Consider the following 72089-nt stretch of genomic DNA (forward strand, 5'->3'; position numbering starts at 1 on the left):
CCTTGGTTTGGACCATAGTGAAATACCACCCCAAGACAAGCACATACCCTGGGCAAGTGGCAAGTATGTGGCTACAAACAACATGGTGAAGCATCATTTAAATTCCCGTAAATTTTTTTGTGTCGATTCTTGCAGTTGTCAATGGCTAGCCAGTAATAGAATCGAAAGTAAGATTATGCAGAGACAGGAGGCTCATTAAGTTAAGTGGCTTTATGTTTCATTTCTCCTCCACTGACAGATCTAAAAAACAGAAACAAATGTAATCATAGAATGAGAAACTGTTTTTGCTGATCTAATTGCCACTGGACAGAGGAGTACTCTGTCATCAGAGAATGATCTTTGGGATTCTGGAACCACATTAGCTAATGAGTGGTGGAAGAATGCTAATCAATTAATTATTCACCGAATGCATTGGGAAATAAACTATACATGGACACTCTAAGTTTTTTTCTCCCAAATGAACTCACTTTTAACAATTTGTATTCACTTATTTTAATTATTAGAAATTCAGAGAGACAGAGAGAATTTCCATCTGCTGATTCACTCTCCAGACGCGTAGCTGGCCAGGACTTAATGTCAGGTACCTGGTACTCAACCTGGGTCTCCCAAGTGGGTGGGAGCACTTAACCACTTGAGCCATGCACATACCGCCTCCCAGGATATGTATTAGCAGAAAGTCTGAATTGGAATGAAGACGGATTTCAAACCTCAGCACTCCAACCTGGGTTATGGGCACCTCAGAATCAGTTTCATCACTGAGCTAAGCACCATGAGCAAGGAGCTTCATCCAGGTTTCCAAAACAGGTGTATGGTCTCAAGTACTTGGATCATCTTCTGCTGCTTTCCCTGGTGCATCAGGAGGGAGCTGGATTGAAATATGGCAACCAGGAATCAAACCTGCTCCATAGGAGACGCCAGCATTACCTGTGGTAGTTCAACACACTATGCCACAATGCCAGCCCCTAAACTCACCATTTTAATTCCGTATTTTCACACAAAAAAACTTTGAATTACCCTGTGAGATATGAAATACAAAATGCTTTTCAAGAAAATGTGTTGGCATTATCAGGATGAGAGAAACAGAAAACAAAGTGATTTGTTAGGCAACTAAGCATGTAAAATAGGGGAACGCCCTGTGGGAGGTGAGGAAGGAACCCTGAACCCTGCAAGGGTCTGCAGTTCCAGGGATACAAGTGTGAGGATTTGCTCTCTGTGGACATCAGGAACCAAGCATCAGTAAGCCAGGGTGAGCAAAAGAAAAGCAAAGGAAAGCCATGGTCATACTGGCACCCGATCAGATTATGTAGGGTCTTATAGGTAAGGGCAAAGCTTTCGTTTGGGCTCCGGTTGAGTCAGGAGACCACTGAAGTTTCTATGCAGTGGTATGATGTTTGCCTAATGTCACTTACAGTTCCTGGGTTCATGTTGCCTTTTCCTAAGCTAGGATTGGCCACATTCAGCCAAAATTATTTTATTTTGCTCTATTTTAATCAAGTCAGAATATGAATGTCATTCTCTTTGTTTCCTTCTCACAATTACAAGATTGTCCTTATAGCATCAAATATCACATCCTTACGTGACAAGGTCCAAAGGCAGGAAGAAAGGGGAATGTTTTCTGCTACCTTCCTACCTTAGCTGTCCTCTGACATTGGTGAATACCAGCCATATCCCTACTTCCAATCTTTCCTTGGCAGGAGAACAGACTCCAGTGACTGACTTAGGGCTTACATGATTGAACCCTCTTGATCCCATCACAGTCCATCACTACTTTGTGATATTTGATCCAAGCTTCGATTGTGTTAGCCCGAAGAGGCATGGAGTGGGCACCTGACAGTTTTGGCCATATATGGAAAGAGAGGTCATGGTTATTGAACACACGAAAAAAGAGAAAAATGACTCAGAGCCCCAGCGCGCACCATAAAAGGAGAGGGCTTCAGACAGATGTTGTCCATTGCTTATGCTCTTCTCTCTCTCATTTTTTTCCACATCCTGATTGCTTGGCTTGGGATAGTGTTTCATGGTTTATTAAAAACCTCAGAAATCTGTGGTTCCCAAAGTGTATTAATCTTTCCCAAGTCGTTTACCCCCAAGTCAGTTGCATTGTACGTTTTTCTAAAAATGGAAGTGTAAAATGTTTGTTTATTTTAACTCTAGGCATGTTGTTGTTATTGGGTAATCCCTTTGTGAATTCTAAATTGGTCTAAGAGATGCATCAAATTGATGCAGTTTCCCTTTTAAGGAAGGGTTGTAAAATAAGAAAGCCAATTATAATGAAAGAAAAATGTGTTAATCCTAGAACTCAATGCAGTGAAAATATGGGTTTTTTTGTTTTGACCTTGTGGGTTGCTATCTTCAGAAACAGACCAGTTGTAAATTCCTTCCATTGTTGTCGCCATGCACTTCCTCCCATCCCTAAGTGTGGTGTCCCTTTGATTCCTCTGCTATCACAGGGGCATGATGCTGTTTCTATTTCATTCTTCTCTAATGTCTCAAATTTTTGTTGAGAATATAATAAATCAAAATTGCTACATGTGCATGCAGGGTTATGTTAACTAGACTTTTTTTCCATGATGTTTTAACAGCCTGGTAAAACTTACATGTCAAAAGAAGGCTTCACCAAATTTCAGTCTGAAATTCTAATGAACCCTTGATAATGTGCTTGGATTATACCCAATGGGCTGGGAATCCTGACTTTACACTATGCTTGGTTGTTGATTATTTATGACCTGACTTACTTGTCCCTTTGGACTTAGTTTGATGCATTGATTTGTCTCTGAGAAACTGCTTTCATCCTTAACACACATAATCATTATATCGGTTAAAAAGAATAATTTGAAAATGGAAGAATATTAAACTGTGAATTGAGAGAGCAGGGTTCTGCATACACTGTTTCTCTGGTAAAGTCTGAGACTTTCAGTTTGCTTCTCAGCATAACTGAATGAATTCCCTGTTTCAGTTGGGGAAGCTAGGTTAATCTCAGATGTTCTTCTAATTCTGATTATTTTATGCTTGCTGTGAAACCACCACTGTGTTAGGAAAAAATAGATAGTTGGAAAGTGATATATGAATCATTCTGCATTATTTTAAAACTTGCATCCTGACTGGGAATACATTATTTAAGAGCAATTAAAAATTATGCCTGACTAAATGCAAATTGTACGGTAGCAACAGAAATGACCATGACGCATTGTCAGAGAGGAAAATGGAGAAGAATTGGAAGAGATGTGAGGGAAACTGCAGCAAGAGGACATGGATTAAAGACTTATGAAAAGCTCTCTGAATGTGCAGATTGGAGGCACGGTCCAGGAGGGGTACAAGCTGAGACAGGTATTAGGAAATGGGTATTCAGGAGGTCTGATATCCAAGTGTGGTGAGATAAATTAGAATGCATTAGAAAGTACCTGACTGTTAACTCCTCCAATATAGGGAACCATGCATTTTTATCATGGTAACTGGGATACTATTGGATAAAGAAAGGAACTCTGAATACAGTAGAACACGCTTGGAACTACTCAGTTAAACTGCTGTGTACTTTGTACTTGCTTATAAGGAGGGCATTTCTTTTTCTTGTGAATGTGGAAAGTAAAGATAAACATAGGTAGAAATTTTAGTCTACTTAGTTCCCTAAATGGTTGCAATGGCAATGACTGGACCAAGCCAGGAATCAGGGGCTTCTCCTGGTCACCTCTGTGGCTGGCATGGACCCAAACACTTGGACCATGTTCGTCCATTTTCCTCAGGCTACTAGCAGGAAGCTGGATCCAAAGTGGTGCAGCCAAGACCTGAACTGGTGCCCCTATGGAATGCCAGCATTACATGCTTAACTTTACCCTCTGTACCACAGCACTAGCACAAATTTTACTTCTTTCTTAGTTGTCTGCAGACACAAACACATTTTATTGAAGTTGTTATGGAACAGATACTTTCTCTGTGGGATTGTAAATTATGCCCAAGGGAACAGAAGACCTCCCTGAGAATAGAAACATAGAGTGATGAACTTTTGAGCCAGACCTTCACATAAAGAAATGCATGATAGAAGAAATCAGCACTTGTAAGCAAACTCAAAAAATAACCACAGAGCATGCAATGACACTGCCAGATGGATTTCTTAGGTCTAATTTCTTGACAGATACATCCACAGTTCTATTCTCTGAATTTTCTGCATTTTACTTCTTGGAGAAGAGATGTAGTAATCCCCAAGGGATTATTGAGCACTACCTGTGCATCGATTAATGCGTGGTCACAAAACTGGTGTGCCTCAAAAACATGGCCCAGAGCACCACTCTGAAAGCAAGCCAGTCAAATACCACCATATTTTCAGCATCTAAATGTGCCAAGCAATTACGGGCAATAGGGTCCCGTTTTCATGAAACTTTCTCAGTAGCCCTGAGGAAAATGACTTATCCTTAATGTGAACTGCACAGGATGAAGCTCAGAACAGCACAGTAACAAGTATGTGGGTGACTTCCCATATACCAGCACACTAGCACACCTATAAATCACGGGTTCTAATTCAGTGGTGAAAGTTCTACCTATTAAGCACCTTTAACACATGGAGTATTTGACATGAGCCTGCACTCACATCTTAAATCCTACACAACCACAGACTAGGTATTATTGCCATTTGATGGATGGAAAGTCACATAATTTGGAAAGTGATTTGACACCTGTCACTCAGCCTGGCAGGCATGTGGCAGAGCTGGACTTTTTGCTTTATGGTTTCTGTTGGCTCATATTTCATTTTTCTGGGTCCCCACCAGTTCAGGTGTGAAGCAAAGGTGAGACAGCCTGTCACCTGGTTTACAGTGAGGATTGATGTGATGAGGTATAAGAAAGTGGTGGTGCAGGGCATTTCCCACTCTAATGAGTTTCCTGTAGCTCTGACCATATATCTACAACTTACTTCTTTGCACAATCATCCTCATAGATTATGGTAATTGAGTACTTGTTATGTGTTGTATGTTGTATAATTTGGGGGCAGCATGGTGGTCTAGAGGTTAAGCTGCTGCCTATGACTCTGACATCTTATATGGGTGCAGCTTTGAGTTCTGGGTGGTCCACATCAGATCAAACTCACTTCTAACTTAGAAAGCAATGGAGATTAGCCCCCAAATTGTGCCACTACTTCCAAGTAAAGAAGAAGCTCCTGGCACTGACCCTTCCTAGCCTCAACTATTATAACTGTTTGGGGAGCTAATCAGTGAATGGAAAATTCCCTCTCCTCTCCTCTCCTCCCCTCACCTCCTCTCCTCTCCTCTCCTCTCCCCTCACCTCCTCTCACCTCCTCTCACCTCCTCTCACCTCCTCTCCTCTCCCCTCACCTCCTCTCACCTCCTCTAACCTCCTCTCACCTCCTCTCACCTCCTCTCACCTCCTCTCCCCTCCCCTCCCCATCCTTCCCCTCCCCTCCTCTCTCCTTTCCTCTTCCCTTCTCCCCTTTTTTTTCCTTTCCTCTGCTTATTTTTTTAAAGATTTATTTATTTTTATTGGAAATTCAGATATGCAGTTAGGAGGAGAGGCAGAGAGGAAGATATTCCATTCATTGATTCACTCCCCAAGTGGCTGCAAATGCTGGAGCTGAACCGATCTGAAACCAGGAGCCTGGAGCTTCTTTCAGGTCTGCCACATGGGTGAAGGGCCCTCTGCTAATTTTCAGCAAAGAAAAATATTACACAGTTTAATACAAATAGTTTGTTTAGTAAGAATTTATTCGTGTTTCAGGGATAAGAAAAGTGGTTTATAGGATATAGAGATGAAATTGCTTAAGACTCTGGAGCACATGAATTTCAGAGATGAATTTCAACCCAAACTCTCTGTCTCTAGTTCCTACCCTCTTTCTAATTGTGTTCACTCACTAACTTCTCCTATCAATATTTTGGGAGAATTCAACTTTATCTCCTGCATTTGGTATCATCACTACACAGATAATACTCAAATTTGTTAAAATAGGTTGGAGAGTAATTAAAGGATGAAAGAAAATCACTTTGTCCCCATAAAGTGACATTTACCCAAATGAGCCTTGGTCTATAACCACAGAAACCACTTTCAATGGAAGAAAGACCTTTGGGTAATTAAAAGTCCTGATGTGGGGCTGGTAAAGAGAAAACTAATCTCAGTGGTCAGACATTCACCCCTACAAGGAGAGTAGGCAACAAATTGTCATGTGTGATGGTGATAATATATAAGAAAATAAAGCGTATGTTGATGAGGGAAAATGTAAGGTGATTTGATACGGGCTGGAGGGATATTTTTGGGAATTGAAAAGATCATGGTGGCCCAATGACAGCTTCAGAGCTGTGAAGTCAAGAACGCGAAAAAAGACCTGTACATGGGATATGTGCAGAGGGGAAGGAAGATTTGTTGTCTTTCAAGTTAATTCTGTGAAAAGAAATTTGGAAGTATCCTGTGCTCAAAAGCACACCTAAAATGTAGTAAATACACTCTGATTTCAACTTAGAAACACACCTAGAAAAGTCAGGAGAGGAAAAAAGAATTTTCAACCTAAATTACTATGAAACTGGGTAGGAAACTCAAAATAAGTTAGTTTAATAACGTTTTATCATGATGACCTATTTTGTATGAAGTTAGCTGAATACGCAGGTGTTTATGCTTTTCTCAATTTCTGTTTAATAACATTTACTTGTCTCCTTTATGTCTGTGAGTTTATCCTGGGTGTATTCCACTCCTCTGCTTCAGAAACTTTTTGGCAACTGCCTGCTCCATTTGCTATACTGCTCATCTCCTGATCTTGCCTTTCCATTTGACTCTCAACACATCCTACCACCTGTATCACTGCTTTCCCTGTCGGTTCTTTCTGTTCAAACACAGTGTCCTTAAGTGCAGCACCATCATTTCCCAAGGCTGCCATAAGGAGTTGCTGCAAACTGGGGGGTTTTAAAAGAACATTCATTATCTCAGTGCCCAGAAAGCCAGAAGTCTGAAATTGAGGCATCCATAAGGTTGGTAGCTATGGCTACTAGTGGTCTGATTCGTTCCATGATCCTTTCTCCACTGCTGAAGATTGTCAGCAACTTGTGCAATTCTTCAGTTTGTTGGCTCTATCAGATCTGCCTTCACATGGCCTTGTCTTCCGTGTCTGTATTTCAACACCCTGTCTCCCTTCTCTCACAGAATATTAATCCCTCAACAAGATACCCATCCAGGTAATTCATTGGTTTTACTTAATTCTTCACAGATATTAGCAGTTAGGATTTGAGTCTACCTTTTAAAGACCACTATAACTTTCATGATTGTAGATTTTCTTGTTTAAACAGTGAGAGAAACACTATTCTGAGGTTCCTGACATCACATTAGAAAGCCTCGTTGTCCAGTAGAACATTCTATGTTGGTGCAAGTGATTCATATCCACACAGTTTCATTTGATAGCCTTCAGTCACGCATATCTGCCAAGTGTGTGAAGCATGGCAAGCACAGCTGAGGATTTGAACTGTTTTGCTGTTGTTTATGTTACTTTCCTCGCATTTAAATAACTCCACATATTTGGAGCTATTGTATTGGATAAAACACTTCTATAAGCGGATCTGAAACTCCTCAGTGGGCCATGCAGCTGGAGTGGGGGAGGAGCTAGGAGGATCCGGGCGGGGCCTGAGCGTCTCAACCCCGGGGCAGCCATGCTGCCCGGAGGGCTCAGGTCCCCCGCCACGATTCTAGCCTAGCACAGCCAAGCTTACCACCACCACGTACGTGTGTACATGGGGTGAGCGGCTCCTGGGCGGCCAGTGCGCCATTTGGCGCCAGGCTGTGCCAGGAAGTTCTGGAATTTGGTTTCTTTGATATGCTACATGAGTCGCTCCATGCTGAACCCATAGTTCTCTGAGAATGTGTATTAGTCCTTAAGATTATCAATGGCAGTAAATCTTCCTCTGAAGAACCTGTAGTCACTTTATAGTGCAGATTACCAACACCAGTTCATTCAAAAGGCAAAATTCTGGGCTTGTCCAGCAGGATACCCCATTACCTGATAGGAAGAGGGATCAGCAGAGGGGTCACAAAAGGCAAGACTATGACATTGACTGGCATTCGAGAACCATACTCGGGACTAGAATGTGTCAGGTATGTGTGGACCAATCCCCTGGAAACTCTGACCCTACTGGATGGTTTAGAAGGGCTGGTGGAGTCTATGCAGGAGGCATGACAGTCTATGGGGCATGCTGGGCTGACCCAGAGCAACCTCTGGCATATTTAACACTGGCTGGGAACAGGCCTGGTTGGGGAGCTTGGGGGAGGCCTTGGCTGGGTGGAGCTTACCACTAAGGGACACAGAAACTGGAAGGGGGCTGAGTTCTGGTCGGGTCACAGTTGTAATCCCTTGGCACAAATATGGATTCGGAATTGACGCACCGTGCCAGGTTAGACCGCAACACAGTTTGGTGCTCCGGAGGACCAGGATAGATGTGGGACGGGCTTGGCTAGGTTTCAACCCCAGCTGAGCCATGTATGAGCTATATGTGGGTATGGACGAGCCGTGGCTGGGCTGAAACTCTTAACAGCAGGAACCAGAATGGGTCAAAGAGCGGTGCTGGACGAAGGACCTGCTGGTATGTGTGAAGCCTGACACCAGGAAGGGGTCAGATGGAGGAATCTGAACAGTTCCTCTGACAGGACACTGACCCTACAAATAAGCACAGGAAGCATGGAGGTAAACAACCCAGAAGAGGCTTTGGAAAGTGACCCACTGGCATACATTTGGCTCGGGTTGGGGGCAGACCAGGCTGAGTCAGTTCACGTCATCCACTGGCAAGTCCGAGTGCTGGAACTGTGTGGGGGCCTGGCCAGGTTTGGTTGCGATAAAAAACAGTACAAAACACAAAATGCAAAGGTGAAATGGCTTGTGCCAGTAGGGAATGCAGCACCCAACCAGCACACCTCCCACTGGTTTAGGTGAGGGACTAGTGTGTGATAGGCAGAGCCGGGGAGAGCTGCAAGACTCATTGGTTCCAATGGAGGTCGGGGCTCAGAATAGAACCAACCCAGGGGGTAAAACCACCAGCTGATCGGAGTGATGGACGGTGGCGGGCACTGTGCTTACTAGTAGTACATGTAGGAGCTTGGACTGGGAACGTCTCAAAGTTTCTTTGGGGATTCCCCTGAACAAAATGGAGGAATCAAAACATTAACCAAGAAAAGATGGAAGATGGAGTAGATCAATCAACCACCTCAGCTATATGTTTGCAGCGGAAAACTGGACAAGGGGAAACTCTAAGATAGACTATGTCAATCAGTGGACTCTGCACCAGCCTCATCGTACCTGGACTGTTGCTGATGATATGTTGGAGCTTCTAATTGATCAAGGTGACGCTCTGCTGGTTCAGCCTTCAAACCTGAGAGGGCCTCCCTAAGAGGCCGTTGAACTTGACTGGAAAGTGGGATGCTGGACTCTGTATGGTGTGAGCTTGTAATTAGGGAATCCCAATGGAACCTGAGCTGTGGTTATGCATCATGGTGAAGGAATTCACCATGGGGGAAGGGTTTGGGGTGAAGGGGGGAGAATCCCAGTACCTATGAAATTGTGTCATGTAATACACTGTAATTAATGAATAAAAAAAAAAACGCTTCTATAGGAGAAAGTTGGTAGACAAGAATTACATTGATCTAATGCCAACCGTGTTAGAAGAGTGGATAATTCAGGAAAACTGGAGTGAGGAAGTCCCAAAAGTAATGGTACCTTTTCTGACATTGGAAATGGCTATCAGATATCAATACAGCCTGCATAAAGGCATGAAAGAGAGAAGGAAAGGCTGCAGTTTCAAAGCCTGGTTCTCCGGGAGAGGTGAGGCTGCAGACGTGTATTGTAGACAACTTGATCATCACACTAGAGAATTTGAAGTCTTTCCATGCATGTAAAACAAGAAAACATAGCCATCATTTCCTGAAAAAAAGAATTTTTTTTTCTGGAGAAAAATGAAGGCAGAGTATAAACGGGGAAAGGACTGTAAAACATTTTCTCCTCTGGATCTGCATTCTTTATAGCATGACAAATTTGGTTTCTTGTCCAGTATGGAAAGGAAAGAGAGACAGACAAAGAAGAATGGTCTATATGACGATAGAGATTGAAGTAATCCAACAAATGTCGAGATTTCTGGCAGCCAGTCAAAGTGAGGAGAGAATCATGGGATAGATCAAACAACCAGTATCGACAAGTTTCTCCTGCATTCAGCTCAGCTGTGTGCGCCACAAATACTGCGAATGAACCAAATTTGAAAGATGAAGAGACTATGCCTTTTATATAAGGGGAGCATGCACATATTTCTATTCTATTTGTACAGCTAGTTAGTTAAAACAATGCATTCTACAGAACATTAAGGCCCTTTCAAAAAATCTTATCACCAATTTTGTAGATAAAGGTATTATCTACATAAGAGGTAAAAGGGAATAAAAATTCCCCCTGTGGTAGTTTACCTTCTACTCAGAATGATTTTGAGAGATGGCAAAGCTGTCCTTCTATCACATGCAGACTCTTTGGATTAGGTGACAGCAGTAATTCCTCCTGTAATTCTTGGCGAATGCATTAGCATGCACAGTAATTTCTGCCATTAGACAGGCTCTGCTTTGCACCCTGATGGTTTTTGCTCCATAATTGTAGAGATCCTCATTAATCTAAAAGAATATTATGACACCGCAAGCTTACAGGAGAGACAATTCATGACTGACACAGTAAAGGCTTAAATTATGTGCTTACGATGAGGAGTGGTGTAGAGCCGCAGTTTTAATTTTTTTTTACATCTTGCAAAATTAGGAATTAGCAGCTGTAAGAAAATCCCTTGTATAATGAAAGTGGATGGTGGTTAGGCACAACCAATTCCAGACCTGCCTTGAGGAAACCTTTTATTTCAGAAAGAGATTAAAACTTGAAATCTATTTTTCTGGTGGCATTTTTATTGATAAACTTGCATTTAAAACAGAGCCTTAAAAATGCATGAGACACATGTACCCAGAATATCCCGGGCGAGAGGCTGCTGCCTGGAGCTTGGAAGCAACTAGCATTCTGCAGACTACCCTAGACAGACTCCAAGACATGTTTTGACATATGTTAAATTTTTTAACACTCAAATCTCCTTGTGGAGAAGGAATTGACTTTTGGAAGTAGGTTTTTCTTGCTATTAAGTAGGTAAAAACTGTTTACTCTTTCCCTAGCTGAAAAGAAGAAAGAGAGGCACACTATTGAATTTAAAGATATGGCAAAATGACTTCTCTGGATCCTTCTTTCTTCACACTTAAGCTATTGCTCATTTAATTTTCGTAGATAAGCTGCAGTACATACAGATATTACAAATTTAGAATTGCTTTTTTTTTTAATCATTGAGGACTTTCAAGCCTAGCATGGTGAGTGATTTTCTCAAAATCATAGATTCTTGGTTGTAGCCTTGAGGAAAATGAAGCCTCATTTTCCTGGGTTTCCCTTGTCCAGTTCTTTTTCTACAGTATCATTAGGACATACACAAATCAAAGTGTATTTTGCTGTCTATTCAGTGCTTATCACAACATGAGATGTCAGATGTAGAACTACCACCAGGGATTCTGCAACCTTGTTTGGGAAACTCAGGTGCAATATGTGAAATTTTCATGAAGTGGGGGTCACTTTATTAATAATTCAGAAGGGCAATCTTACATGGCCATGACAATTTTGAGTAGTGACTACAATTATTAACTGCATCTCATGGATAAGGACACAGACACTGACTCATTACAGGATTTGAGGAAAGCCATAAGGCTCGTTAATGGTGATGCTGGAATTTGAGTCCAGGCCACTGGTCTTCGGAGCCCAAATACATGTTGAAATATGACAGGTGGTATAATGCAAGTCAGGGAGTGGCAATAGGAGAGTCAGGTGGACCTGTAGAAGTAGCCAAAGTGCACCGGACTTACAGTTGCATGGTGATGTGAAGGATTCAGCCTGGCAGCCGAAAGGAGGAGTATTGCATATGGGGTGAACAGGATTATGTGGAAACCAACGGGTGTCTCATGTCCAGAGGTGGGGTAGGGAATTGTGGAAACTTGTCTTACACAGCAGGCTCTGGGCAATGCAAATCAGCTGATTTTCAGTACATTGATAGTTGGGAGTAATGCCCTATCAGAAACACCTATAGATTTCTACTCAGGGATGTGCAATTCTGTTCGGTGTCTCTCGTCAGCCATCAACTCAAGTGGGGTGTACTTCAAACCAGGTATACGTAAGGAATTCAGTGGTGTTGCTTTTCCCTCTCCCAGAAAGAACATATGCAAATGTAGAATCGCTTCTCTTCTCTGTGTGACTGAGGTGACCTCACCATATGGACACCCATACTCAGGATAAAGGGTAGGAACTTTCTTGAGTTTCACATATTCTGAATACTGTCAAAGGAAGACTCTAATTGACAGGGTTTCTCTAAAAATAGGTGCCCTTTTGCCATTCCAGAAACATTTCATTCTCTAGAGAGAAGCTCAAAACATTCTCTCTCACGAGTGAATAGGTTTTGTGCTGACAGCTCCTGATGTTAGTGGGGGACGTATTCAATTAGTTTCAATCCACCTCAAACCATAGCACAAAGTGGACACTCCACAGAAGCTTGCCGTGAGAAAAACCAACATGTCAGTCATTTCCGTGTGTGAGTTTCCAACTCCTGCCTCATTACAGGGACTCCTTCACTCTAGCATCTATGTTCTTTGTAGCTCTGCACTATCTTCCCTGCCCTGTCCCGCCTAATACAACATTCTCACTGTTCCACGGAAAGGGTAATACAAGAGTTTTTACATTTTAAGATTACTGGCTACCCTCTATTCTTCATGTGGTCAGTTTTAAGATAAAATGTAAACAAATGATTCCACTTTTCAAGACAATGATTGAATACTAGTTTGTTGCCATAAGATCGTGGCACTACACACTGTATAGAAATACAAAGAAAGCAATGACTCAATTTATAGATGTAATCGTGATTTATGACGAGAAAGATTTACTACATAACTAGCTAGTGATAAAGTAGGTATAAATAGCTCACAAAAGCAGATGCTATTACACATGATTTGAAACTTAAAGGTGCTTTTACCTTTCTTGTTCTTTAACAGATACTGCAATAAAATCTAAGGTTGAAACATTATGAAAAAAATTGACAAATTAAAACCATGCTTTTTCTCCAGTGGCATTTTCAATTTTTTTCATTATTAGAATTAAGAGGGTATTAAAGGGTGAGGACATCAGGAATCCTAAAAATGGAATTCTAAAATAATTTTCTATTCCTGTTTGTAAAATTCACATTTTTCTATAATTAGAATTCTTACACACTTGTCTAGTGTTCCATCATTTACACAGCAATTGATATTCCCTACCACCTTCTCAGTCCCTGTATCTTTTAGTTCTGATTTAGTTATTGCTTGAAGGAATGTCAGGATCTTTGTCTTCTCACTGCCAACCCTCACCTATGCCATGGTAGTGCCTGTGGCTTTTCTAATTTGGAAAAGTCCATCTATTATCTGCCCATGCTTAGAGCAGTTAGCATTGTTGAATCAATTGCTTGAACATTGCGGTATCTGTTTTCACAATTTTGTCTCTTTGTGTAATTTATTATCATAATAATTATGTTAAATAAGCGGTTAATTTTCCTGTTGTGCCACATGCGTTTCATCCTTTGCAACACTTCCAGGTTGAGTCCCTGAATAATAGTTCTCAGATCATTTGCACCTGATTGGCTAGTTTCTGTAGTTCGACTAAGGTCATTGGCAGCAGTTTTCACACTGAAGGATGGTGTGATCAGGAGACATCATGAAGCCTTAGGCTGATGGCTTCCATCCCTAGGGCATGGCGGCTACCCTCACCCTCCACCTCATCACTACGTGAGTGGAGTTCCTTTTTACTGTTTTCTTTAACTTGATTCTATCTCATTTTGGTAGACATCCAAGAAATCATCTATTTTGCTTTCCAATAAAATCTAGTTGTTCTGTTCTAGACTATTCATTCGTGAATTCTGTTTCTAAAACTCTGTGGAATCTCATTTGCTTTGTTGCTCACATTCTGAAACTTCACACTCGTGGGGTATGGATGAGAAAATTTCTTAAAAGACCTTTGTTTTCCGTTTTTCTGTGTAATCTCAAACATGTATTACAATCTGGATGACTATATATAGTTCTCCAATTTGATCTTTTGTTTTCTCATTTTTCTTATATATTTTGGGGAGAATTCATCAACTGTAATATCTATCCTTTATATTTAAAATCAAAAAGCATTCTTAGAACAGTACCCATTATGTGTAATTTCTAAAGCTTTATATTGGCTTCTCCATTTTTCTGTTTTTTTCTTTTTCATTAATATAGTGTCTTTCTATTTCTTGAGTGATACTGTTAGAGTCCGGGCCAAAGCCCCCGGACGTCAGGGTGCGAGCTAGTCAGCCCCCAGAGAATGACAAAGAGTCTCACTGGTAATGCAAACAGCAAACAGAGTTTATTGCGCCAGCATGCTGGGGTCAGACCGCACTTGGGGCACTCAGGCCAGCCAAGCCCGGTGGTAGGACCCCGAACAGTCCAAGACAGAAGCTTATATAGGCCCTTTTGGGCTGGGAAACACATCAAAAGTAGCAACCTTAGACATATGACCTTCAGACACAGGTAGCCTGTTCAGTTCCCATACCCACTATCTTTATGGCTCATCCCATTCTCACACTCTTATCTTCCTCCTGTTCCTGGGACCAGAGAAGAATTGTGCCCTTGCCTTCACAAAGTTGCAAGGCAGCAAAGAACAGATTTATCACTAAAGTGGAATCCTCGCAAAGTCCAGGCACCTCCTGGCCTAGCAAAGTAGCAGTTGTTCAGTACAAAGGAATCTCACACTGCCCAACAATAACATTTTACCCACACTGCCCAACAATACAAGTCTTTTTTTTTTTTTTTTAACAATGCAAGTCTTAGGGCCCGGTGGCATGGCCTAGCGGCTAAAAGTCCTCGCCTTGAACGCCCCAGGAACCCATATGGGCGCCGGGTCTAATCCTGGCAGCTCCACTTCCTATCCAGCTCCCTGCTTGTGGCCTGGGAAAGCAGGAGAGGATGGGACTCTGCACCTGTGTGGGAGACCCGGAAAAGGTTCCTGGTTCCCGGCTTCAGATCGGTGCGCACCAGCCATTGCGACTCACTTCTGGGGTGAATCGTCGGACGGAAGATCTTCCTCTCTGTCTCTCCTCCTCTCTGTATATCTGACTTTGTAATAAAAAAAATAAATAAATCTTTAAAAAAAATAATACAAGTCTTAAAAGGTAGAAGATTTTTTTTAAGATTTATTTTTATTGGAAAGGCAGTTATACAGAGAGGAGGAGAGACAGAGAGGAAGATCTTCTGTCTGATGATTCACTCCCCAAGTGACCACAACAGCCGGTGCTGTGCCAATCCAAAGCCAGGAGCCAGGAACCTCCTTCAGGTCTCCCATGCAGGTGCAGAGTCCCAAGGCTTTGGGCCGTTCTCAACTGCTTTCCCAGGCCACAAGCAGGGAGTTGGATGGGAAGTGGAGCTGCTGGGATTAGAACTGGTGCCCGTATGGGATCCTGGCGTATTCAAGGTGAGGACTTTAATTGCTAGGCCACACCACCGGGCCCTGCTTGGTTTTTTCTTAGGGCCGTGAATCCTCTATACTCAAGTTTTTCCAGTATTTAAGTGTTTTCTCATTGCCTTATGCCAATTCTGAGACATTAAATTTTTAGTCTTAAAATTAACGTGTTTACACATGTAGCCATTTTTAGTATGAGAAGATCTGTGAAATGTTCCTAATAACACTGTGAAACATTTTGGTGACCTCAATTTATACGCAGAAAATTTGAGGCCCAGAAGCTTAGTTGCATGCCTTAATCCTTTGATTGTTAAGGAACAGAGTAGAATTTAAAGGCAGGTTTGTTTTGTTAAAGACTGCATGTATAGATTCATTTGCACAAAACACATAAAAAAAACAAATTAGAGATTAGCATACTTTTGTCTAATCTTGACATATTTATAATTCCTCTGAGCATAAATATGATATGGTGATTTCTTAGCTTTTGAGCAGTATTTTAAAAGGATATGAATACAGAGTCTTGACTTTGGCTCTCAGTAATGATATCCCTTGTGTTAATTTGAAGCCTACTACACCAGACGGACTGCAAGCTCCTACCATCTACACTCCAATTTTTTCAAATGCAGCAGTGAAACCTACACTGTAAGTTGAATTTTTTAAAAGCTGTTTTATTAAATAGGGTTTTGAGGTCAGAACAAATAGATACATTTTAAATACTGCGACCAGATAATAATACTACATTTGATGTTTGTAACTAGCTGTTCAGACAAATTGCGTGTATTTTTGTAGCCTATCTTTTTTTAAATTTTAATTGTTGAAACGTTTACATTATTTTATCGCTTTACTCATTTTCATTTCATTTATTTTTCTATTTTAACTAATACTTAAAAATTCTACATATTTATGAGGTTTCCTGTAATATTTCAATATATTGTATACTGCGTAACTTTCAAAGCAAGGTATAAATATCTGTTTTCTCAAATATTTATATTATGCTTTCTCCCAACTTGCTTTCAGAAAAACCTATGGCATATTTTCATCATCTTCAGTCAATCTAGTGTGTAGAACTTTCTCTTCTCCAATTGTAGCCATTATAATGCTTGTTTAAATATTTAAACTTTAACATTTACTCATTAGATTTTATTTTAATATTTATTTGTTAAATTTTTAATTTTTAATACTTCTTTATTTATTTGAGAGGTACTGAGACACAGAGAAAGAGGGAGAGACAGACAGTAAGTAGAGTTAGCTTTAGTTCTTTGTTTGATGCTCAAATGCCTTTTTTGGCCAGAGCTGGGCCAGACAGAAGCTGGGAGCTGGGACCTCAATGCAGACTTGTCATGCAGGTGGCAGGAGTACAGGTTTTATTCCTGAGTCTGTACTGGAAAGAATCTGTAGTCAGAAGTGGGCAGGGTATGTGACCCAGGCACTTTGAGGTGGGGCATGTGTGTCAGCTGGTGTCCAAACTAAGTTAACTGTCCACCCCTAACTAGAAACATTGTAAAAATGTACAGTTTAGTGCCGTGAATTGCATCATATTGTTTTGATACCTGGCCATATTCTGACAACAGAACCCTATTCATCTTGTAAAACTAAACTTTATACCTTTTCAACAATAACTCCCTAGTCTGGCATTCACCATTCTGTTTTCTATCCACATGAATCTAATTATTCTGTGCACTCATGAAAGGGGAAGCATACATTCTTGTCATTTCAAGACTCATATATTTTGCTAAATACATGTTCGTTTTCATCCATGTTTTATGGTGAGACAGAATGTACAATATTGCTTTGCATGTATATATCTCTGTTGTGTATCTTCTCAAGTAACTTTCAACTTTTGGCAACTGTAAACAATGCTGCTACAACCATTGTGTGTATCTACAAGTCTGTCATTCAGTTGTGTTGAGTATATTCCCAAAGACTGACTTGCTGTATCATTTAAGATGTATATTCCAATGCATTTACTTATTTATGCTTTTACTTATGTATTTGTGTATTTGAAAAGTCAGCTTCTCAAACCATGGCCTAACCAACTGGACCACAAATGCTGGCTCAACAAATGCATTCTTGAAGTTTATTTATGTATTTTAAAAACCAGCAGAAAGGGAGAGGTAGAGAAGAAAGAAGAAAGGATGGGAGGAGGGGGCAGAGGGGGAGAGAGGAAAGGAGAAAAATAGTGAGAAAACCTTCTACCCTAGGAAGCACCTTAAACCACTGGGCCACAATGCTGAGTTCACCAAAGACATTTTTAATTTTTGCAAGAACCACCATATTGTTCCTGGCTTTAACACTTTACATTCCCAATGACTATGCATATTAAAAAGTTCTTATTTGTAATACTATTCAGCTACATATTCATTATTGTATATTAATAAATGCTTTGATTTTGTGAATCTTTAAATATACATCCTTCTTAACATGCATCTCTTTAGAAATATTTAAAATTTGAAAAGATGGCAAATGATCTGAAGAGAAAGCAAGAAAGGTAGAATTTGGGACACTGGGTGAAGGACACTATTTTACAGTATATCTATACATATGTATATCATAAAATATTATAAAATATATTTTATATATCTATACAACTATTTATATAAATAGCAATGCATATCAATATGCATTTATATAAATATAGAAAATATAAATTAGAAGTATATGTATAATTTCAAGGCAGACAGAGAAATAACCATTTTCTACAGATGCATTCCCAAATTGCTTACAAAAATGCCAGGAACCCTGGAGTCCACCCAGGGTTCTTACATGTGTGTGAGCCATCAGCTGCTGCTGGTTCGGTTAGCAGGAACCGGAGTTGGGAGCAAAGCCATGACTCCAACATCCCTCTGTACAGATGCTCACTACATAGACCCATGAATCCATTGATGGTGACTGAGATAAAAAAAGAGCCTAGTTATACACCCAAATAATAAATACATGAAAATGAATGCCTACAACTTAAAATCTGGTCAAATTTATTTAATATGTTTAATAACTGTGATTCTGGACTTTATTCAAACATTTAAAAGGTAATTAGTGTTTATGTGGTGAAGTTTTTGTTGATGTTTATTTTCTAAAATGGATTCCTGTGTCATGATCATCATGTGTGTGTCATAGCGTCTTGCCCTCCAATACCTGCTGAATTATTTGCATGCATTGTATTGTCAGCACAGACACTCCAGGAGGGAGATTTGTGGGTCCTGTGAGGACAGCATGAAAGGATTGGGCATTGATAACAGAGTGTCCCTTGTTATGAAGAACCTGGAGGTTGTGTCTCAGCTGCCTAACGGTGGAAACAACAGAAGAAACAAAAACACAGACTTTGAAATAGAAAAACACTTGAACTGTATGTAGTGCCATCACTAGCATGCTCAGGAAAAAGTACTTTTTGATCAGGAACAAAATTGCTCAGTGTTCTGAAGATTTTAAAAATTCAAATCAGGTTACTGCAGGAACATTTATTTACTGCCTGCCATAGTGTCAGACTATGGAGAGGAGCAACGAGGCACAGAAGGTGCCATGACCTTGCCCTCCAGGTAAGACAGCAAAGACCGAAGGTAGAGCAGTGAAGACAGTTAACCCCACATTAACTGTAATAAAAAGGCATAATGCAGTGAAGGAATCCAGAGGAACAGATGGGATGGAGGAGGATCCCAAAAGGAATTACTGACTGTGCTGCATAAGAAGGTCATTTGAATTAAAAACAATTTCAAACTGATAGGTGTGAATAGTGGCTTTTCCAAGCAGGAGGGAGAGAAGGATAATAGAGCAATATAAAATACATCTTTCCTTTTTTTTTAAGGAGTCATAAGTGGTTTAATCTGGGAGTCTAGGAAGAGGGCAGCACTGGTTAAAAATAAGCCTTGGAAAAATACATAATTGCATGTGCTACCACCAAACGTTATCGAATTTGTGCTAGCAGTTGGGATTTGGCCCAGGAAAACATGATAAACCACCAGAAATGGGAAGGAAGTAATGAAGTCCATGTCCTGAGAATCAGAAAGAGATAGTTCCTTGACATGGTTATGAATGATTCTTTGGCCAAGAAGCAGAGTCTAGATTCAAACGATATTCAAGATACAAAGACAGAAGGGATTCATGATTGCTCATTGCACATAAGACTAATGGAAATGGCTAGACTGTCTTTCAAATTTATGGTCTGGATGCATTGGATATCCAATGATAGGGACAGCCAAAAGAGGAAGTGGAGGACTACATTCGTGTGTCCAGGGCACAAGCAATAACTACTGTGCTGAATGTCTTCCTGTGGCATTCATTGACACTCGTAGACAGTTACTTCTCTCAATAGAAGTACATAGAAAACATCCATGATTCACTGAGGTCTAGATTTAGGAGATGATAGTGTTGCTAAAACATCTAAAACACCAACATAGACCAGATAACAAGGTTCTGATTTTGTTCACTACAATTCCATGTTCATCTATTTGGTATCCATTCATTAATGGCCAAAGTTGTTTCTGTTATTGAAAGTCTGTGGGCTGAAATCCTTCCTGTCCTAATCCCCACACATCAGACAAGTACTCTCTGTCCTAAATAAACACCAGGCCTGGTGCAAGATGGTAGAGCCAACACCTAGGCACTAAGATCCTCCAGGATTCTTTTTTTTTTTTTTTTAAAGATTTATTCATTTTATTACAGCCAGATATACAGAGAGGAGGAGAGACAGAGAGGAAGATCTTCCATCCAATGTTTCACTCCCCAAGTGAGCCTCAACGGGCCGGTGTGCGCTGATCCGAAGCCGGGAACCAGGAACCTCTTCCGGGTCTCCCACGTGGGTGCAGGGTCCCAATGCTTTGGGCTGTCCTCGACTGCTTTCCCAGGCCACAAGCAGGGAGCTGGATGGGAAGTGGAGCTGCCGGGATTAGAACCGGAGCCCATATGGGATCCCGGGGCTTTCAAGGCGAGGACTTTAGCCACTAGGCCACGCCGCCGGGCCCAGATCCTCCAGGATTCTTCACATTGCCGGTTCTAAGCTTACGTCTGGTCTTTCCTTGATTTTCCTCACAGAGTCACCTGAATTGATGCACTGGCCAAAGCCTTTCCTAAAACACCAAACCCATTGTCTCTCCAGTGACTTTCATGGTGTGGTATGTTTCTTCCCCTGGGATATGTTAGAAATCAATTCTGCTTTCAAAGGCAGTTAGCTCTCTTGCCTAACGTCTTACTACAACTGATTGAAAGAAATCCCGGGTATAAATGTTGAAAGGAGCAATGAGAAAGAAAACAGGCGTGGGTCCCAGATTGAAACCTTGGGAATGTAAGGGCTTTGTCTATCAGGGCACAGAATCAATGACAAGAAAGGAACCATGACAACTAGGCCTGTTTAGTATGATTATACTCAGGCAACAGCACTTGCTAACCATGTCATTTAAAATCGGACTTAGAAAGTCTACTAATTTAAAATAAAGATATTTAATGTCTTTAATATTTCATGAGTGTGATGAGACACAAATTGTGGTGCGAGATTATCTAGCCAAGTGAGTTCTCCCAAGTCCCAGCCACCATATACTATGGTTTTTGATCTGTAAGAACCTGCTTCTAAATTTATAATTTGTAATCTACAGAGTATTTAGGTAAGTGCACTGTATGTGTGTATAACGTGTGCTCTCTCTCTCTCTCTCTCTCTATATATATATATATACACATATATATATGTGTGTGTATATATATATATATATAGAGGCAGGTTGTGCCAACTGATGATTACAGAGGGAGAAAAAATATGTGAACTGAATCGCAGACACAAGAAAGGTTGTCTTGGAAGTATTGAATATGTGTGTAAATCAACACTAAACACAGATCCAGCTCAATAAATTTACTGAAAGTGTACACATTTGTAGGTCGTGGCAAAATTTAGCAAGATATTGAAATTTTCTAATTTTAGAGAGGGAACATCATCTGAAGACGTTAGCCTGTCTAAGGATGTTCTGCTGATCGGCACCTACCCAGGTGCTCTGGTGATCGGCACAATGCCTTCCCTGTGCAGCTAGACACATGGCCTGTGAATCATCTTGCATTAATCCCTGTATCTGGTCTGCTCCCCTTCATGAAAAATGCCCTACATTACCCCATAATTATCCAAGATGATTGATGACTGCTTATTTAATATTGCATTTGGAAAGAGATTTATAGTTGTTCAGGACACAAACCAGTTCTCTTTTATTAAAAATCACCATGTCATTGTCTGGCTTCTCTGGCTGGGGCTAGTGCCATGTGGGCAGTAAGGCAATGAATGCGGCGTCTTATGATGTTTGTCTTACTTAGTCAAGTGGTTGGAAACTGTGACATAATGTTTGATATTTTCCCGCAGCCCCGCAACAAATTAATACAGCCACCCCTAGAAGGAATATTGCATCTTATCCAAAGTTTAATAAGTTAAATATAGCAAAAATGGTTACTGATATACATGGCCTCACGTCCCCAATTGTAAAACAAAAACTTAAAATAAATGAAGCAATTGATTTATGATAGCCAACACAAATTGCCCCCTTTTAGGAGCAAATATTGGAAGAACAAAAACTGTGAAAACAAATTTCGCTATTTTTGTCTCTCTCCTTCCTTTCTGGAAAACCTGTCCTGACTCCAATACTCCTTGAATTTTTGTGTTCTTTCCTATTTTCCTCTGTTTAGTGAAAGTAAATAACTATTGATTACAGTTGTCCTAAACAGTTTAAGAAGTGGAGTCAAACCTGGCTCAGAATAAAAGAAAAAAAAATACATTTGTCAAATATAAACAAATTACTTCCAGGCTTGATTTGAATCACAGAATTGTCTCTTGCATCCTTCTAAAAAGGGTTTTGAAAGTGTTCTGGATCCAGAGAACTGTATAGACACTTTGCATTGTGATGCATTTCTTCATGAAGAATGAAAAGAAAGTTGAGGGACAGTGAAGAAACAGAAACATAGTGAAAATGTTGACCTGGGGACAGAGACTGAGAGAGAGAGTGCAGGAAGGGATGAAAGGAGACCCTAACACTCTGGTGTCATTGGTAGCATTACCTGTGGATATGTCCTTAAATTAATTGTGTAATGAATTATATTTTCTTCATCTGTTTGTATGCCCCATTCATTGTTTAATATTTAATTTTGAGTAAAACTGAGACTTCTTTAAAAAGATTTATATATTTTCATTGAAAAGGCAGATTTGCAAAGAGAAGGAGAGACAGAGAGACAGATCTTCCATCTGTTGGTTCACTCTCCAAGTGGCCGCAGTGGCCAGGGCTGTGCTGATCTGAAGCCAGGGCCAGGAGTTTCTTCTAAGTCTTCCACGTGGGTGCAGAGTCCAAATTCTTTGGGCCATCCTTCACTGCTTTCCCAGGACTCAAGCAGGGAGCTGGATGGGAAGTGGAGCAGCCAGGGTACAAACAGGCACCCATATGGGATCCCAGAGCATGCAGGGTGGGGACTTTAGCCACTAGCCTACCGTGCTGGGTCCAAAATTGAGTCTTTTAAAGGTTACAAAGTAAGAGTTTCCAAGAGTGTCAATGTTTTTTTTTTTTTAATAGAACCATAGTAAAATAATAAGATAAGAAAATTAACATTGGTATAATATTAGCCAAACTTGCCACTATTTTTGACATTGGTATCCTAATAACCAAACTTACTACTGTATTTGAGTATCACCAATTTTTTCTCTAATATTCCAAAATTCTAGCTCAGATTTTACTTTGTGATTATCCAATATTTCTCTAATCCCTGGAACTTTCTAGGAGTTCTTCAATCTGTGTCTTTGATGACCTCCCAGTTTGAAAAATCTTTGATTAATTATTCCTCCAGTGTTCCAGTCAAGTTTTCAACTGCATGGCAAAAAATTCTTTGATTTTGGGTTCTTTGAGTTCGTATTTGTTTAGTGTTTTCTAGTCATTGACTTTGATTATTTGGACAATTTACTTTCCACTGATTCACTCCACTGTTATGTTATAGTTACTCTTCGTAGTTAACAGCTAATCTCAAGTGGATAATTTGAGACAATACGTAAGTATTTTAGGCTCATTTAGTTTTCTCTGCCAGCCGTCTTTCTAGTGTCGTCCTAGTACTTCTTTATAGAGAACAGCATGCAGAAAACTAGGACTTGTTGCTAGATGTACATACTATTACAGATGTGCCATTTTTGTAGGCTCCTGTAGCCCACAGAACTAAAAAATGTATAAAAACATTCAAACTGTGTTAGATATTTTTTAAGATTTTATTTTTATTTTTACTACAAAGTCAGATATATAGAGAGGAGGAGAGACAGAGAGGAAGGTCTTCTGTCCGATGATTCGCTCCCCAAGTGACCACAACAGCCAGTGCTGTGCCGATCCAAAGCCAGGAGCCAGGAACCTCCTCCAGGTCTCCCACAAGGATGCAGGGTCCCAAGGCTTTGGGCCATCCTCGACTGCTTTTCTAGGCCACAAACAGGGAGTTGGATGGGAAGTGGAGCTGCCGAGATTAGAACCGGCGCCCATATGGGATCCTGGCGTGTTCAAGACAAGGACTTTAATTGCTAAGCTACCGCACTGGGCCCAAACTGTGTTAGATTTTGATGACAGTCACAGCAAATCATCATATTTCTGGAGATTTAAAATGACAGAAGATTATTCTTCCGTGATCCCTGACCTCCACTATTAACCCAGCTTTATATTCTTGCATAATGCCCCCTAAGTTTAATGTATTATTATTATTAATATGACATTCACTAAGTTTGCTGATATTTTCTTCTGAAATTTTAAATCAATATTAATCAGTAATTTTTGTGCATAATTATTTTTCTTTGTACTGTCTTTATGATCTTTATCTTACTATGATTTTTTTCTTCAAAAAAAGGAATTAAGTAGTTCTCCTTCATTTGGGTCGTATCTGGTCTTGGACAAACGTGATAGAGATCTCCTGGGAAGCCATCTGGTGCTTTTCCTGTCAGGTGGTTCCTTACTAATTTCTTGTCTTCTTTTTTTTTCACTAGTTTTGCATGTCATGTTTGAGAAGGCCTCCTATTGGCACCCGCAATTTGGCTTAGCAGCTTAGGCCCATTGAGCCAGCTGCCTGATGCTGTACCTGGGAAAGCAGTTGAAGTCAACTCAGGTACTTAGGCCCTGTCACCCACCAGGGAGACCTAGGCAGAGTTCCTGGCTCCTGACTTTGACCTGATGCAGTCCTAGTCCTTGTGGCCTTTTTGATGGCCGGTTGATGGCCGACCTGTTTTCTCTCTCTGTTTCTTCCCCCTTCTTACATTACTCTGCCTTTTAAGTAAACAAAGCAAACCCATTATTTGCAAGACTGGGACAAACGTTTTAAAAATATATTTGCAAAAATGTGGTAACAGCTCGTTTTAGGTGCAAAGTTTAATGAGTCTAGGAAAAACTAAATAACCAAGATAAACACTACTTTGATGTACGTATAAAAGGCAAATCAGAAAACTATTGCCTATGAGATAGCTTCTTATTTTTATAAATAAAAGTTTACAATAATCTGTGCCAGGATTGTGGTTTACTTATGGTTGTGCAAATGAAGGACCAGACACAGTCTTTAAAATTTTATGTTGGGGGACTGGTGCAGTGGCATAGCATGCTAAACTTCTACCTGCAGCACAAACATCCCCTTTGGATACCGTTTTGAGTTATGGCTGCTCCATTTCATATCTAGTTCCCTGTTTGCGGCCTGGGAAAGCAGTCAAGGATGGCCCAAGGTCTTGGGACTTTGCACAAACATGAGTTACTCCGAAGAAGCCCTTGGCTCCCGGCTTTGGGTCAACTCAGCTCTGGGTGTTGTTGCCATTTGGGGCATGAACCAACTGAAGAATGATCTCCTCTTTCTCTTCCTGTAAATCTGCCTTCCAAATGAAAAACAATTAATCTTTCGTATGTTTTACATTTGACATATATTTATATTTAAAATTTTATTTTTACTTCTCAGTGTAGATCCTCATAGACACAAAACTAGACTACATTCTCCTGTTGGACCTGCTACTCTCTACTTTCCTTCATATCTGTAAGTTTTGCTTCATAATAGTTGGTACTTCTTTCTGTTGTTTTGCTTTTTAATTTTCAGCTTTGAGATGATGACCCTCTCTGAATCCCTCTGTGTCTAATTCTTGGTCTGATCTAATTCTTGGTCTCTCTTCCACCTCTAAGTTTATTTTTGGTTTACGTTAAGTGTCTCAAGTTGCTGTATCCAAACCACAAACAGGAGGACCTAATGGAAGACATTCATTTCTCACGATTCTGAAAACTAGGGAGTCTGAGATTGAGATGTCCATGTATTTGACCTCTGGAGAAGGTGTTTTCCTGCTTTGCAATTGTCTGCTTCCATCACGTGGTGCAAAAACCGGAGGAAGGAATCCATCTCCTGGCGCCACTCTCCTGACCTCATCCAAAGTCATTTCCCTCCCCAAGCCCTACCTAATCAAGTATGATCCCATTGGATGAAGGCTTCAGTGCTTGAACGCTGCGGACACTCAAAGGGCAGACAAGACATTTTCAGTACATAAGAATACTGTGGCCTTGTATTTATTTGCATTTTTTATTTGTATGCAATTTGTTTTGCTGTTTGCCATGTCTTGTAGTGATTTGAGGGTGACATTTTGCTTCAAGTTTTTCATGGATATTAGCTTTTTTTTAGGGTTTATTCATTTTTTTGTTGGAATGGCAGATTGACAGAAAGAGATATAGAGAGTAAAATCTACCATCAGCTGGTTCACTTCCCAAGTGGCAACAACAGCTAGAGCTGAGCCAATCTGAAGCCAGGAGCCAGGAGCTTCCTCTGGGTCTTCCATGTGGGTATAGGGTCCCAAGGCTTTGGGCCATCCTATATTTGCTTTCCCAGGCCACAAAGAGGCAGTGGATGGGAAGTGGAGCAACTGAGACATGAACTGGTGCCCTTAAGGAATGCTGAGGATTGCAAATGGAGGATTAGTAAGTTGAGCCATCATATTGGCCCACTAAAGTTTTTTTTTTGTTGTTGTTGTTGTTGTTGTTGTTGTTGTTATTGCTTGCTTAATTGATTTTTTTTTAACTGTGGGAGATTTTTGAGAAGTTATCCATGCTGTCTGTTGTTGTGTTAACTGAAAAGCCTTGTAATCCTAGTAACAAATAGTCTATTTAGAGTGCTATATATTTTCAAATGACATAAATAAACCACTTCAAAATAGTCAAGAATTGCTCATTGAAAAACAACTAAAGCTAACTAAGAATGTTAATGAGAGCCTGGTAAACCTAATGGGACAAAGCAGTTTTTCCTACAATGAAATCATGATGAGAAATATGGATTCCTGTTTTGCTTTCTGGCCAACGCAAGCATTTTGATATTAAAGTGGTACGTGATTGTGCGGAAAGATAATGTTGGAACAAATGTTCTACACACCTGAAATGCTTTTTTTTTATATGGGCAAAATCACAAGATGGGAAAATAATGGGATGATGTATTAAAAATATCTAACAAGGGTGTTTGCCAAACTGGGGGTCTGTAACATATTCTCCCCCATAGATGCTATTTTATTGGTATTTCATATAGCCTTTTTTATTCTTTCTTAATCCTATTGCAGTGTTGGAAATATGCATCTTTTTCCATTTTGTCACAAATATCTTGTTACTCTCCATTCTATTTATAGCTTACCAATTCTTGTTGCATTGAAAAATTTTAATTATGATGTTTTATTGCATAAATCTATCAAATCAATGGCTGAAACTATCGATAGTGAATCTAACTGGACACTAGGCATTTTCATTTTCTTTTCTTTATTACTGGTAAGTAACTCCAAAATCTGAATTCACTGCAGTTCTATATTGTATCTGCTCTAGCTTGAGCTTAAGTCCTTCTTGGGCAACTCATTTTTTTTTTTTTGTTTTAATTTTTCTTCCATGTATTCAACTCAACTCTACCCTTGCTCCTGAAGACAGGGAAGTCTGTAATGACGTCGCAGATATTGAACTTTCCCTTTCAGTGCAGATACTTGTAAAAGTCTGTTGGACCACATGCAGAAACACAAAACACTCTTATCCTGCTGGTGGATCAGAGCTGGTACAACGGCACAGAGAGGAAGAATGACGAAGGATTCTGCTTGGCTTTGTAGCAGGGTTAGAAGAAATTTCAAGGATGGGTAATTTGGGGAGTAGAAATTACAAAATGAAAAATATTTTACTGAGAATAAAATGACTGGTGATGATGATAAAAATTCTAATGAAGGTGATATTAAAAGCAAAGACTTATCAGCCAATGTTTTCCTTTTCTTTTATTCTTTTTTTTTTTTTTTTTTAAGATTTATTTATTTCCATTTGAAAGGCAGCTGTACAGAGAGAAAGAGGCACAGAGGGAAAGATCTTTTGTCCACTGGTTCACTCCTCAAGTGGCAGCAACGGCCACAGCTGAGCCAAAATGAAGCCAGGAACCAGGCATCTCCTCCAGGTCTCCACGGGTCCAGGGTCCCAAGATTTGGGCCATCCTATGTTGCTTTCCTAGGCCACAAGCAGGGAGCTAGATGGAAAGTGGAACAGCCAGGACATGACCGGAACCCATATGGGATCCTGACACACGCAAGGTGATGATTTTAGCCACAAGGCTACTATGCCTGGCTCGGGCTTTTGTTCTTATTTGTATGTTTGTTTGTTTTGTTTTGCTTTGTTTTTATTTTGTAAACATAGTTCTTTAAGGTTTAGATTTCATGTGAGGATTCAGGGGCTATCAAAATGGCAGTTTACAAAGGGAAAGAAAGTAAATAAAGATAGTTTGAAGACTGAAACTAGTGGATGAAGACTGGCCATTTTACACACACACACACACACACACACACACACACACACACACATATATACATATATATATATATATACATATCAGCTGAATTTTAAGTTTCCAAACCTAGCTGATCCCTCCCCTAATGAAAGGGACCCCTTGCTCTGAAACTTCCTGCTACCTAACACTTGTTTGTTTTCCCCTTCTCCTATCTGTTCTTAGCCTCTATATCTGAAACCTGGTCCAATTTTGTCTTTGACTACTTTGTTGTGCTGTTTCTTCCCTTCCTTCTAATCATTTTGTGTCCAACCCCCATTAGTTAGTTTTCTGCTTTCCTAACATACATAATCATTTCAGTAATGCAGGTTAATAGAATTGGGAAAATATTGTTGGTATTAAAGAATAAGAATGAAGTGAGTTGTTATGAAAATTCTAGTTATAACATTTGACATTCTGCATTGTTTATTATAAACTTCTGGATTCCCTGTTTTTCTTCTCCATAGTCTCATCATCAAACAAAAATTCTCTCTCTGTGGAGACTTTAGAGAAAGAACAATTCAGATTTCATAATGCAATTTTCTTGTTAGATGGGAAGGCAAAATAACCTCGTAGATTTCCACTGAAAAGGAAAAACACTGTTGGCCTGTTTTTGTGAAGGATCTCAACCAACTGGATCCTACTGGTGGAGAAATGAACTTTTCTACCTCAGGGCATGAGATTTAAGGTCAAGGCTTATTATAGCAATCAATATTATGAATTACCAAATACAGAGCCACATAGTTTTGTGCCTTTATCCCTATAATATGTCTCTTAAGGTCCATAGAAAGTCTTAAGATGTATCTAGGAAAACTGTTGGCCAAAGCAATAACAGCAAATGAACACATTCAGAATTACGCAGTGCTCGAGATATACTAAAAACTGAACTACAAGAAAAGTATTTTACTTTTTATAGTTTTCAAAGAAATGAATGTAATGCATTTGTGTGACATAGAGATATAGAGAAAATGAGAGATGGAAAGAGTTCTCATCTGCCTTTGTTAAAAGTTTGGTAACGCCTTGAAGATGAAGATCCATTTTTGTTTTGAACCCGTGAAAGACTGAACCTAAGGGGATATGTAATGGAAATATAGTAGAAATAAGTATGTTCATAGGTAGAAACAGAAAGAAGTATGACCCCCTGCACGTAGTGCAAGTATGGACTTAGAGCAAAACGACAGATAGTCTATATTGTTGGGAGACACCTCAATGGCAGTAAGATGGACTTCTGAGGGTTCATGAAGGACACCTATTGTAAGACTGGAGTGGAGAACAATGAGGAGGGGAGGGAACATGGAGAGAAGGAGGGCAGACCCCAGTGCCTATTAAACTGTGTCATAAAATAAAGAAAAAAAAAAAATAAACATTTGGCCTACACATTCCTATGGGGAAAACTGCTCAGTTCAGGGAAGGACCAACATAAAGGTTATAAAATGACAAACACGTGAGTGTTGGCATGAGAAAGGAAGCCAACATGGCTAGAGTCCTGAAGACAGATGTTAAAGCATTCAGGAAGAGAGGGGCACCTTGCCGAACTCCTATTTTTATGTTAATGATAGGTTAGCTGGTTTATTAATACTCACTTATAGAACATAAAGTTATGTGCCATACATGTGCACATATAATTAAGTGCCTCAGAGTATATAATTATTTTCTTTATGATTGACCTTGCAGTCCAAACTTTATAGAAGGAAAATACATGTTATTCACAATTAGAAAACTGATAAAAATATCAAATTTTGCTACTGACATTATTCACGTTCTGTTTATGATTTCATCACTAATACTTTCTTCTCTGATTTTACCTGCCTTCTGACTGTCCCATAACCCTTATGTGCCAGTTAGTGTCAAGGCCCTGCTTTCTGATGTTTAAAAAGTCAACTTTTTCATTTGAGGAAGAAATAAGTTGGATTTCATCAAATTCCACTGAAATATGTATTCATTTTCCATAGATAAAGTGCTAGAATTGATTTTGATATGAATACATACCTGATTGTTGTTTTTGTGATCCTTCCTTAATGAGTATAGTTTTATTTTTTAAGTTTTTGTTATTTAACAAATAGGTTACTAAATGTAATAGTCTTAGTGACACTTTAATTATGGTCAGATAGTAAAGAATTATCTTGCTTCTGAAAAACTGCATGTCCTTTTAAATTTGTATATATTTCTATTATAATTTTTTCATCCCTTCCACTCTTAAAGTGTATAATGACAAGTTTTATAACAAGACAATGATGAAAAAACTGGAAAAGACAGTGGATTTATTTAAATTTATTTTTTTAAAGATGCTAATGTTCAAGCTAAAGCCTTTTATAGATACATGATTTCCAAACTCAGAGCAGAGGGAATCTGTGATACACTGAGGAATTCCTTTGGGCTTATGTGCTCTTTCTCGTACCCTAAATGCATCTCCATCAACACCCACATGCCAATTCAGAGCTTTCATAGAGTTAAAAAAACTGATATAATTTATGGAAGAAGTGCTACATGTACAACTACTAGTGTTTGTCACGAAGCCACCCAACATTGCTCAATCCTCTAGTCCACAATATGAGAAATCATTAAGTAACAGTGGTATTCAGAAATGACAAATAATTTATGGATTCAGTGTGGTTAAATTTTGTGAAAAAATGAATTATAATAATATGATTAGTTATTAAGTCTTTTATATACCACTCAACTTGAACAAATCTTTCCAAATTGAAACTTCCTTAAGTGTTAGGAGACTACAGAGATTTGAACCAAGTGAATTTTAAGCTGTGATTGATACTTTTGTCAAAGCATGTTAGCAAATTAGTGGGAAGCCAGAAATAGAGATCACCCTTGTCAGTGCTGGTCTTACATCATACGAGACGTAAAGGATGAACATCTTCCAGAATCGGTATCTTGCATTGAGTGTTTGAATCTTTTTATAGTCTCTCACCAATCTGTGACCACACAGATAGGTTCATCTTATTGAAAAGGCATTCATCTTATGGAGAGGTACTCTGCAATGCACAGTGATTAAATAACTGCTATAAAATCACTCAGCCTTATATAATCACTTATTACCATTAAGTCTTGGCTAAATCCAATGCTTTCTATTGCATTTCTAACAGTTTTAAACATTAGGTGTATTTTAGCCTGACGCAAGCACTAGACATGAGCACTGCCTCCTCTTGGTGTTTATTTGACCCACATATACACAACAGGGCTCAAGCCCTGTCCATGCCTTGATGACAGATTTCACAACAGCAGAGAAGATAACTACACTGTGCTAGTTAGCATAAGATACAATCTTAAGAATCTTGTTTTGGAATTTCAGTGCTATCAACATCCAAACTAAGTAGTTTGATGTTATCTGGTATCTTCTTATCATTGCATCTTGTTCCATAATGTATGGAAAATGACAGAAGTTGGGATTAAAGTGCTGATTCCAAGGGAGTTAGCATGGGGGGGAATGGGGATGGAGCGTCAGGTAAGCTCCTCTGAGTCTAAAGATTTTTAGAAGAATCTCCTCATTCCAGAATGTTCCTTGCCACTTCTGCCAAAGGCAATTTGTACTCATTGTTCTTTATGAATATCAAGCTTTCATGAAGATTTGTTTCAGTAAAAGGGTCTCGTGCAAAAAAGAAAAAAATACTAGGATTTGGAGGAATGTTGAGGAGGGGGAGGAAGTGTGATTGAAGAATTTGTTGTGTCTTCCTAGTTGGGTTTCTACTTGACAAAACAATGGTTACCTTACTCATCTCATATTCTTTCCCTCAACTCTCAGTTACAAGAGAATTTAGAAATTCTGGGGGGCCCAGTGCTGTGGCCTACAGGCTAAAGTCCTTTCCTTGAATGTGCTGGGATCCACCATATGGGCACCGGTTCTAATTCTGGCTGCCTCGCTTCCCATCCAGCTCCTTGCTTGTGGCTGGGAAAGCAGTAAAGGGTGGCCCAAAGCCTTGGGACCCTGCACCGTATGGGAGACCTGGAAGAAGTTCCTGGTTTCTGACCTTGGATCTTCTCAGGTCTAGCCATTGCAGCCACTTGGGGAGTACATCATCAGATAGAAGATTTTCCTCTCTGTCTCTCCTCCTCTCCGTATATCTGACTTTGCAATAAAAATAAATACATCTTTAAAAAATTTCTAGATAAAGTTCACCAAAGATGAGGTTTTTAAATCCAAAAACCATGTCAGTTTTGTAAGGCCTCAACAAACATTGTGCTTAATGTGATTTTGAGAATTTCATAAATATCTGGGTTATATAATGAAAATGACAATACTGCCCTTTTAATGGAATCTGCCATTTGGAAAACATTATGGAATTTTTGAAAAGCGTAATTGCAAGCATACGAGTTATGGGGAAACAAATCCCATACTGTACCTGATCTGTAATGCTAGCACCACCCATTGCACTATGTGAACCAATCACTGCACAAACGTGCCTGAACCTGCTAACCAGTGAACATATAACATTAGCCACCCTGGTTAAATGTACTAGCCTTTCATATTCCTTTTGCTTAAATAGTTGTAAGTCACACAAGCAGTGGTACCTTCAGCGCTCTTGAAGGCTGGAGCCCAGTGTTCCTGTTCTCTGTGATCCAATAGATCAGCTTTATGACTCCATCTTAATATCTGGGCATTTTGATTCAACTTTGTTAAAATTGCCTCCTCTCCCACCCAACTTTTTTATACTCTCATTGTTTCCTCCTGTCTAGTTGTGAGTTGGCCACTTGATATTGATGAGAGCCAATTTTGTTGCAATATATCTCCTGTCTCAAGAGTCACTTTATGATTAAGATTGGGTAGGAAGCAATGTTAACCTAATTAATGGTGAATACTTTTTTTTTTATAGTGATATTACCTTCATTGATACACACAGTCAAGAATATTTCGAATTTTATGTTTTTATTTTTATAAAACTACATTCTTTTTCTTAACTCATTTTCCCTGTGAATATATACATGTGGCCAGAAATTATATTTTAAACTACTTGCTTATTGAAGTAGTTACTGCAATTTTCATGCTTTCAATTTGAATGCATTTTAGATTTGGTGTAATTTAAAAGCAATGACAATGCTCTGTCTCTACAGTCTCATTCCCAGTTGCTTTCTCACAATTTAAAACTACTATTCTCATGGAGATGGACAACAAGGCAGGGTTAGGTGTCATGCCTGAGTAGAGGTGGGATAATTCATTTCTCTCTCTCTCTTTCTCTTACTTTTTTCTTCCTTTTAATTTTTTTTAGGATAACTATTATTTTCACTTCTGAGTGGTGGAAAGCTTTTACTGTACATGTCTACAATAGAGCTAAAGGGTCCAACAGCCTCTCTGAATTGAAAGATCTAATTGTATTCTGTTTTAGAGTGCATAAAGTACAATCTCGACTTCAAGGCACTTAACAACTAAAAGAAGTCAGTTAAAATATAAGCATCTTACATGTATAGCTAGAACCCACAGACACAATGCACTGTATGAACTGGGGATTTCCTAATCAGAAATGGAATTTTTTGTTTTGTTTCCATTGGATTGTGTGTATCTCATTCTCAAAGAAACAGTGATTAAAAAAAAATGTGAGGTGAGCCAGGAGGGAGATTACTTCAGATTGCCAGATTTAGAGGGGAAGCCAGCTATTCCAAAGTCATGAAAAAAACAATGAGTTCTTACATCTCACTGTTGTCCCTTTTAAAGAGCAACGTTCCCATATTATTACAGATATACAAGGTCATTCGTACTTTTGTTTTTTGGTTATTTGGCGATGGGTGAAACAGAAATTGATAACATTTGCCATTACTCAGAAATAGTGGGCAATGGTATTATCCTGTTATCCATATTAGTATGGGAACCAAGTTTCCGAGTTTTATCTGCATCTTGAGCTTTGCAACTTTAATCGTTCGTTGTATAGTTCCATACCCTGAAATCCTAAGGCTTTAAGAACCCTCGGGATTGAGTCTTTGTGGAGACAGGTGAATCCTGAAACAGCTCCACTCACTGCAGTCACTGACGTCATTTAGTTCAAATAGGTCAGACTCCAGGAAAAAACACAGGTTCCTCAAAAATGAGCTTCGAGAATCTGGAATTCTCTTCTACTCCAGGATTGATTTGGTAATTGAAAGACCTTCATTAACCCTCCTATTCACCGATTGTAAACTTCCTCATGCCATTCTTCTGCTTTCTTCCAATTTCTTCATGTCTTTTGTTGTGATTCTGATATAATTGAAATAACTTTTCTGGAAAAAAAACACTCTGCCAGTTATATAAAATTAATAATGCCATTTTTGTTCTTTTTCTGTTTTAAGGCAAACAGAACTTTAAAAATTGTTCTCAAGTTAATGCAGTGATGAAATTTTTTGTTCATCTCTGTAGCTTAAAAATTATACTTCATTTTTATGAAAGCTTAAAGATTAGCATTCTTCCAGCACTGAGAATATATCTATAAAGTAAATATCATGTGCCTAGCACTCCAAAAGTAATAAAATATAATATCAAATAGGCATAGTTGTTACTCAGACACAATGAGGATAAATAAAAGTGGATGAACTCGGGCTAAGTGGAGTATCATCAAAAGAGCAAGTGAACCAAGTCAAGAAATTCATCCTTTCTCTTGTTTTTTATTTATTTTTAAACAAAGATACAGGAATATGACAGAATTCCTATTCACTCAGTCACCAAGCTACTCTGTCATAAAAACAATGGCTCACTTGTCACATCTAAAGAATGAATATAAGCATATCTTATTTATTTTAAGGGACTTTTCACAGATCAAATGACAGGTTTTTATTTGCATATCTTACAATGTCGATTATTTCTAAGTTTTATAATTTCTGTTTAATTACAAAGAATGATTTGGTTTCTACAGTAATGTACTGTATTTAAATGATCATTCATACCTGGTATCACATCAGGACTTATTTTTGAGTAATATACACATATCACTTTAACTAGGACCTTTTAATTTTAAAAGCAGCCTTATTAATGGGAATTATGAAATTATGGGGAAAAATTAAAGTTCTAGTTTAGGAGCACGCATCTGTATATTCTAGTACAAATTTGAATCAAGTGTTTTGTAAAATTTATTGTTGACTAATTCACCAATATAACATTAAACACTATGGAATGCCAAATATTAAAGCTAAGGCTATTATTGTTGCTTTATGTCCATATGCGCAATTAGAAACATTCCACTTTAAATATGTAATAGTCAAAGTCTAAATACGTTATACCATGTGTTTATAGCATCAGAATTCAAACTGTAGAATGATTCAAGTTTGTGAATTCTGTAGCAATATTTACTAGAGATGTGGATTAGTATTTTGCTCTTTAACCACATTCAGAAGTGGTCTGATATTTATAATCATTGATGCAAAAAATGTGATAGGCTGAACTTATGAGAAAACTTTTTTAAAAGTAGTAATGTGTTGGAAAGGGCAGAGATTTTGTTCAACAGAGTCATTCTAGATTTATAGAAAGTTATCTTGACACTTTGAAACGATATATAAAACATAGCAAGCTAGTTCCATGTATTTCACTGTGGAGCTACAGGCAATTTTTTTTGACTCCCTGAACACATCTGGATATGTACTAGTCTGTTTTCCCTATTTTAGTGCAGATCATCATTTAATGTTTACTTTCATTTTCTGTAATGTGTTGAAATTTTTTAGAACATAGACCTCATGTCATTTTTATATTATACCATTAGATTTAGTTTATTTTTACGTGTAAAAATGTGATTTTATATAACAAGTCATGGGAATTAAATTTACCAAGAAGTACTTACCAGCACTATTTATGAAACAATTATCAAATTATTGAATCATTTGGAAAAAAATTTGTTGGTAGCAATATATAGCATGCCTTTTGGTAACTTTCATTTCCTAGTTACACAGTAGGCTTTAGCTCAACCATTCCCATTCTTAGAGTTATCTTTATAATGAATATGCACATTAGTCAAATAGCATGTTATTTTCTCTAATGTCCGTTCTCAGTGCCAGGATCCCATCCAGGTCATTGCATGGTATTGAGTCACCATATTTCCTTAAGTTCTTCAGAGTGAAAATTCAGGACTTTGATAGGCTTAGGATTGTTGGTTCAGGTGTCTTGTAGAATGTCTCTCTGTTCTTTTGTTCCACATGGTTTTCTCATGCTTTATGGGGCTGGATGATGGCACCAGGAGAGGAAGAACACAGAGGGAGGTAAGCAAACAACCACTGTGTTCTCACCACATCGTCGGTGGTCCTGTCATTGATGCAACTTGCTGCTTTCATCCTCATCTTGATCATTCTTCTGAGGTGGCAGCTGTCAGAATTCTCACAGTGAGGGACCCCCAATTCCACACTATTCCCTTTAGGAGCAACTTACTCAATAAAGACATACTAAGGAATGGGCAATTAGGCACCATTACTGTGAGGGGCAGACATATACAGAATTTTTTGACAATTTTCCGTACCTTAGATATTGTTATACCCCTCCATGTAGTTAATGTATTGTTGAATATGGACTTGAGGACCTTGGCTGTATCCTTTGAGTTATAATCCAATGTTGTGTTATTTACTTTGTTATATATCAGTATGAGCTTCTTATGGCTTTGGCTTCTGAAAGATTCCCATTTGGGTCACAGGGACCCTTTGGTATATGAGGAATTTTTTAAAAGTTGGTGGTAAATATACTTAAAAGATTAGATGATTTTGTAAATTTTTTGTGCCATCCATGCAGTTTCTTTTTGTGAACTTTCTTAAAACCTCTCATTCACTCATCATTGTGTTTTTTTTTTACTATAGTTTTTAATTTTAACTCCAAGTTTATTTTTTTTCCTTAAATTTGAGTATTAACTTTCATCTGATTTGTTGAGTTCTGACTTGTTCTTTTTCACTAGTTTTGTAAAATGGAGCTCAAAATTGTGGCTTTTAGGTTTTTCTTTCTTTTCATATATGTTACTATTAATATATTATTAATAGTATTCCAGAGACATTTTTATTTAGATAAATAACTTTTTCTAATGTCCTGAGACTTTTTATTCACTGCATAGTTCTGTACTTGTATGATGCTTAACTTCCGAATTATATGGGGAAATTCTAGCTATGCCTAATTTTGAGTTTGTAGAAGGAATAACATAATCTAATGATTTTTGTTATTTTAAATATTTTAAGCTGCCTTTGCTGGGTCAGAATGTGGTCCAGCTCTGGAAATGCTTCATGTGGGCATAACAAGAGTATATACATGGCCATTGTGGATATAATGTTTTATGAGTGTCAGTTAGATCAAATTGATTGATGTGCTGTTCAGATCAACTATAATCTTACTGATCTGCTGTCTGCATGGTGTTTCAGTCGTTGATGGCAGGATGTTGAGATCCCCAGCTGAAACCCTATCTCTCAGCTGTAGTCCAACCTTATCATATTGGAGCCTGGGTGGTGTTGTGATAGGGTGTGTGGAGGAGACAAGGAGATCCTTTGTCTTCAGAATGACTCTTGGTCGGTTGGCTGGCCCACTGTCTCCAGGTGTTTATGTGTCTCTTCCAAGACTTTATTTTATTCTCCTGCCTTCCCCTGAGCTGCGGCATCATCATTTCCTTGATCTGATATAGAGTTCCCAACACTGAACTGTGATAAGATTTCAAAATTACCCTGTTGTGAACCAACAAACAAAACTGTTGCTAGTAATAGAACTGGTATGAGTTTTAAGTTTTCAAATATATTTTATATTCTTTATTCATTTAAAAGGTAGAGACCGAAGCAGATATGCCCAGCTTTCATTCCTGGATTCAACCCCAGCTTCCATCGACAATCATGGCTTGACCAGGATAAAGCTAGGTACCTGGAAATCAATCTGGGTCACCTGTGGGTGGCAGGGACCCACATTCTCAAACCACTGCCTACTTTCCTCCCAAGGTTGAACATTAGCAGAAAGTTAACACTGGAAGCAGAGCGGAGAGTCAAAACCTGGCTCTCCAGTATGGGCTATGGGCATTTTACACAGTACCTTAAGCTCTCTGTCATCCGTGTTTTGGCTTTAGAATCACCTCCTCTTTTTCCAGATCCTGTGCAAAGAGGAGGTGATTCTCAAATCTTCCCTATGAGATTGTTAGTGGGGTTTTTGAAGTACAAGCTGTTACAAACGTGGGACCTCCTTAAGACTTCCACTTGCAAGAATTTCTTCACTGTCATGCAATTCGGAATTAGTTATTTCATTCCTACTTCCTCATTCTCCACCAAAGTGTTGCACTCTGTTAATTAAATGGGAGATGTTGCAACCCTTATAATGAAAAGGTTCCCTAAAGAAAATTGAAAAAGGCAAACTAATTTTTCCTTGCTCGTTAACATAACAGTGGTGTCCAGCGGCTTAGCTCAGCTGTTTACTTGACCACTCATCCTCCCAGGTGATTAAACTAGACAATGAAAAAGAAACAACACTAATAACAAAAGCAAACATACTATTCTACAAGATGCCAAGTCTTCTTTATTGTTACATTTAATATGAAGTCATATAATTATTATCAATTAATATTATTATTGTCATTAGACATGTGAGTTTTGAGTCTGTGACAGGAAAATTGTAGTTATATCTTTGGGCTGGCCATGTCCACCAAATAATGGCCCCTGGCCCTTCATCGTCAGTCTCATATCAATTAGCATTTGGGGTTAAATCACTTAATGCTGCTTAGTGACTATTAAAACTAAGTCAGATACAAAGTTCAAAAATATAATATACATAAGTAAAATCACATTTTGACATTTGGTTATTTTTTATATCTCTTGTCCATACTCCCAATAAAGTGTTTTCTTTGCTTGTTTGTTTGTTTTTACTTACTGGCTGAATTCTTTATTTATTGGAGGATTAAGCCTGAGACTTAAAGCAAATTGGAAAGATGTCACTGTAAACATTTTTTTTTTTTTTAATAAGAAAGGAAGAAGGAAGGAAATGGGAATGATGGAAAGAGGGCAGGGAAGGTTAGGAATTATGTTCTTTGCGTTTAAGATTTATTTATTTTTATTGCAAAGTTAGATATATGGAGAGGAGGAGAGACAGAGAGGAAGATCTTCTGTCTGATGATTCACTCCCCAAGTGACCGCAACGGCCGGTGCTGCACCGATCCGAATCCAAGATCCAGGAACCTATTCCGGGTCTCCCACGTGGGCACAGGGTCCCAAGGCTTTGGGCCATCCTTGACTGCCACAAGCAGGGAGTTGGATGGGAAGTGGAGCTGCTGGGATTAGAACTGGCAACCATATGGGAATTCGGCACATTCAAGGCAAGGACTTTAGCCGCTAAGCCACACCGCTGGGCCCAGGAATTATGTTCTTAAAACTACATATGAGGGCCCGGTGCTGTGACCTCGCGGCTTAAGTCCTCACCTTGAACAAGCTGGGATCCCATATGGCCGCCGGTTCTAATTTCAGCAGCTCCACTTCCCATCCAGCTCACTGCTTGTGGCCTGGAAAAGCAGTTGAGGACAGCTCAAAGCCTTGGGACCCTGCATCCTTGTGGGAGACCTGGAGGAGGTTCCTGGCTCCTGGCTTCAAACTGGCACAACACCAGCTGTTGCGGTCACTTGGGGAGTGAATCATCTGATGGAAGAATTTCCTCTCTGTCTCTCCTCCTCTCTCTGTATGTGACTTTGCAATAAAAATAAAATAAATCTTTAAAATAAAAACTGCACATATGAAATTTATACAACATTTTCCCTTAATATAAACCATTAAAAAAAGCTGAGATACTTATATAAGTCTGTTGGTAAGCTACTAATAATGAAATATCAAAACCACGGTTTTCTCAGACGCAGAAAATACATTTAAAAATATTCTATAATGTCTCCTGATTTTTAAAATACCACCTTCAAATAGACATGGAAGAATTTTCTTGAATACGACGAATGCTGCAGGTAGGGAAAACACAACTGACACCGACATTAACTGGGAGAAAGGAAGGATTTTTCCTCGAAGGGGTTGGAGTTGCAGTGCAGCACGTTAAGTTATTTTGTGAAATTAGCATCCTGCTACAAACTGTGTCAGGTTTTGAGTCCGGGCAGCTCAGCGTCTTATCCAGCTCCCTGTCAGTGTGCCTAGGAAGACAGTGGAAGATAACTCAGGTACTTGGGGCATGGCACCCATTTGGGAGACCAGGATGAAATTCTTGGATTCTCTCTTCAGCCTGGCCTAGTCATGGGTGTTCTTGCAAACAGGGTAGGGAAGCAGTAGGTATAAGTGAATGTAAAATCTCTCTCTCTCTCTCTTTTTTCTCTGATCCTTCTCTCTGTCATTTTGCCTCATTAATAAAAAGATTTATTGATTTCTATTTGAAAGGGAGAGTAACACACACACACACACACACACACACACACACACACACACACTTTCAGTCATTTGTTTACTTTCCAACTGTTTGCCGTATCCCAGCCTGGGCCACTGTGCAGCTATGAGCCAGAAGCCCAGAGCTTCCAGGTTTCCTGTGTGAGTCCAAGAGCCCAAGGATTTGGACCATCTTCTGCTACATTCCTATGCCATTAGGAGGGAGCTGAATTGAAAATGAAATTGGTGGGACTCAAACCAGAGCCCATAAAAGATGCTGGCACTGCAGGCAGAGCCTTAGTTTACTATGCCATGGTACTGGCCCCACTCAGCCTTTTGAATAAACAAATCACAATTTTAAAAAGAAGACATCATACAAAATAAAAATCAGAGAATTAAATTTAAGCATGATATTTAAAAACATGTACATTGTAACTATAGAATGTTGATTAGAAGTAGACACAAATAAGTAAAAAAGGTTCCCATGCTAGAGGATTAGAAGAATCAATCTTGACAAAATATCCACAACATCCAAAATGAGGTTGATTTAACATCACCTCTATCAACATTCTAAAAGCATTTTAATATAAATACTTGAACAGATGACTCCAAGTATTCAAAATAGTCTTGAAAAAATACGAGAAGTATAGCACTGATTTTAAATAATATTGCAAAATTATAGAAATCCTAAAATTGTACAGTGTTGCCATACCAATGAGATGCAACAAAGAACCCAGAAAAAAATCTAAGCATATTCAATCAATTAATTTTTGGTTGGTTCATCAAGAAAACACAATGAAAAAAAATGATGGTCTTTTGAATGACTGATGCTGGGAAATCTGGACAGGTACTGTACCTTTGTTTTACAACACAAACCGAAATAAATTTACAGTGAACCAAAGACCTACATATAAGACCTGAAAATCTAAAACTCTTAAAAGAAACCATAAAGAAAATGTCCGTGACAATAATGTATTAAAAATAAATTTACTCCAAAACCAAATTCACAAAATCAAACATAAAGAAATGGGAATATATTAAACTAAAGTGCTGTGCTGCCAGGGAGCAAATGACAAAATGAAAAGGCAGTGTAATAACCGGTACCAACCATTTGCAAACCATGAAACACGTGATAAATGGTTGACATTCAAAACATGTAAGGAATGCATACATTTACATAGCAAAAATGCAAACAATTCACTCCCCAAGTGATAACACCCAGAGCTGAGCCCATCTGAAGTCAGGAGCTCAGAGCCTCTTCCAGGTCTCCCACGTGGGTGCAGGGTCCCAAGACATTGAACCATCCTCTACTACTTCCCGAGGCCACAAGGAGGGAGATGGATTGGAAGCAGGGCTGCCCAGACCCTGGCGCATTCAAGGTGAAGACTTTTGCCGCTAGGCCACTGTGTTGGGCCCAGGATGGCTATCATTGTGATGGCACATGTTCAGAGAAAAGAGAACCTTTGTGCAGTGCTAATTTGAATGTAAAGTAGTACATACATTACAGAAAACACTGCATAAGTACCTAAAAAATTTGCAAATATGCCATGTAAATAACAAAAATTGCAAAAACTAGCATATAATCCCATGTTTGGGCATATATACAATGGTAAGGAACTCAGTACATTTTAGAGATATCAACACACACATAATTTTTGCAAAACTGCTAATCGTCAAGAGATGAAAACAACCCAAATGTCCATTGGTGGATGAATAGATAGACATTTTGGAATATGTAGTCTATACATTACTTCTCAACCTTAGCTAAAGTAAGTAGTTGGCGATTGCAACACCATGGATGATCCTGGAGAATACCGTGTTAATTAAAATTCGCCACCTCTATTTTGCCTCTTTGATAACATCGTAAAATTATGTATTGGAGGCTCCTGCTTAACTAACTCCAGCTTGTTTCGTCCCCAGAACATAGAAGACACAGTGATCTGTCCTGTACCCCACCTTTTAGTCTATGGGCTCTGAGCATCTCTTTATATTGTCAGAAGAAAAGATATTGCAATCTCAACATTCACATAGATTGTAAGACTTAAATAAATTCACAAGTTAGGATTTACATCTACATTTCTGATGTTATTATGCCACATTTCTTTATAGAAACCGTTTCAGAGTAATGGTATAGCAGAGCCAATGTGACCCAGTTTTAAGCAGGACTCATTAGCACAGTATTGCAGTCTCATTTTTTTTTTTTTAGCTTTTTGTGGCGTTATTCATATTAACCTTATTTGCTATAATGGATTTGTGTGTTATTAAGTTGTGAAAATGGCTCATTCCACAATAAGAGATTAGTTAATTTGCCATTTTATGGAAATGGCTAATTGGATAGATTTTCATATTAAATCAACGTTATACACTATAGATTTAAAAACACATAACTGGCTTTCCATAGTACTACTGTGACTGCTCATTTATTCTTTAAATGTTTCTGTGACAAAGCGGACAGTTGGTCTTGCTGCTGGGTGATTCTAGGTTACAGAGATGTCAATGTTCTTTTACACCTCACCTTTTGATTTCAACAGCAAATTTAGACATTTTTATTTTGCCAGTTGGTTCCTCTTCAATTTGAAAGTAAAATCACACAGAAACTAGAAAAACGCAAACATAGTAAATAATTTAATATGTGCTAAAAAGTTAACATATACTAATATCAGTGACAAATACTATATGATCATGCTTTTCAAAAAAGGGATTAAATATATGAAAGTATAGACACTGAATAATGAAAAGTGATGATATTGAGAAACAAAATATAGAAAAGCACAATACTACAGCTTCACACACACACTCAACTGAGGCAGTTCTAATGCATTTTCAATCATTTTTCCACACCTTGGGTTTAGCATGCTATAATCATCCTTTATGCAAGTTGTGCCCTCCATCCCCAATATTTAGTGTTAAACCAAAGGCATCATCTCCTGTTGTTGCTTTTTCTCAAATCTCCTTAGATTTTTAGCAACCTGTTTCAAGGTCATGTTAGTTAATAACAGCATTATCTGAGAAATGATTACATACCTACAAGTGAGAGCCGCCCTGGAGAGCAATACATCTGAATGTGTTCTAAATAAAAGCTTTAAAGTGGCCTCTTGTACATTTAACTTATTTTTCTAAATTGAAGTGTGAAAGTCAATGAAAAATGAATAACCCCAGGTGAGGAATCAGGCAATGATGGCTACAAGTGTCGTATTATTTGGATATGGGAAATGGTCTTCAAATGCTTGGTTAGTTCCTGTAACAAGTGATGTTATTATGTTCTGGATCTTGTCAAATTATGAATTTCATAAGATGGTTATCTTTGCTTTCTTTATTATATCAGTAATGATAATGCATTTTCTCAGAGACCAAGCTGAGTTGAATTGACTATTTCACAGGAATCTGTTTTCGCAAATCCATGTTTTACAAATTCAAATGTACTCCAACCAAAACCATATATGAGTAATTTGTACATATTGCAGTAGGTGCTGTGAAATCAAAGCTTTAACAATTTCAAACAGTGTTTATAGATTGTTGTTGCTTTTGCTTCATAAACTGTTCTATCTCACATGAAGATGATTTGTTTTATTTTAAATATGGGCAAGCTGAAGCCAGGAACTGGTAACAACATTAAGGTCTCCCAATTATCAGGACCATGATTCATTGCCTGTTTCAGGCACATCAGCAATAAGCTTGATGGGGTTTGGAGCACATGGGCCTCGACTGATATTTTTTTTATTAATTATTTTGCATTATGTGACAGTTTCATAGGCTCTGGGAATCCCCTCACCCATCCCCACACCCCTCCCCCTGGTGGATTCCTCCACCTTGATACAGTATTACAGTTCAAATTCAATCAAGATTCTTTCCTTGCAAACATATACCAAGCATAGAGTCCAGCTACTTATTGTCCAGATGGGTTGAACAGTTTCTTGGGGAGACCATTTCTGGTCCGAAGTTAGAGCTGGTAGAATATCATCACAGTCAATTAAGAGTTCCAATATAACATCAACAGCAATTTGCAACATTATGGAATTGACATGGTTGTGAGTAACCAGTGTGCTACAAAAAAAAAAAAAAAAAAAAAAAAGCAAGTTCTTAATCACATCCTATGATTAGCTCATTGACATTTCAATTTTAGTTTATATACAGGACCGGCTGCTATATACCTTAAAATGGCTATAGGGTACCATTCAGCTGTCTCATATCTATTTCATTTTAGTATTTAGCCATTTGTTGTGTTGAAGTATAATTTTGTTGATCTTGGCAGATTTTAGGATAATCTAGACTGGCTTGTAACTCTAACAAGATATTTGTCAACATTTAAGGTGCAGAACATTTTTTTTGGGGGGGGGTGTGCAGGAAAATCCTCAACACCATGGTGAGGAATAACTAATCTTCGTGTCCCACCCAGCGAGGCATGAGCCAATCCACGCCAGCTCTTTCCTGTCAGATTTCAAGCTCTACTTTTTGTTGTTTGTCTATTTATTTTAGGTTTTTTTTTTTAGTTTGTATGATTGTTTGCTGTGAGGGGTTTTCGGAGCGATCCCGATGGTCATTGCGAGGGAGGGCGGGGGTCCAGAGGTGGAGCCAGGCTCTCAGACCAGAGAAAGCTCTCCTCCCTGGTCCCGAACGACATTTATTGTTCTTCTGTGTCTGCGGACCACTCAGGGCTTCTGGTTGTCTTTCCGATGAGGTTGGTTTCTGCGCGGTAGTGTTTGGACTTCTTCCATCCCCTGCGGAAGCTCCGGTTGGGGGTGGGTGACCTCAGAGTACTCAGCCTCCGAGGGCATCCAATTCCCTGTGGCCTCCTTGGCAGTTGGGATATAGTCCTTTTTGCCCGTATTAATAGTTTGTGGTGAAGGTCTGAGAGTCTTCATGGTTGGGATCCAAGCTTCCTTCTTACCACCTGCTCCATTCTGGAGTGCCCCCCCTGCTCCACGCACATGACCTCCTGTTAAGAGGTTGTCAGGATCGCACCCGATTCCCCCCTCATGCATTGGTATAGTAGTTTTATTGTTGTTTAGTGCCGCTTTGAGTCTGTTGTCTATGAATTACCAAATTTGACCTTGATAGGCTATATTGTACTTTTTTTTTTCTCTCACTCTTTTTATGGTCCTGAAATATTTCTCTGCACTCCCTCCCCATTACAGGTTAACATAGCATATTGAGAGTATAGTAGGTTTCACAGTTTTTCGATGTAGATCTTAAGTATTCTGACATTAATTGTTGGTTTATAGATTATATTGCATTATCTTATTGCATTGGATACAGGTTGTTAGAGATTGCACTAATATTACAATATACAGGTACTATCTTCCAAGTTGTCATCTTTTCATCTCAGATTAAGGCAAACATGTGGTATTTAATCTTTTGGGATCGGTTCATTTCTCTTAGCATGATGGATTCCAGTCGGGGCCTCAACTGATATTATATCATGGAATGCTGGTGTCACAAGCAATGGAGGCTTAACACATTGTGCCACAGTGTAGGCTTCCAGATAAATAATTTTATACTTAAATTCACATGCTGTTAAAAGGAAGTATTGGCTATGATAAGATGTTACTTTGTTTCATCCTGGGTTATTCTGTACTTCTTAAGAAAAAAATTCAATCATTAGAAATGCTTCAGTGAAAGTGCATACATTCAGCAGGATATATGAAAATAAGAATCATTTAGGTGAATTGTAACACATTTATGGCAATAAGAAGTCATTTATTTAGAAATGGAGACATAAGATTTAATACTGCGAATGTCTGTTTTGATTTTCTGTAATACACATTGTTACCTCAGTAAAGACCCACCTCTGTGAGACATTTTTTTAATTAATAACTTGAAAGAATCCCGGACAAGGAGTTCTTGGGGCCTCTCATGATCTTTGGATTGAAGAATCCTGAATGTAACACACTTCATCTTTTCAGGATTATAGGAAAGAAGATGATACATAATAAATGGAATGCTATGTAAGCAAGAAACTGCATCCTGTAGGTCATAGTTTTACTCATTTTGCTTACCCAGCAATTTTCCCTTGGCTTTTCTCAAGACCCTACCCTCCATATATAATGTCTTTCACTGGAAGGGTAAAAGCTTTGTAGCATTGTGTGCATCTATGCACATACACACATGCATGTGAAGTGTGTTTCCATTTCTCAGTTATGTAAAGGCATTAGACTTGATCTGAATGACTTAGAAAGCAAGTTGGTAGAGGAAGTGTTTATAACATTCCAGTTCCAACTATTTTTTTTTAAATAAAGCAAACATTTCTTAGATTGTGATAACAACATTCCATCAAATTACAAAACCTGAGTAAGAAAAACAAACGGCACATGCTTAACTGTAGTTGACATTCAAATAAAATTTGCATTCCCAAAATATTATACAGTAATTAAAAAATACCAGCAAAAGTAATATTAGGATTCTTTTACGTGTGGTCTCAACAAATCTGAACAGAAGCAAATTTTAACAAAGGTAAATTTTACAGTGAAACATAGCAGTAGATTAAGGATCTTAACATGTTTGTTTTACTGCTATTTGACACTATGATACAAAAATAAGAGGATTTACTTGACATTTTAAATAAATATCTCATGGGCTGTTGAGTGCCTACTGGTGAAGATTTAACTGGCTAATCTCATCACGTTCTAACTATTGAACTGCATGTTTTCCCTGGAATACTATTCCTGACCAGAGAGAAGCTGAGAACACAGACATACATAAAATGTGTATTTTTTAGACATATATTTTTCTATATTTATATAATATGATTTGCATGTATCATATATTTATGCCATATATATATATATATATATGAGCAAATTAATGTGTTTCCCAAGGTCACTCTATTTTTTCTGGATGAGCCACGGCTTCCATGTAGGTGGCAGCCATTTGCCTCTCTCTGTAGCACTTAGGTACTGATTACCAGGCACAGGTGATTCTTCTAACCCCGGAACAAGCAGAGGAGAACTGAACAGGGTCTGGAGACTCGCAGGAGGGTTTGTGTTCCTTATCGCCACAATGTGCACAGTATTAACGGCTGTCATTTCTCTTTCTGAACACATCACCCGCATGCAGTTTGTACTCGAGGGTACTGCAGTGTGTCTCGCCTGTCTCTGTACATTAAATAGCCTCATTGTGCGGCTATGCTGGCTGGGGCTCGCTTTTTTCTTTGGCAGGTGTATTTATCATTTCTCTACTCTGATATTCCTAGTGCCAGCTACTGGACCAGCCCTGGCACCTTTCTCTCAGTAGATTAGTTTGCATTCTAGCGGATTCAAAGGGTTTAGAGAGCAACTGGGATTTGGCAGGAAGAGCCTGAGTTGTTCAGAAATGCCAAAATATGTCAGAACTGCTTCTTTTCTGGGGGGAGAGGATCAGGGGAGGAGGAATAGATTCAGTTTTCAATCAGATTCTAGGAGACAAACATGTCAGCATTAAGCGGCAGCAAGGATCTATATGATAAGTCATTTTTGAGTAGAATAGGAATAGAAAAGATGAGGGAATGAAGGGTGAAGGTTGGCAACTTCTTTTCTACAAGGCAACTGAAAGGTAACAAATTGGATTCCCCACTACGTCACATTCTGTATTTCTGCTTTATTCAACCTTGAGGGAAGCCAGTGTGGCAGCTACCAGTGCAAGGGATGTGGTGATCAGAAGGCAGACATGGACTGATGTACGTAGCAGCACCTCACATCTGTATTGTATGTTCTGCTTATATTCGGATTTCTTTGATTATTTGTGAAGGGGGCGGGTTTGTCTTTGAAGTGCTGCCTTGGAGGGAATGAGACATTTCCCCAGGCTCAGAAAGCCTTGATCTCCAAAGATTCTGTGCAGGTGACAAAGAAAATGTGTGAAGGATGTTTTTCAGTGCAGTGTGTATCAAATGTACAATCGCAACTGCTGAGAACAAAGAGTAGTCATTGTACTAACAACCCTCAAAAACTGGACTGAGATGGAAAAATGAAGTATAGGGTGTCATGCCTGAAGTTCACGTATGGAATGATGGGTACATCACTTCCCCTGTTTGCTGCCTGTGCAGAGGGGTAGATTCTGATCAGCTCTGCTAAGAACATGTGACTCAGTGTGTCAACAAAAGGACTTCATAAACTGTTAAGCAATTCCCTTGGGTTTGCTGAATTTAAGAAATACACAATTCATTTAGGAGGCCTCTACAGAAATGATTCCTACAATTCAGATCACATTTTGGAGCCTACTTCCACAGAGAAGGAACAGGTGCCGACAGGAGTGAGGCTTTGGTCTTCTTCACTAAGGCATTCAGAATGGGTGCAGGCTTTTTTGAATAATCAGAAGAAAGGGTTATAACCACCCTCGTGGACTTTTGTCTCTGCTTGTAAAACGGGTTGTATAGAGGCTAAAATGGCTCATGTGCCAGCGACCCTACTTCCCATCCAGCTCCCTGCTTTGTGGCCTGGGAAAACAGTTAAGTACAGCCCAAGGTCTTAGGACCCTGCACCTAGGTGAGAGACCCAGAGGAGGCTACTGGCTCCTGGCTTCAGATTGGCTCAGCTCTGGCTGGTGCGGCTACTTGGGGAGTGAATCGGGGAATGGAAAATCTTTCTGTCTCTTCTTCTCTCTGTAAATTTGGCTTTCCAATAAAATAAACACATTTTTAAATATGTGGATTCGGTTATTAATCTCACACTTCTAACCTTTATATTTCAAGTAAGCTCAGGAGTTTTGCCTTCACCCCAGTTCTTTTATAACTATGTGATTGTCTTAAAGATGTTATTAAGACAGCTTTTTTTGTTACTGTGATTGCCCTTAACCGGAAATTGATAATTCAGGGGTTCATGTTAGTGATGTCTAAAGATACATACAAGCTTCTTTTGGCTAAGTTTTGTCTCAAGTGCAAGAAAATCAATTAAGATCTTGTATTATAGACCTTAAGGGGATGTACAGCAGGAAGAACTGAACCCTGTGCTCTTAGGAGAAATCCCCACTCTTGACAACTTCCTCATGTGTTTAAATGAGATGCAATGAGGCTTCATTCCATCAAAGAATCCTCTTAATTGTGAATCTGTGGTTTCCTCCATGGAATCCCTCCCCTTGGTTCAGGTTTATGCTCAAGTCTCCCTTTATGACATCTGTGCTCCAAGAACTGTGTGTGGATCACTGTATTTCATGATGTTCTTTTTTTCATTGATGAAACCCCTTGTGAGGATCAAAATGAAGAACAGGGTAGCAAAGGCACTTTCTCTCATACAATTTAATGTCTGGCATGATGAGAAGGTAGGTGGGGAGAGGTTACAGGGTCAAGTGGTAGGTGTGCACATCACCAAGAGACCTTCCTGTGCAAGACACTTCTCAAATAATAAAATTAGCCAATGTTATGAAAATTATATGGAAATGGGGTGAATGAAACACTTGAGATGGAGAGAAAATGTCATTTGAATTGAGATTAGGAATTACAGGTGAGATCAAACTTTATAAAGTCCCCTAAAAATACCAACTTATCGGCCAGGCAGAGCCTGGCATTGAAAGGCCAGTGTGGCTGTGTCTCAGTGAACCATTGGAGAGTGACAACTATAGAATAGAAGACAGAGACAGCACCTGAAGGCTTGAAGCCTTTGAACAAGTTTCTAGGATTTGAAAGTTCCTCTAGGAGAATTTTAAAAAGAAGTGAGTAATCCGATTCGCTTGATTGAGACTGCTCTTTGTTGTTGTGGATAAACTGACTTCTAGAGAAGTGGGAAAGCAAGGTTGGCAAATGCTTCTGCTACACCGATGAAGCGCAAGGTTGGCCTGGACCTGCACCCAGATGGCAGCATGGAGTCGGACAAAAGGAATCAATCACACTGCCAACTGCAGAGCCAACTGAAGTGTTTGAGGATAGGTTGAATCTGTCAGATACGGAAGGACAGCACACTAAGTCTTCAACTTGATTGCTTTAGTATGGGGAAGTGGCTAAGAGAGAGATGGGGACACCTTGGGAAGATACGCATTGGAGTGTGGAGTGTTCACCAAGGATCTAACCTTATATGCATTTCAAATTAACATGATATTTGCTGCTGGAAATAGGGGAGTCAAAAGTAGGAACTTTGACTTACACCGTCGCCCTCTTTGCAACGGCAGCGCTTGCCTCGTTCTACCCTTTCCTTGTTTCTTCCTGAGACTTGTTCACAAGATGGAATGTGTGTGATCTTTCAGTTCCTTTGTCACTTTCATGCAATCCATGCTAGCTCTGCCTATCACAGTTCTGTTGTATCTCTCCTTCCCTGCCATTGTGTAGATGTAAGTTCTCATGACTTCTCACTTAAAACTGTGATTGGCAACCACCAGCCTCCTCCCATATGGACACTAGGAAATGAGTGGATTTGTACAAACAGCTTTCAATAATTTTGGCTGAAAGTATAAATTCAAGCTGTATTAGATAACTGAAAATTGACCTGCAGTCAGTTCCCCCAATTTATGTTCTGAGAAACAAAACAAAACAAAAAATGTTTTCCCATTTTTCTTCACCACTTCGCATTGCCCTGTTTCCACGGGTCCTTCGTGCTATGTTCTTAATAATTTCAGACAGCTGTTGGATTGTACTGTTGTCATAATACAGGGGAAAATGGTGTGTGTATGTTGAATTGGGTGGGAATGTAGTGGGGAGGGTGAAAGAGGAAATCCCTGAGCTCAGGGAAATGTATCATGAAAAATTATTTTTAAAAAGAATAGTTAAACTAAAAATATAAAAATTTCAATTATTCTGACATTTAAATCTATAAGATCTAGCTTCAGAATGACCAGTAAAACATGATTATTTTCCTACAAATATCCCTAAATAGTGACAATTTCTCTCATCAAATATTATATGAAAATGCTATCCATATTACAATCAGCGTAAAAATGTAATTTTTGAGTTTATATCTTGCTTCTACAGAATCTTAACTCTTCTTTTTGTTAAGAGATGTGTTTATTTATTTTAAAGTAAAAAATCCAGGGAGAGAAGAGATACAGAGAAAGACCAACCTCCCATCCACTTACTTATCTCCTAAATGGTCTCGACTGCTGGAAGCCTCATCCAGATTTCTCACATGACGTCCAGGGGCCCAAACACTTGGACCATCCTCTGCTGCTTTCAGCTGATGTATTAGTAAGGGGCTGGGTCTGAAATAGAATGGCCAGGACATGAACTGTTACCCATATAGGATCGGGGCATTGTACGCAGTGGCTTTACACACTGTGCCACAATACCATCCTCCAATTCTTCTTTCTAAATGGTTCTTTTTATGGTGCTTTGTTAACAGTGGATTCTCAGATAATTGCTGTCAGATTGATCATTTAAGAGAATTTATGCTCTGAATCCTAACAAATATGAAGGTACCAGGCATTTAATAAATAATGTGAGTTAATAAGGGAGATGTGGAGAATCAGGGGAGGCTGAAGGAGACCTTTCTGTTCAATGTAATATGTCTCTTTCCTTCTCTTGGCCCACCCCAAGCATTTTTGGTTAACTTAAAAAAAATTTGGTTTTGTGTAATTTGCTTAATTTGAATCACAAATTTCATGTTTCTTTTCTCCAAATCTGCAAATTTATTAGCCCTTGGCTGAATTGGAACAGGTAACTAGTGTTTTGATTATTTAAAATACATGAGTGTTTCTTTGTTTTGGGTCAAATATGTAGCTTCCTTGTATTTACCAAAAGCTATGGATCCAATATTGAATAGCACTGAACACCAATGTGTCAAGACTGCTTTTTCTATTTTTACATTGTAAGGTTTGTTGATGCAAACAGAGCTCAATACTGACAACAGTTTTGATACCATCGACACAAAAAAGATAGAAATTCACTGCTCCTTGAAAACGGAAACTGGCGGAATTTTTAATGTGGTTCTGAAGTACAGTGACCCAGCAGCCTGTTATCACTATCACACTGCTATTGCCACACATTTTCCATTACAGAACTCCACCTGGATCTCACAAAAACAATTTAAGATAAACAGAGTGGGGTTTCAAACTCACACTTGCACTGATAAAGTAACTGAAGTTCAGAAAAAAAGAAATGATCCATGAGCACAAGGTCAGTGTATGGCATTCTGAGAGCCTGATGTGCTGTGCTGGGGTCTCACCCCAGGAATCCCTTGTAGCATTCCAGACCTGGGAAATCAACTAATCCCAGGGAATCAGTGTGCGGGACAGAAAACAGCATGGTGTTACTTTTCCAGCCTTTCTCATTTCCTTATTTGTATTCATTTGTGTTAATACTAGGACAGAGACAGAAGTCAAATGAAATAAAAACCATCTGAATCTCACTGAATCCCCCAATATTTAATTTAGAAGCTTGGCATTTACTAAGTGTTGCCAAATGCCAGTGAGGTAAAGGGGAAAACGTTTGTCAGAAAGATCTTGTTACCCATTCCACCTCTTTTTTCCTCTTGGTTTCATTTTGTGTCTAAATCTTTACTGAAGAGCAAATCTGGGAAGAGTTCCCAGTGGAAAATAATTTAAGGTTAAAGGTTTTCCATTTTCTGCAAAACTGATATTAAAGCTGAGGGAATTGGGCCATACATGATACCCTAATGTCAAAAGCCTCACCTTGCATCTGCCTAGACCCCGTATGTGTGCTAGTTCTTGCTCCGGCTGCTCCACTTCTCATGCAACTCCCTTGTTATGACCTGAGAAAGCAGTAGATGATGGCCCAAGACCTTGGAACCCTGCATCAACATGGGAAACTAGGAAGAAGCTCCTTGCTATTGGATTCAGATTGGCTCAGTTCCAATCACTGCAGCCACTTGGGGACCAACCCAAGGGATGTTGTAAGCTCCTTCTCTCTGTTTCTCCTTCTCTCTCTGCATCTGCCTTTCCAATAAAAATAAATAAATGTTTTCAGAAGCATAAAAGCTGAGGCAATGTCAACTTTGGGCATGTGCCTCTGGTCATCACACTTCCATATACAGCATTGTGTTTATTATGCAACTTCCCTTCTGTGGTCATTGCTGGCATCGTCTCAGTCTCCTGGCCTGACTTTTCCCAGGTGGCTGGCTTGATTCTACCCCACACTGTGTTCACCAGATACCCAATCAAGTTAATAACACAGACTCCATAAACTAATGTCTTTTCTTTACTTGTTTGTGAATCCATCTGAGATGGCCTCCATGTCCAAGGATTTCATGCATTGGACCACTGAACACCCACAATGGAGTTCTTGAGTAAGACCTTTGAAAGCAGAAACAGAATCACCTTAGTGACATTACCTAATTCTTCAACTAACATTTGAAAGTCTCATCAATTACACATGCATCAGCACTGTTTGGTTACATGGGTAAACCTCACAAAAATATATGAGCTTGTAGAAAGGGCTCTAAGCTGACCTCTTTTAAATCATATTCTGGGCTTCATCTCATGCATTGTTTTCCCTTTTTTAAATGAGTTTTTTCCTCACTTTTCCTTCATAAGCTATTTGCTGGCTTTCTATAAGTTATTGCCATTGAATTAGCTTTTAACAGAGTTGATATATAAGTTTGTTATTTAGCGATTGAATCCATAATTAATCCTAGAAAAGCTGGGTGAGGGTCTTGCCAGTGGGTTGCCTTTCCTCCAGGTTGTAGCATTATTCATGTTGAAGGCAAACAGACAAACGCAGAGCACCAGGAAAAATGAGGCCAAGCAATGTGGGAGTGTGGGCTTTGGTGCTGGAGACAAAGTGGTAAAATGTCCGCAGGTGAGCTCCGTTCTGAATTTCAGGGTCGACTCTCATCCTGCAGTAACTAGGATGAAAATTGTTATTTTATTTCTGATCCATGTTTAATGATAAATCAACACATATACCTTTATCTGTGGCTGTAAGGCAAGTTGAATTTAAACAAAGGACAACTCCTCAGAATGCCTGAGCCCAAGACTCACAGTTCTACATTTTTTCTCTCTCTCTTTGCCAGATGAAAAGGGGTTTAATCTTTATAATGTTCTGACAGATAATATTCAGGACTGAGAAAATCTGATCCCTGATTTTTATCCTTGTTATCAAATATACATTAATCCATCTCTGTTGCTTGCCTGGTTTAAAGGCAGAGACAACAGCAGCAAATTTCCTGAAATCAGCTGCTAAAAGCTGACAAAGATGACAGTTGACGGCCCTGTTTCTTCATTTCTATCCAGACTTGCCTGAGAAGCTGGAAGCTCTGCCAGTCTGATCGGTGACGCTAGTGCTACCTCCAAGATAGATTCTTTTTCTCTCCTCCAGGAGTTCCACTGGAAAAAAAAATGATTTCTCCTGCAATGTGTCCAGGCCTGGGGCAGAACAGAAGTGAATATTTTTATTCTAGGCACCTTGAGCTACAGGTCACTTTGGAAACCAGCTGAAATAGCCTGCAATCTGAGGTTACTTTGACATAGATAATGACTTAAATTTCCTCTGGGTTTAGAATGTACACTTGCAATTCTGTAAATTAGCTCTCATTATCCCTGCAGATTTCTGCCTTTTGAGCTTTTAGAGTAGTGGATTTCTAATAAAACTCAGGTTCCTACATCCTCAGCAACTGAGGTTCAATCCCCTGCAGGATGCAGGGATTCATGTGTCCATTTGCAGGTGTAGTGGGACTGATAGTGAAATAAACAAGTGAAGAATGGCTTGCTTATATCTGGAAGAAATTGTGCTGGATTTCAGCCACATGGGCCCCATTTAATCCTTCCCAAAGCTTCACCAGAGCTAGGCAAAGAGCTGACGGAGCAAAGGGGATACCGGGGCTGGAGATGGACATGGTTGCCATCGTCGTTTTGTCCTTTTCTGTATATTCCTGTGCTGTGCAAAACAAAGACAAGCAAATGAATTTGATCCAAATTTCATATGCTTTGCCCCATGTTTTGTGAGTAGTTTTAATATTTAGAATCTGTACAGTGAGTCTTCACCAATGTAAAATTTCTGTCAGCAACAAATGTGTTAGGAGCATGAATGGCAAATCTTATTTTCATCACATGTAATCCCCAGCTTGAAAGTCTGCTAAGGTGCCATGGGAACTGCCTGTGCACAGATATGACCATCTTTACAGAGACTGGATGCACAGAGACCATCCTTATATGGGGCTGCCTGGACTGCTTTCAGAGGACACGGGTATCCCTCCATTGAATAAATCATTCCTGCTGCTTAACAACGTTTAAGACTGAGACATGCCTTCTCATGAAGAACTTGCTTTGGGATTGACCTGCGGTTGCTATTTCTGCAGTAAGAAACAGAAGGCTTTGTCTTGCTGGATCACATGCAAATTCTTCTATAGTGGGAGAATTCATTACATGGGGAATGCACAAATGCGCTGAGTGCTTCTCCCAGTTGTGTTTCTTCTTCCCCCCTCCCTCTAAGCTCCGAGATTTCCAATCTGATTGGGTTGGAGTTCTGTGCTCCCTCCCCTCTGGGTGACGGCCCTTCACACTAGATGGCAGTAATACCCCAGTTTGAGAGGCTATGTATGTCTTCCCTTCCCCCAACAGGCAGTTTTTTTCTTGTTGAAAGCAACATGGAATAAAACATGCAAATAAAATCCCTTCATTTCGTACAAAGTTCATTCAGAAAAGCTAATGTACAATTAAAGCTGCTAAGGAAACAAGACATGTTAAATGATATTTAAAAAAAAATAACCACAGGTGTTAAGATTCTGGGGAGGGATGGGTGCAGTGGCTGGTTTGTTTCTTTGTTTGTTACTGTTGTTTGTCAGATAGAGTTTAATTGCAGAAGGAAATTTGCTAAGGCCTAAAGTCTAAGCACAACAGTCCTTCTGAGGAAAAAAAAAATCCATCCTTCTCATGCTTAGGATGTCTCAAATCCTATGCTTCTTCCAGCATCCTGGCTTGGTTTTTCTGCAAAAAAATAACCTGAATTTTCTAGATGGAGAGGTTCAGATGCAGGCTTGGAGTCTCATGGATACAATTGTTACCCATTTGTGGGGGTAGGATGGTCAGAGGGAAAACCGAAGTAAACTAGAAGCTCTGGTTATCGTGTGTGTGTGTGCGTGTGTGTGTGTGTGAGAGAGAGAGAGAGAGAGAGAGAGTGTGAGAGTGTGTGTGTGGTTTGTGTGTGAGTGTGTGTGTGTGTGTGCAGATCTAGAGATTTGCTAATGATTCAGAAGAGAATCAATTGCATTTCTGAAAAATAATCTTGGACAGCAAATCCAGACACTCAGAACACGCTGTTAGGTGAGAGATATCTGGGAGTGATCTAGAAAACATGGCTCCATTTTGACAGGCAGTAATTTTTGTGAAAAGTATAGTAGTAAATGATAGATAGATAGATAGATAGATAGATAGATTCCAAAATGAATTTGGAATCCAACACTTAGCTTGATGGTATAAGTCATATTTTTGTTCTCACCCTTCACAGCATAGGCTTCATACTGACTTTCACAAGTCAAATGCTCTTGTTTTAAAGGAAAGTAAGGGCTCAACTCAGGTTAGTACACAGATCACTGAAGCAGCAGCGTAAGAAACAATGTGAGTTCATGAGCAAATATGAGGAATGTTACTCAGCTGCATGTGAAAATGCTTACTGAATTATTTATAGATATTGTTTTACCAGGGAGCTCAAGGTCATCCTTGGACTCCTGGGCAATGGCTCAAGTCCGGAGAGGCCTTCCTGATAATCCCTGCTGACAGCTTCTTGGATTGTGTTGGTGTTCTCAGAGCAGATGTATTTTCCATCTTGGAAGTTACAGTGAAAAACTTTTTGTTGAAATTAGTTAGCTACTCTTTCATCCAACTTGATCATGACTCATTAATTTTGATCCGAAACAGCACCTTGGGGTAGTGGAGTTGTGTGTTGGGATTCTCTCTAAACTCTCTGAATTCTCCTACTTAGAGAAATACACCACTAATCTTTCCTTACAGCAACTCCTCCCAGTCTTCTACTCCTTGCCAACGTTTCCAGTTATACCGGTATCCTAAATAAAGTATACTCAATAGTGGTGTGATTGATTAGAAAAATACAATTTGATATTTTACTTAGAGTTCTAGTGGAATTTTTCAGTGGTTATTAGAATTAGTGTATATATATATATATATATATATATATATATATATATGACACAACATGTCAAAACTGAATGCCTCTTAACTTGTCACCCATATAGGGCCCCTTAAGATATCTTTCCCTGTGCATTCTCATGTTTCATACAGAAGTTACTCACTTGTTTGTTCACATAGTCAATGAGCATGTTATTGAGGCCCTGAACTCTTCTAGCACTCCATGGGCAGTGCATGTGGTAGAGAATTATTGAAATTGGGCCATTCCCATGGAGGCAAAAAAAGGTGGGGAGAGGGTGTATTATTTGTGGAGTATTAAAAAAATAATGGCAACCTTAATAAATGCAGGTCTAGTTCCTATCAAAACTATGCACTAGCAGTTATAAACAGTGTCAGTAATAAAACAGCTTCCCCTGCCAAGCAAACTCCTTTTCACTCCTGCTTACCCTACCCCCATCCAGTGAAGGTGCTGAAAAGAGAAAATCTTGAAGCCTTCACCATGGCTTAAAGTGGCCGTGTTTTTTCAATTTAGGCATGTTTGTGATAAAACAAACATTCTCTTATTTTGCCTTTTTATAATCTGTTCCAGGTATAGTCTCTCTGTCTCTCTGTCTCTCTCTCTCTCACCACGCTTTTGTCATGGAGGTTTAAAATAGTATTCTTATCAGTGCTGAGAATTAGAGCGGTGCAGTACAGTTAATATGAATACAAAACAGTACTAAATTGCTTTGGCCTTTACCAAAAACCTTGGGATCACATTCATACCTTTGGATCTTGTCTACATTCAGGAGTGTAGATCTGAATTTAGAGAATATAACAGAAATTGTCCATTTGGATAAAATTGGATAAAATCAAAACATTCAGAAAGAGACATCCCTATTTATAAGAAGTGAAATTCAGGAGATTAGAAAGTGGAAGACCATTTGACAAAGGACAACTGACATGGATTTATCCCCAAAGTTGATATGAATCAGTACAGCCCCTGAACATGCATGCAGGACATATCTCCTTTGATTAAATACCTCCTCATGAAGATGATTTGAGGGCAATTAAGAAGATCAATGATGGAGTTCATAGTGAAGCCAATTTGTGAATGCAAAGCAGAGTTGCTATCAACCTTGCAGTCCAGAAAGTGTATAAACTTGATCCAGGATTAGAAGCGCAGACTCTGCAGTCAAACAAGCTAAGACTTGGGACCTGACACATCACTAATAATGGGTGGCATTGTTCATTACTCTGTAAGATTCAGTCTTCTTCTTATAATTTGGTGCACAGATAGTTCTAACGATAGAAATTAGGGAGGTGCCATGAGGTTTACAAGGTTAAATGCAGGTGAAATCTTACCTCAGTTCTTGGCAAAATGGACAATTCACTGTGTCTGAGATCTTTGATTCCACGGAGGTTTCAAGTGCGTAGTGAGTTTTCTGGCTCAGCTGTTAGTCAACAGCAGCTGCACAAGGCTTCTTACACATGCTCATTTAAGCACTTCATTGAATCCTACTGTCTTTGTCCATTTACTCACACCTTGATCCCATTCATTTGATCTGGCATCAGTTGTTTAAGAACTGTGTTATGCCTCTCACCTGTGCAAAAGTATTATAGGAGTGGGTGTTTGGCACAGTGTGTAGGACACCATTCTTGGACCCTCATCCCATATCTGAATACCTACAGTCAAGTTGTAGCCTGAGTTTGAGTTCCAGTTCTGCTTCCAACTCTAGCTTCCTGTTACTGCATTTACAGGAGGCAGCAGATGATGGTTCAAGTATTTGGATCACTGGTTCTCAAGTTGGAGACCTAGACTGAGTTCTCAGATACCAGCTTCAACCTGGTCTTGGACGTTACAGGTATTTGACTAGCAAATCAGCAGATGTAATATTAATTATCAATCTATCTATCTATCCAGTCTCCCTTTTAACTAAGCAACTAATTAACTAAGATAATAAAATCTGCAGAATTAAGCTCCCAGTATGATGAATGGTAATTTTTTTACAAGCACAAAAAGCACAAAGTGGAAGAAGTATGGGATGAAGTGAGAGATGTTTTCATGGGAGGTGAATGATTTGAACTTAGCCTCTAATTCTAAGTTGGGCATGAGGAGAGAGGCCAAATATCTGGGCTCCACTTGGAACTGGTGGAAGGGCATAAGCATAGCTATGGACAGAATCATGAATAACAATTTGAACTGAATCTGGAAATGTCAGCAAGACTGCTCACAAAGCTGTGCTGACTTAAAACCAGACGTCACTTGAGATTTGAGAGGCTCAGCTTTGCAACTGAGGTGGCAGAACTGACTAGTATCTGCAGTTGAAACTTGAGTTCATGGTTTCAAGCCAAGACTAAAATTGGGGTTGAATCTGGACACAATTCTATATAAAGATGAAATATATAACTGTACGGATGCATACATTTCAGAGCATACAAACTCTATTCAAGAGCTTCTATCTTTCTCTTTGTACTCCTATACATATGTGTGTATAATAATATATATATAAATATATATTATATACTCATGCACATAGGGATGTATTGCACACTACAGCCTCGTGCCCCTTAGTTGTACAAACACATTTTGAAAAATCTGTTTATATGATTCCATCGTTGTATGAACATTGCAGAATACACTCACCCAAATAATGAATGATATAAGTCAACCTGACTCAATATGATCCATTGATGCAATGAAGCTATAATGGTACAAGAGAGATGCTTGACTCTACATCACATGATTGACTATTATACATATATATATATATATACAATATATATCTTTCTTTTTAAGTAGGAGAACAAGCTAAAGTGATGATGAAGTATGGTTAGTAAATAAACCAATTAACAACCATGTATTACTGCTATCAAGTGTCATATTCTATACATATATGCTGTACTTTTACTCAACTGATGGTTGTACTCAACAGTGTGTTCAGGTGATTAACACTGAAAATGCACACACATGTAATACACTGTGCTACAGTATCACTGTGATAACGATGTCACTCAGCAAGAATTTTTTTCAACTCTGCTATAATCTTATGGCACCATCATCATGTAAGTGTTCCACTACTAGCGAAAACATTGCCAATCTGCATATGACAGCATACATATTCAGAACAGAAAATTATATCATTATACAATATGCTGATCAATATGTCTGTTAAACTCAATGATCAAAATATTAAATAGCAGTTATTGAGCCCATATACTGTCCCAAACACTCTATGGTTGATACTTAATGGAAAGAAAAATATTACCGTTGAGGTGAAAAGTGGACTGGGTTCAAGGAAACCAGGACATTGTTCCCAACATGTACAGATAAATTGAAGCATCAAAATCTGAAATGTGGTAGCAGACAGTAAAGGTGGAAATGAATGTGAAGGATTGTGATGGTTAAAAAGAAGACAATGACTTCACCTGGAAGCTGACCAAATAGAAGAACCTCTAAGGAGGAAACATTAGCAAGTACTTGTTAGGAAGTTGTAGTCATAAGAGACCTTGGAATGTTTGTAAGCTGTAATGTTTTTATTATAATCGATAAAATATTATTTTACTTTTTCACATAATTCTTCATAAAGAATACATGGTGGGAGGGATGGGTGTTTGGTGTCAGTTGACATGTTGCTTGGGATGATCACATGCCATATGTTCCGATCCCATAAATGGCCAAGCCATGCCAGCTCTTGATGGTGTGAACTCTAGGAAGCAGCAGGTGTTGGCTCAAGTGCTTGAATGCCTGTCACCTGCATGTGAGAGCAATATTGAGTTCCAAGCTCCTGGCTGTTGCAGACTTATGGACTTCTGGCTATTGTGGATATTTGAGAGTGAAGCAGTAGATTAGCCCTCTCCCTCTTGTTCTCTTCTCTGCCTTTCGAATAAATACTTGAAAAAGTTTTTGACCTCCTGTTGTGTATTAGCCTCTCTATTGTGTTTTGCTTTAAATAATCATTTGCCACTCCTTCTCTGACTTTGTCTTCCACCCTTGTTTTCAGGCAGATGAAACGGAAAACACAGCTACTACTGGCTTATTCGTTCATCCCCATATCCACTCACCCTCAGTACCCAAAAAATCAGGGCCCAGTTACCTGGACAAGGAGCTTCTCCCTCCCTACCTGCCTCCCTGCCTTCCTGCCTTACTGTCTCCCTTCCTTCCTTCCTTCCTTCCTTCCTTCCTTCCTTCCTTCCTTCCTTCCTTCCTTCCTCCCTCCCTCCCTGCCTTCCTCCCTCCTTCCCTCTCTCTTCCTTCCTTCTTGCCTTCCTTCTTATCTCTCTCCCTTCTTTCTTTCTTCTTCCTTTTTTCCCTTCTTTCCCCCTTCCTTCCTCCCTCCCTTCATTCTTTCATTCTTTCATACCTTCTGTGATTCTTCCCGCTCTTTTTTTCCTTGTTCCTTCTTTCCTCCCTACTTCTTTCTTTCTTTCTTTCTTTCTTTCTTTCTTTCTTTCTTTCTTTCTTTCTTTCTTTCTTTCTTTCTTTCTTTCTCTCTCTCTCTCTCTCTCTTTCTTTCTTTCTTTCTTTCTTCCTTCCTTCCTTCCTTCTTTCCTTCTTTCCTTCCTCTTCTTCCTCCACTTTCTGCTTCAATGCTGTTTCTCCTCCTCTTCTTCTTATTGTCATGATAATCATTTTTCTCTCCCAAGAAGTACTAGTCAGTTTACAGAGGTTAGCTGAAGAAGCCTGTATACTATGTCCTGAATGTTCTACAAATTTCACAACATTTCTCTTAAATGGGTCAGAATCTTTTCTAAATATTGTAAAGTGAAATTTGAACACAATCAACTAGGTCTTGGAAAAAGTGCTCTCATTGTAACAACAATCCATGTCAGTCAGCATCTGAGACTGACATTGTCACAAGTAGCTTGATGAAGTCAGGAAATAGTAACAATATCCTTCTGCACCTGAAGCCCAAACTGGGATCATAAATTAACGTTCTTTTTTTTTTTTTAAAGATTTATTTATTTTATTACAAAGTCAGATATACAGAGAGGAGGAGAGACAGAGAGGAAGATCTTACATCTGATGATTCACTCCCCAAGTGAGCCGCAACGGGCCGGTGCTGTGTCGATCTGAAGCCAGGAAACTGTAACCTCTTCCAGGTCTCCCACGCGGGTGTAGTGTCCCAATGCATTGGGCCGTCCTCAGCTGCTTTCCCAGGCCACAAGCAGGGAGCTGGATGGGAAGTGGAGCTGCTGGGATTAGAACCGGCGCCCATATGGGATCCCGGGGCGTTCAAGGCGAGGACTTTAGCCGCCAGGCCCTAAATTAACGTTCTTAAATCTTTGCTTCTCCCTCCTTCTCATTATTCATTTGATATTCATAGAAATATTGTGGTCATTTATTTCTCCACTTCACAGCCTACAGCTGACCTTCAACTGAAGTAGACAGTGGAAATACGTAACACAGAATGAACAAAGGGTAGAGTGATATTTTTCCTAAACTGGTGACTTCCAAGGAGAAGAGCTAATTTTTAAGGATAGCAAACACTGCTGAGCATCAAAGAACTGAATCATCCTTAATATACAGAGAAGCTTTTGACTCCACTGCCCTTGATCTTTTGACTTTTTTTTTCTACAATTTCAATCCAACTTACATTCTAGAGCAACTAATAAAAGAGTTTTAGGCAAGATGATCAGCCAAATTCAAGGCTGTGATCTGATTGGTTTCTCACTTTTATGACTCACACTTGAGAAATTTCAAGATACTTCTAGAAGGTAGGTTGTGTGTAGCAAAAGGGAAAGTTAACAAGCATGAAATGTAATCTGGGTGATGATCAAATCAACATCAACGGAGAGGGTCTTTTTATTCAAGTACACAAAGAGATTTTGAAAAAAAAATTATATCGCTAATAGAGGTGGAAACCCTAATGCTGAGGGATTATTTTAGAACTTTCATCCAATGAAAACAGGAGAGTTGGTGTGAACTTCACAAAGCTAATGATTTAAGTAAATAATTAAAGGAAAATTATCCAGACAGAAAATATCCAGAGGAAAGTCCTTGGAAGGAAACGTGTCTGGCTATTTGGAGAAGAGGGTGCTGACACTGGGTTAGAATAAAAAGCATTCCGATTTGGAGGTGAGTGATACAGGTGATGGAAGGGGATTGTAAAGACATTGGCTTTTATGCTGAGGGATGCTTTCTGTTGAAGACTGATGCACATGTGTGAACGCTATGTACCTCACAGGCTGGGAGTGATGTAGTGCAGAGGAAGCTGTGTGGAATCCAGGATCATCATGACTGCACTCTAAGGTGAGGTGTAAAGGAATCATAGCAAACATAGTTTAGTGGACATGCTTTTTCTCCGCTGAAACCTAGCTATAAAAATAAACAGGCATTACATACATCATAACACATCAATCTTGGCTCAGAGGATTGTTCTGATTTACTTGTACTTCGAATAAAAACAAATGGATAAACATGTATGATATACTTGTCTAAGACTTAACAACAAAACATTTCATAAGCAAACAATGTTTATGCATTAATTGTTGTCTAAATCACTGACAAAGTCAAACCTATAACTCTCACCATGGCAACAGGTGAAGCAGAGAAAAATTGGTACTAAGTTTTGGGCTCAAAAACCCTGAGGGATATTGACAAGCTGAGGGAAAACTAGAGAAGAGCAAAAGAGATGATTAAAGAGCTATCAAATGAGTCCCTGAGAACAGATGGAATGCATTGAGACAATTTAGTTTAGAAATGGTGTGATTAAATAGGGGCTTTCTAACACAATGAGAAAATCCACACTGTTACTTAACTGTTAGTAGTGACCCGCTTTTCCCCCCAATAAGAAATAATTAGTAAAATGTGGGATCTGAGTGATTTGAGCTAAATTTTGTTAAGGGAATTTGTCAAAGAATAAAGATGCAATGGGTGCTTAAAGTGAAAAACTGTGTTATCTTTTTGGTTTATTTATTATTTTGAAAGGATAATAGATTCATACCATTGAGAAGCAAGCACAGGGATTGAAAATAGACCATTCCTAAACCCATTACAGTAGATTACTTCTCTAACTATAGCAAGTGTGTAAGCCTTGGATCTTACTTGACATTGACTAACTTTTATCGTAAGCTTAGTGTTGATTGGTGTAGGAAATCTTGTACCTTTTCCCCTCAAAAGAAGTCTGTAGAATGTTACATGCTTGGTGTTTTATATCCACTTATAACCAGACCCACTAAAATATCACAAAATTTGTGGGGTTTTTTTAAGGAAGTATTTTATTTTTTATTGGTAGACAATGTAGACTTCTCTGATATATGAAGCCAGACTATTGGTATAGATTACTTCTTCAGGGATTATAACTAATTCTATACTTAGCATCTTCAAATAGATTTTTGTAGAAAAAACCTGAAATAATCAACTGACTTTTGCTTATTTATTTGTTAAAGAATGCTTCAATGAATAGTTAATGCCATATTATGGAAATCTATTTTTCAAGTCCAAAGGAAACAGTTCAGCTGCAAAGCTCATAAAAGGAATATTCTACACAATTCATCTCAAAGCTTGAATAATGTTTGATTTCTTCCAAACCAAATTTTCTACAGCTTAAGCAAACCCAAACTTCTTTGAAAACCTAACTCTTATTGTTTGCCTTTACATTTCTTTTATTGGCAACAAAGAACCTGAAGTCTTCATAAAACTGGGAGTTTACTCAAACACAGTGATGAAGAAACTGGACCAACCCTTGGAGAACTGTTTGCCAAGAAATTTTGGAATGATTGCATTTCAAGCATTGCTCCATTTATGGGATAAAATTAAATGTCTGTGGAGCAAAACTGCTATACCTCATCATTGGTTTGTGCTTTGTGCAATCTTAAGTGAAATTAGGTTTCTTATTAATGAAACAAATAAATCTGAATTTATTTTCTGAAAAGACGAGATACGGATTCCAGTAATAGTGTTTTAAAATACACTCTTGTGTACTTACCTACATTACAGCATTACAAAGCAATAAAAATTTTGGCCATCAAAAGCGATTTTGTTAATTTCACATTGTGCACCTATAAATAGCTAAACTTAGCCTAGACAATGTAAGTCTTTGAATCTCCTTTATTCACTTGTTCTTTTCACTTAATTTACTATGATATTTAAACATTAGAGGAAAGCAGAATTTTTTACTTTTTAAATATTTTCATTTGAAAAGAGTGGGAGAGAGAAAGAGGGAGGGATGAAGAGAGAGGGGAGCATCTTCCATCTGCTGGGTGACTACATGAAGAACTAATAGCTAGGGGTTGAATTTTGCTGAAACTTGGAACCAGAAAAATAATCTGAGTGTGCTTCAAGCTTGGCAAGAACCCAGGCACTAGGATATTACCTGCTGCCTCCCAGGGTCCACATAATTAGGAAGCTATCCTTGAAAATGAAGTAAAAAATTTAAGCCAAGCACTCCAAATAGGGTGTAAGCATTCCAATTTTCGTTTGAACCACTATGTCAAATACTGATACTGCAAAATATTTTTATTGCATTAAACTTATTTTTGTGAAAGCTGAAAAAAATTTTAAATCATGAGATGAATAAATGAAAGAAAACAAAACACACTCATTCTACCTTTCCCTACCTACTGTTCAAATACCTCTTTTTGAGAACTGAAGAAGACAGTCACCCACTGCCAGTCATGGCAATATTGCAGAGGGCGCTCCTAAGAGGAAAGTCTGACTACCGGCCTTTTCCACACAGCCTCCTTTTCTGCAGTGGCCCGTTGTCAAATGCTTGAAAAGGATGTTTCTAAGATAACTCTGAATTCTGTTCAATGTCTCAGCCTAATGTGGAAGAAACCTGAGCCTTTCTGCATGTAATGTTGATCGTGATAATAATTCACTTAAAAACATTTTATTCCACACTTGTGGGATAAATAAATAAATAAGGTTACTCCTGTAAAATTATGGTCACCGACATTTTTGCTTCTGAAATTTTCAGAGATGTGCTGTCTCCCAGTAAGGCTCCTTTTGGAGCAAAATTAAATGTCCACTCTTATCAGCTGCACATGCTTCTGTGCGGTCATGCCCACAGAGCTTAACCTACACAACACTGTTCTGTCAACTACAAATCTCCTCTCTTTTAATCTTTGAGTGTGTTTAGAAATATGAATGTGGCACTTTCACAGGTAAGGCTGCAAATTGGAGGCATACCATGCAGTAGAAGACAGGAGATCGCAGAGAGAAAAGACAGACAAAGTCTAGGCACTTGACTCAACTGACTAATAGCATGATCCCAAACTCAAAGTAATTCTTTAGTTCATTATAGCATTGGTTTTACATATTGAGAGACAGAAGAAACAAATCCGACTTTTTATCTTTTGGGTAATGGAATTTTACTGTATTTTCAATTATTCACAGTAAGAATTAGCACCAGACTGTACATGTCACTGAGATCAATGCAATGCAAATGAATTTTTAAAAATCTTGTAACCTCCAGAAATTTAGGCTGAAGGGCACAGATGCAGAAACAGGAAGGACAGCGTGTTACTTGTTACATGGATGCTCCAGAGAGACAGAAAGTCGTCGGATGCAAGGCTCCTGGGAGACTGCCAGATCTTTCCACAGTAAGATTTGACCTGGACAGAATCCAAGAGATATCTAGATGTACCAGGATGCAAATGTAATTCACACAGGAGAGTTGGGTATTGCAGGATTAGGGTAGAGTCAGGAGGGAAGCAGTGATTGGAAAATGATGAAGGGGAAAAATGAATGTGTCCAAAAAACATGAAGGCGTCCAGTTCTCCACTGTCTCTATCAGAACAATGCTTTCATGATGTGTTTATCAAATGTCTGAAGGAGGAGTCTAAGGCGATCATGCACATGCACTGAAAAATCTTGACTTGGGAGGTTTAAAAGTGAACCTTACATGTTCTTTGCTAAGTATACTTGGGATTGATAGGTGGGGTATAAACCAAATCTTGTGTGTTTATGTGTTTTTGTTTTGTATTAACTGAAACAGATTGTTTTTTGAAAGTCAGAGTTAGAGAAAAGGAAAGACAGAAAGACACACACAGGGAGAGAGGGAGAGAGGGAGAGAATGACAGAAAGAAAGAGAATAAGAGAGAGATCTTGCATCTGCTTATTTGCTCCCCAGATAGCCTTAGGGCTCTGAGCTTCCTTGTCTGTCTCTGGCCACCACCCTCTGCTGCTTTCCCAAGTGACCAGAATGGAACTGAAGAAGCAGTGACTCAAACAGGCACCCACACAGGAGACAACTATAGCCACTACACTTAAAAACCAGCTCTATCATAAATCGTCTAAGAAGTGTTTGTAGATACCAGATGAAGACTATCAGACAGACAGACAGACACACACACACACACGCATACAAATCTGATTATATGTTTTTTATTCTTTAACCTTTACTTTCACTTTCTGTGAAATAGAAATTTTATGATGGGAAAGTGAATTGAATTATGAGGATGTGATACCATATTTATAAGGATGAGATTAGCAAACTATAGGCATACATAAATATTGTGGAAATAATTAATTTGGAGATGGGAGAATTATATTCAATCATTTTAAATACATTTATGCTATTTTAAATAAATTCCTTTTCCAGTTTGTAAACCCTTTATAATAATATAGTTAGAGTGCAAAATAAAATGTATTTTAGTGAATTTTGATAAATTGTGATGTTTAATAAGCTGGTTATAAATCTTATTTCTGTATTTAATAAGGTATTTACTACCATTTATTAGAGAAATTCAGAAATAAAAATGTTTCATTAAGGAAACTTAGTCTCTACTATTTCTACACAATACGTACATGCTCATTCATTTTTGGCTTTGTTGATTCTGGTATTAGTTCTCCTATTTTCACTTCCAGTGTAGAAGTTGCTATAGCCTTACAGCTCTCATTATTTAGATGTTTTCTTTTCTTATAACGTTAGAAATTGATCCTAATATTTGTAGTGAAAGTGTTGGTTGACATGTGTAGAAAAAAATTTCCAGGAAATAAATGCATAATACTTTTACAGATATCCAAAATATTTCTGAATGACTTTAAAATCCAACACAACATGTTTTGAATTATTGCATTAACAGTTGAAATTTCATTGAGAATGAAAGCTTTAAAACTCCATCTTTTTTTCCAAAAGTTTGAAGGTTTCTGGAAACACACTGGAACACTTAGGGGTAGGCCCTCACTTCCTAAAAAAGACTCCAAATGCAGTAGAAATCGAGACCAAAATAAACAATTGGGACCTCATCAAACTAAGAAGCTTCTGTACAGCTAGAGAAACAATCAACAAAGTAAAAAGGCAACCCACAGAATGGGAGAAGATCTTTGCACACGACATAGGTGATAGAGGGCTGATCTCCAGAATATACAAAGAGCTACAAAACAACCAAAATGTCAAAACAAACAAGCCACTCAAGAAATGGGCACGGGAAATGGGCAAAACTTCACAAAGGAACAAACCCAAATGGCAAATAAACATATGAAAAAATGCTCAAGTTCCCTGGCAATAAGGGAAATCCAAATTAAAACATCAATGAGGTACCACCTAACGCCAGTAAGACTGGCCCACATGAATAAAAGCACCAACAACACTTGTTGGCGAGGTTGCGGGGAAAAGGGATCCCTACTCCACTGCAGGTGGGGCTGCAGGCTGGTACAGCCTCTATGGAAATCAGTATGGAGAATATTCAAACAACTCAAATTCAACATACCGTATGATCCAGCAATAGCACTCCTAGGAATATATCCAGAACAATTGTTTTATGAGAAACCAACATGCACTCCTATGCTCATAGCAGCACAATCAGTAATTGCAAAAACATGGAAGCAACCAAAATGCCCATCAACAGAGGATTGGATAAGAAAGCTATGGTTCATCTACTCCATGGAATACTACTCAGCTATTAAAAAAAACAAAATGCAGTTCTTTGTGGCCAAATGGGCCAAACTGGAAACCATAATGCTAAGGGAAATGAGCCAATCCCAAAAGGTTAAATACCACATGTTTGCCTTAATTTAAGATGATATGATGTTATGTATAACATGTTATGTTTTGAATGTTATATGTTGTGTATAAACTAAATTGAAGTATAGGTGAGGTGGTCACAGAAGGTGGCTGGGAACTCGCATTTACTTTCAACATGTTGGTTACTCATTACTATGTCAATTAATTCCATAATGATGTAAATTTTTGCTGATGGTATGATGGAGCTTTCGATTGACTGGGATAATACTCTGCTAGCTCTGTCTTCAGACCAGAGAGGGTATACCTAAGAAGACGTTGAACTTGACTGGACAATAAGATGCTGGACTCTATGTTCGGTGTATGCTTGCAATGGGGGAATCTCAACTGAACTTGAGCTGTGGTTATGCAACAAGGTGGAGGAATCCACCATGGTGGGAGGGTTTGGGGAGGGGTGGGAGAACCCAAGTATCTATGTAACTGTGTCACATAATACAATGTAATTAATGAAGTTAAAATATAAAAAATAAATAAATAAATTAAAAAAAAAAGAAAAAATAAAGACAACATGCAACCTTCAAAAAAAAAAAAAACCTCCATCTTATTGCCACATATTTGTTGCAGTGTGTTTCATGTCTCCCAGCAGAAGCATAAGCAATTATTTCAGGACTCTCCCATGTTTTATATTCCAGATTACACAGTCTGCACTCTAAATGAAGATGTGGGCTTATTTGATTTTTACCCTCTGGGGTATTATGTATTTATTTGTCTTTTTTTCATCTTTGGCATCAAACATTAATCATTACAAAGGTCACCCTTCTGTGTTGAATATCATAGTTAGAGAATAGCTCCCTTTTCATACAAATGTAACACATATTAATAAAATCTAAGTGGTAACAGATACTTTGAGCCAGAACTGAATTTAGGACATTTAAAATGATTTATTGCCTTATATTCTGCTCTACTTTCTTTTTAGAAGGCAGCTGTACAGTAGAGCTAAAGAGTTCAGCATTTTCTGTAAGTGTCCCTAGGCTCAAATCTTTTAAAATAAAAGTCCTCTGTAAAATAGAACTAAAAGATTTGGAAGATCACTGAGCCTTTATAGATGCTTGGTGAGATCATTCCTGTTGAACGCTCAACTTTGGCTTGGAGTGTGCTTTCCATAAAAATTAGTGACCATTTTTTAATTAAAAAAAGCAAGGAAGACTAACACAGCAACAAATTGGCAGTAGTGGTCATCAAGAGAAAGCAATAAAATAGAATGCTGATAGTGGTATATGCATTGTCAGGTCTCCTTCAAGGAAGGACTTAGGAGCTCTGCTGCTGGAAGATTGTTCAGAAGACAGTATCAGATTGTAAACACCTCCGTAGATTGCTCCAGTTGCGCAGATGTCTCCTTTAAGCAAGCACCGTTTACACTGAGGTTTCAGACATGGCTGAACAGACAAGTCTTTGTGGTCCAGAGCATAACTACCTGATGGACTCCAGAGTTCCCAGTGGGACTGACTGAGGCTGCCTGACCTGCCTCCCAGTCCAGCTGCTAACTCTGTCCACACCTGCATCTTTTCCCCCATCCCAGATGGTCAGATTAATGCCAATCCCATTCCTTTATGAGCAACTTTTCACACAACTCTGGCCCAGCATTAGTTCATCAACAAATCCAACTTGCCATGTTGCTTTACAAAGGAATTATTTTAAATACTAGATTTGCTAACAAATCAACATTTTAAAAAAAGATTATTTAAAAGAAGTACTTTGCAATGCAAAAAGTCAGGTAAAATTGCATTCATAAACAAAGAACAATAATACAAACACTGTGATTATCCAGTGACAAGGGAAAAAACGTGTTTTTTTAATCTTTATTTGTTTTATGGTATGCAGAGCAGATAATCACTTAAATTCATCAACTGTCCTCTGCTGTAAATGTGTATAAATGGAGTCACAGTTTCTGAGGAGAGAAAGTTGTCAGAGGAAGGAACTGGAGGGGTCAGAATGGGAAACTCAGAACCTTGGGGAGAGGAATGAGGTTTAAGGAAGATCTGTTTTTCAAACATTACAGCAAGAATTGCCCAGACTGGAATGTTGAATATGCAAGAGAGCTAAGGGAGGAAAAGAAACCCGATATAGTTGTGTATATGTGTACATATATACAAATATACTATATACATAATTCATAATACAGGCATACTCATATGTACATGTGATTAGAAATATGATGGATTTGGATAAACATAGAAAACTAGTCCTAACCAAAAGATATTTTCAGAAATAAAATTATTTGGTCACCATTGCAGCGTGGAAGACTGGGCCATTGCTTATAATACTAGCATCCCGCATAAGCACAGTTCTGGCACCGGCTCCTCTGCTCTGATCCAGCCCCCTTGCTAATGCGCTTGGGAAAGCAACAGGGGATGCTTCAAGTATTTGGGCACATGCCACCATGTGGCAGCCCAGATGGAGTTCCAAGCTCCTAGCTTTAGCCTGTCCCTGTCCTGGCTTGGGAGTGAAGAAATGAATGGAAGATTCTCTCTCTGTGATACTCATGTGTGTGTCTCCTCCTCTCCGTAACTTTGCCTTTGAAAATCAATCAGTCAATAATCCAAAGCAATGATAAAATAAATTCTAACATGAATATTATAATGACAGCACTAAGCTAATGAACATGTGAAATACCAAAACTTAATAAATGTAAATGAAATAGAACCATCTAGAAAAAGAGTCAAATGAAGGTACTA

The 72089-nt window shown here is 38.8% G+C and overlaps 1 long non-coding RNA gene across 1 annotated transcript; it reads right to left on the reverse strand.

The window, feature by feature from the left end:
• Positions 1-24018: 24018 nt before the first annotated feature.
• LOC131481868 (uncharacterized) lies at positions 24019-60383 on the reverse strand. Its single transcript, XR_009246598.1, has 3 exons — positions 60224-60383; positions 58811-59031; positions 24019-24093 (listed from the first exon to the last, which is right to left on the reverse strand). It is a non-coding gene; the product is annotated as an uncharacterized LOC131481868 (long non-coding RNA).
• Positions 60384-72089: the final 11706 nt, after the last annotated feature.

This window comes from Ochotona princeps, chromosome 1, assembly GCF_030435755.1.
Source record: "Ochotona princeps isolate mOchPri1 chromosome 1, mOchPri1.hap1, whole genome shotgun sequence".
Taxonomy (NCBI): Eukaryota; Metazoa; Chordata; class Mammalia; order Lagomorpha; family Ochotonidae; genus Ochotona; species Ochotona princeps.